The 72,089-nt window shown below is 37.0% G+C and overlaps 2 protein-coding genes and 1 pseudogene across 3 annotated transcripts; 1 reads left to right on the top strand and 2 right to left on the bottom strand.

The window, feature by feature from the left end:
- Positions 1–15,933: 15,933 nt before the first annotated feature.
- LOC142630266 (homeobox protein knotted-1-like 1) lies at positions 15,934–26,824 on the top strand. Its single transcript, XM_075804249.1, has 3 exons — positions 15,934–16,159; positions 16,864–16,971; positions 26,480–26,824. Exons 1-3 carry the CDS (start codon positions 15,944–15,946, stop codon positions 26,633–26,635), a joined length of 480 nt encoding a protein of 159 aa, XP_075660364.1. The 5' UTR covers positions 15,934–15,943; the 3' UTR covers positions 26,636–26,824.
- A 4,127-nt stretch (positions 26,825–30,951) lies between these two features.
- Positions 30,952–39,129, bottom strand: LOC142631824 (uncharacterized). Of its 2 annotated transcripts, none has more exons than XM_075806144.1 (4): positions 38,904–39,129; positions 36,105–37,227; positions 32,307–32,358; positions 30,952–31,253 (listed from the first exon to the last, which is right to left on the bottom strand). In XM_075806144.1, exons 2-3 carry the CDS (start codon positions 37,204–37,206, stop codon positions 32,348–32,350), a joined length of 1,113 nt encoding a protein of 370 aa, XP_075662259.1. In that variant the 5' UTR covers positions 37,207–37,227; positions 38,904–39,129; the 3' UTR covers positions 30,952–31,253; positions 32,307–32,347. The 2 variants fall into 2 exon arrangements, with proteins under 2 accessions (XP_075662259.1, XP_075662260.1); XM_075806145.1 differs by having other exon boundaries at positions 38,956–39,129.
- Positions 39,130–43,376: 4,247 nt separating this feature from the next.
- LOC142631599 (pre-mRNA-splicing factor ATP-dependent RNA helicase DEAH10-like) lies at positions 43,377–58,670 on the bottom strand (annotated as a pseudogene).
- Positions 58,671–72,089: the final 13,419 nt, after the last annotated feature.

The raw sequence follows: 72,089 nt of genomic DNA, 5'->3' as shown, positions 1-72,089 counted from the left end.
AATATCAAGCTTTAATCGGTTAAGTGATTCCTTTGTTCGTCATTTCATCGGGGCTCAAAGGCATAAAACGCCAACTTCCTATTTACTGATGGTGAAACAGCAAGAAGTAGAAACTTTAAGGGCCTATGTGAAACGTTTCAATTGAGCAATCCTAGAGGTGGATAAAGCAGACAACCAAGTCCAACTGACGGCCTTCCAAGCCAATTTAACGACTAAAGATTTTATATTTTCCTTGGCTAAAACTCCACCAACGACAATGACAAATCTTCTTTTCAACGCTCAAAAGTACATGAACGGAGAGGATGCATTGACAACAAAGGGGATGGATGGCAAGCAAAAGATAGACGACATTGACAAGCCTCGACACAAGAAAAAAGAAAAGAAGGATCGCTCCCCTAATTAGAAGAACCGAAAGGGAAGTTCGAGCCTCTTGAAGAAAATGGTAAATTTCACCCCTTTGAATATGCTTATGGAAAAAGTTTTGTTGCAAATCAAGTATGATCCAAGCTTGAAGTGGCCGAAGCCTTTGACTTCATTTCCACACAGACAATATTAGAAGAAGTATTGTTGGTTCCACAAAGATCACGGCCACACTACTGAAGAATGTAGAGACTTGAATGGGCAAATCAAAGAATTAATATAGAAGGGGAAATTACAGAAGTTTGTGAAAAAAGACTATCATTGCCAACAGACAGAAGAAAAGCCCAAGCAAACTATTGTTAGAGAAGATGACAAGAAAGATGCCAGGGCCACTATTGGTGAAATAAGAATGATCACTAGAGGGCCGGTCACTAGGGGGTCATTCAAATCTTTGTGAAGAACCTACCAAAGACAGGTTAAGAGTGTTCATGCAAGACACCCAATGATGAAGTGTAGAAGGACCAGAGCAAAGGACATTGTGTTTTCAAAACATCATCAATGGACTCCCAACATATACGAAGGAGTGCGGTTCGTTTGATAAATTCCACAATGCTAGAGGAGTGAAACAGCCTCATGACAATCCGTTGGCAATTATGCTTGCAATAGAAGGATGCAACACTCGTCGAGTATTGATCGACAGCAGAAGCTCGGCAAACATCATGCATATGAAGGCCTTCCAATAAATGAAGCTTGACCCAAAAAGACTTCGTCCTTTTGAGTCTCCCTTGGTTAGTTTTAGTGGAGACCGAGTTTATCCAAAGGGGATTATTTCCCTATCTATCACAACTGTAACCTATCCTACACAAATAACCAAAGATATCGACTTTCTCATAGTTGATTGCCCATCATCCTGTAATGTCATTTTAGGAAGACCAACTCTCAAGTCGCAGCAACTTTCTCATAGTTGCGTCAAAAACTTGCTGCAACTTAAATAATGCTCCCAAGTGCAGGATTGTCACGAAGTAATAACTCGGTAAGTCCGAAGTTGAATCCACAAGGAAAAATGAATTGATTAGCAAACCACAAGAGAATAGTACTAAAATAATAAAGTTTAATCGAAGAGATTTTTAATGGTTTACTAAAGTTAATTTAAATTGAGAGAAAATGACAATATATGAAAGTGCTAAGGTTTAGAAATCCACACACAACACATCTATTAGTAGTCTTAACAATATTTATTTTATAACTCAACTAAAATTCATGTGAAGGATGATCTTAGTCGGATGATTTAACAATAAAAACTCAAGAATCAATTGTCTAAGGTAGTTTCATGAAATTGATTGATATTAGGCAAAATAAAACTAGTGAATTAATTCGTAGGGAATACTAAGCATTTAACGTGCCTGGAGTCTACAATAAATCAAAGAATTTTACATAAATAAACACTTTTCTAGATGGGTAAATCAATCAAAAACATAATAACATAAGCATTAAAACCATAAAATAATTTTTAAGAACATACCAAAACAGTTGGGTTTCACCCCTTGCCTTAGCAAGGCTTCTAGCAAGCCATAACACAAAATAAAACTTTAAAAATAGTAAAGAAACTTTAAGAAAATTTAAATTACATTTTACAGTAGCTCCCTTTTGAATTTTTCCCTAAGGAGCTTTTAAATAGGTCAAGGAATCCTTTTAAAAGTTGAATTCTCGCTTAGAGAAAATCCCAGGTTTTTAGTCTTCACATAACCGACATTTTTGGCCCATTTAACTTCAAAATTCGAATTTTGGTAAACTACAAAGTTGTAGCCCTTTAAGTTAACTTTCCAGTCCAATTTGAATCATCTCGATTGGACATCTGAGCCGAATGTTATGCTCCAAGTACTAATTGGTGCGCAGACTGGAATCCTAATCCGAATTAGACTTGGATTTGATGCAAATTTCCTTTAATTCCTTACTCCAATTGAACTTGAATATAATTGAGTTGGCCTTCTTTGATTTCATCATGGCCCTTGTAAAAATAAAGTCCATTAGCTTTTTTCTTTTCACAAATCCACTTATTTAAATCCTACAAAAGACAAATTCATGCATTAAAATTCAACTAAGCACAAAATTGATTATTCAGCATTATTCCAAAACCAACTATAAAATGCATGAATTAACTCAAAATAAGTATGATAATATTTTCTAATAATGATATAAAATATACAAAATTAAGTTATTATCAACAGTCCACAGCCAAAGATAGTTGTGCACTGTAGCTCAAAGGTAAAAAATAAAAATAAAAATAAAATCTTTTTTATTCCTGCGTTCACACTACTTTAATTATTTTACTGATTTTTTTTCTTTTTATCTTTATTGTAGTAGATATATTATTTTATTGTGTTGTATATATAATTTTATAGTGTTGAAAGCTAAAATAAAACCATTGATATTGAATGTTTTGTAAAATGAAAAGGTAAAATAGATAAAATAGCTTTTTGTGGTGCCAAATAGCTAAAATTATAGCTCTACCAATATGGATAGCCTAATAGGAATTAATATTAGAAATAACTTCATCAATAGCTTTGACCAATCAATTCCAAAGAAAATAGTAGTCTATATATATATAATTAACCATTCTCATATAATGTCCTAAAAAAGTGGAATTATATTAATGGAAATATCATAACTTGCTTTTAGTGGTCAAATACGTTTTAAAGACAGTCAGGGCAAAACGTTTTCATTAGGAAATGACAATGTATTTGGTAAGGAAATATTGTCATATGAATTGAGTCACTAAATGTTCATTTATTTGAGAATATTTATAGCCATTCAAATACTAACATTATATCTATACAAAATGATAAAACGCGATTTCGCCTCATCCAAATGTTCCTCGTCAGTACGATGGACGATATGGATATCCTATTCACAAGAAACAAATATTATAGTGAAGACACCAATGTGGGGTCCACTGGGGAGCCTTTGATGCTTAAGATAGCTTGTTTCTTGTGGAACCAAAATAATCTGTATGTAATTGAGTTTATATTACTTACTTGTTGCTTCTAGCTTTATATAGCATCTCTGTGAGTAAATGCTCTGTGAGTAAATGCTCTGTGCATTTTTCTTCTCAGGCATTATGGTTGAGCTGGAGGGTTAAATGGCTCATTTAATAGCCATTTAACCTCCCCATTCAATGTCCTGTAATGGCTGTGTAATTGTCAGCTTGAGGTAGCTACAACAGCTGTGAGCTGGTGGCTGAAAAAGTTGTACATTCGTTACACTTGTGCCATTTAAGTGGGGAATATATATCTGGACATTAATGTGTGCTTACAATCATCCTTAGTAATGACAATCCTATACAGACAGTCACTTTATGGACGACCATTTTACACTACTCGTCAGTTGCCCCTTTATTCCTGCATCGACCTTTTGGATAGCTGTAGGAATATTGATAGCACACACCTGTTTTGACGAAGACTCCTATCTTTGGATGCCATTTATAGCACACGCTTCTTGGTAATCTTGATAAATAGGTAGAACTTTTGTTTTGTCAATCTTGCCTGCTTCTCTGAGAATTTCACCGAAGCAGTTATGCCCTTTAGTTTTTATAGTTGTGACTCTAATCATACGACTTTTTTATCGCTTTGAGAATTTGATCGTCATTATGATTGTGCTCGTCAGTTTTTAACCATGTGAATTTAATCATATGACTTACTCTCACTTTGAGAATTTGATCGTCATTATGATTGTGCTTGTTGGTTATTAACCATGCGAATTTAATCATATGACTTACTCTTGCTTTGAGAATTTGATCGTCATTATGACTGTGCTCATCGGTTTTTAACCATGTGAATTTAATCATATGACTTACTCTCACTTTGAGAATTTGATCGTCATCTTCGTCTACCTCCAGAATTGCTTGGTTGAAACGCTTCACATAAGCCCTCAAAGTTTCTTCTTCTTGCTGTTTTATCGTTAGGGCCACTGATAAAATGCCATACAAAGGAGTCACTTAATTATTCGAAATTTGCGATTGAAGATTATGCTAACTTACTGAACCAAACTCAAGCAGCTCATTGTCGGGAAGGATCTACACATCACTTCATCAGGTGTCTGCTGAAGGTTTGGCAATGTCTTGAAAGACTGTATGTGGTCTAACGGATCTGTATGCCCATCATAAGATTCCAATTGAAGGAGTTGAAACTTTGGTGGGAGTGGGCATTCTAGGACTTCACTGGTAAATGGTGGATCCGTTCTCTTGGCCATCCCATCTAAGTTTTTGGTCATCTTCCCTTTTAGAGCATTTTTAATCTTGTCCATTTCCTTCCTCATGTTTTTCAAGAGCTTGTTTGTAATAAATTGGGTTGTTTTGTTCGCCTTGAACTAGACTGCCCTGTTCGTCTGGATTTGGAACGCTCTGTTTGCCTAGAGCCTTCTTCTTTAGTACTGGTTGGGGGACTATGAACCTCCTCATCATCATCATTTCAATCACGCTGGCGAGGATGGGGCATGTTGCTATTCTCATGGGAGATGCACTACCTCAATTTCTTGTCCTGCTTGGTTAATTCTTCAACACTTGCTGCTAATGTTTGAATCTGCTGGGTCATCTGCATTGGATTAAGTGGGCTCGTTGAACTTGGATCCATTTCTTTGTTTGAATGGTAGAGCTACAAAAATCTATATGATTTAGATCTATGTTTCCCACAGACAACGCCAAACTGATAAAACGCGATTTCGCCTCGTTAGTACAATGGATGATGTGGATATCTTGTTCACAAGAAACAAACAATGTAGGGAAGACACCAGTGTGGGGTCCACCGGGAGCCTCCGATGCTTAAGTTAGCTTATTTCTTGTGGAACCAGAATAATCTGTATGTAATTGAGCTTATATCACTTACTTGTTGCTTCTGGCTTTATATAGCCTCTTTGTGAGTTAATGCTCTGTGCATTTTTCTTCTCAAGCGTTATGGTTGAGTTGGAGGGTTAAATGGCTCATTTAATAGCCATTTAACCTCCCCATTAAATGTCCTGTAACGGCTGTGTGTAATGGTCAGCTAGAGGTAACTATAACAGCTGTCAGCTAGTGGTTGGAAAGGTTGTACATCCGTTATACTTGTGCCATTTAAGTGGGGAATTTATATCTGGGCATTAATGTGTGCTTATGATCGTCCTTAGTAATGACAATCCTATACGGACGATCACCTTATGGACGACTATTTTACACTACTTGTCACAGAATAACTTACAAATTATTGCAAACATAAAAGCTTTGAAATTGGTAAAAAGAAAACTGATTTCATCAATTCACTTAAATAATAAATTTTAATAATTTATATAAAAATAGTCCAATTGGACCTCTAATCATCAACTAGTCCTTGGTCTTAAAGGTGCAATTTGGCTGTGTTCAAATTGAGTTTGTCTGAGAAGGCCAGCTGTTATGTGAGGTTGTGTTGGTGCCCTTGTAATTATTTAGGGACTTGAATTGAACTTTTTTCATTTTGACAATCTAAGTGTTATATTTCAAAAAATATTTTGAGCATTTTTGGTGGTTTGCACCTGTGGATGATTCATCATGTGTAATTATGTATGATATCCTCCCTATGGTCTTTGGACCACATTGCATCTCCTAGCCCAATTAAATTGGACTAGAGAACAAGGTAATAAGTTCAATCTGATACACGTGTTGTATCCACCTATACAAAAAATTTTGTCTGTTATGTCAGCTTGATCTATCTCTTAGGCATAGATTTCATGTTTGCTGGGTGCTTTACCTCCCTACTATCTTTAGAGAGCTTTTGGGTGCCATATATAATACACTTAGCCGGTGTGATACTCTTATTGCTATTGGCTTAAATTGTCTGTATTTCTAGACAAAAAAGACAGACAGATTTTAATTGGCATATATTAGATGATTGTAGTACATCTGGCCAGGGAAAAAAAAAACTATATCCGCATTTTTAGAATGTGGCTATAGCCAAATTAAAAAAAAAAAAAAGGTTTATGGCCTTGTTTTTAAAATGTGGCTATAGCTGTCTCCTATAGCTAAGGTTGTACACGGTGTGGTGCGGCCGGTTTTTGGGGGGTTTTTTGCACCGCGCCTATAAAGTACGGTTTCCCCTCAACCCTGTCCGCACCTCACTTGTGGGGAGGTGGAAACCAGTCTACACAAGGTGCGGTACACCATTCCGGTTCGGTGTGGTACACCATTCCGGTTCGGTGTGGTACACCATTCCGGTTCGGTGTGGTTAGTTCGGTTAAAAAACAACTCAAATATTAAAAAAAAAATTCTCAATCCACATCAAACAACCCATACAGAATTATCAAACAATCAAAATATTCATTAAAAAAAAAACAAACAAACAAACATATTCACAATATTTCTCAAATTCCCACACAAAATATCTCAAATAAATTCACAATCTTTCTAAAAACTAAAAAGCATAGTAAGGCAAAGCATAGTTAGTATCTTAGGTCTTGAGCATCAAATAAATTACATACCTAATAGCAAGGAGAAGCATAGTAGCCTAGGTATTGACCACCAAAACCTTATCTTAAAACCTCCAATGAATAGCTATGAGAAATAGGAGAGAGGAGAGGAAGATGCTTGGAGAGTGATCCGAATGGAGGCATCGAGCAGTAGAGGATGGTGGCTGGGAGTGGTGAAGGCTAAGGAGGGAGAGACAGTGAGCGAGCAAGAGGCTGTGAGCCTGTGAGTCTGTGACCTGTGAGGAGAGAGAGAACGAGAGGCTGTTTGATATAAATAGGGAAATAAGAAAATTTAACCTAACAAAAAACGACGTCGTTCCACAGTTTTTAATTTATTTTTTTTTAAGTCCAAAACAACGTCGTTTTAATATCAAAAATTTTAAAAAACAAACCCAAAACAACTTCGTTTTATTACGTGTAAAAAAACTTTAACCCTAACTCCAATTTATTTTTCTTCTTCCTTCAGATCAGTCGCCTCTCTCTCTCTCTCTCTCTCTCTCTCTCATCCTCTTCTTCTCAGACCTTTCTCTACGCTACTAACACACACACACACACACACACACACACACACACACATACATACATATATATATATATAGGCAATTCATCAACAACAAAAAAAAGGCGTTGTGGTGTGGTTTTCATTGGTAAGCAAAACCCACCAAAACTCGCCGCACCTGGTGGCTTCGATACTGGGAAAATGTTGTTGATCACTGCACCGGACACTTGCAGTGGAGCTTTGAGGTGGGTGGCTCGGTGCGGTGAGGGGCGATTCCATTGGTGGAATTATTTGATGAGTGAGTATATAATTTGTGCTAAAAATGGCTACCTAAGGTTTATTTATGGTGGAAAAATTAGGGATTTTGAGTTATAACATGTGATGGTTGGTAAATCTAATTTTTTCATTGCCATTGGATTTATTTGGAGTTAGTTGAAGTTCTAAATTTCTTGTCTTTGAGGATATTTTGATTTTGCTTTCATGGGTCTCTTAATGATGTAGTGTAAATTTTATGGAAGCTAGCTAGCCATGATGTTGGAAATGATATTAAATGAGTTAACTTTATGAATTGGAGTTTATGCCTCGTGAATCAATTTGTTGAGAAACTTTGGAAGTGGAATATATTATTATTGATGAGGTTAAATACTAGGCTTGCCTAATTAAGTGTTTATTTGGCAATTCCTAAATTGTGGCTAGATACAATTTTAAGCTTTATGCTTATTGTGTTAGGCTTGCTTGATATTATTGAGGTTCTAGCTAATCTCCTTTGGAACTTGGAGAATTAGGTTTTTGGCAGGTTGCAAAGTAAGTAGCATTCTAATGGGATTTTTGAAAAATAACCATGTTGCATAAATGTTGTTTTTGGGTTAGACACACTTTTGAAAACTACCCATGGAAATTATATTTTCCTAAAAACTATTGTGTTGTGTATATATATATATATATATATATATATATATATATATATGAAAATGCATCATATTTGGTATTGCATTTGGGGAAATGCATGAATTGTTGACATGGAAAATATGAGCATCTTTTATTTAATCTTTGATAAGGAAATTATGGATTTTATGGTTTATTAGAAAATCTAAAGGTGCTTATCTTGTCTTGTTATTGAGAAATTGATATAAAATCTTTTTGACAAGAATGAAGTTGAAAACCTTACAAACCTTGTGGAAGTTAGATTATTTAAGATTTTCCTGAAATTATCTAGATATAAACTATGTATTTGAAAGTAATGTAACCTGTGAGCTTTATGCGGTTTTAACACCATGCCATGTGTGATTTCCCGATGATCACCCGATTTGATTTCTATAGTCTTTGTGATAACAGAATCAAATCCAGGTCAGTGCCCTTTCACTTTAGATGACGCGTTCTTCCCTGCTGCCCATGGGGGAAGAGGTTCCTTGATTGTGTGTGGGTGAGGCTACTGCCCATGGGGCCAAAAGACCACATGCAAGAGGGGTCCTATTTGACGCGCTCTCTCTGCTACCCATGAGGAAAGAGAAAAACCTTGAGGGTATGGGTGAGGCTGCTGTCCATGGGGCCAAGAGTTTGCATACCAGAGAGGACAATATCATGACAGTTGTCAATGGGTGGATCCCCTGACCGGTCTATGTGGTAGTGTGGTATATTTGTGATAACTTACCATATGTTAGACTTTATGGCTTTGAAAATTATATTGTTAGTGCTCGCAGATTGTAGATTATGGTATATAGTTTCAAGGTATTTACTTTGAGAAACTATGTGTTTCATTACTTAATCATTCTTGTCATATTATTATTATTATTGAAGATGAAACTTGCATTTCCCCCACCCTCATTAATTATGTTACTTACTGGGCGTTAGCTCATCCCTCCTTTTAACAGTTTTTCAGATTTATTAGCTATACCTTGGGTATGGAGCTTACTTCTTTGGTGATGATTACAGTGCTATGTTAAATTTGGAGACTTTTGCTGTAAATGGTTGGACTCGATCTTGCTATGTTCAACGAGACCTTAATTAATTTCTATTGGAGGTGAGTCGCTTGAGGTTTGTTAGCCTGTGGCGTGGTAGGCCTAGACTCGATGTTAAGGTCCTTATTCTGGATAAGATTGTGACTTTGTGTAATTTAATTAGAGTTTTGTAATATATTCATGTATTATGTGGAGGCACATGATTTTTAGTTATTGTTCGTAAATGTGTTATAGAGCTCTGACTTGTAATGTGGAGATTTTAGTATGTTATATATTCTTATCCTGAGGAAAAGAAAGGAAAATAAAGATCTCCTATAGTTTGATTTGCCAAAAAGGAAAAATCTACAGGTACTCTTGCGATGTATTCCTCATGCTTTAGACCCTTTTGGGTTTGGGGCGTGACATATAGTTACGGTTATAGGCCACGGCTGAAAACATGGCTATAGGCCGAATTGACCTATACCGCGTTTTAAAAATGATGCTATTGGACCTTTTTTTTGTTGTAGTGCAACAATCACCTACTTATTTTTATAAAAATATAGATATATAATTAATTTCTAGGTTAAGATAGAATCACCTTCTTCTTTTTTTTCATATATTCTATGTTTTGACCGTAGATATAGGCCATTTATATATATATATATATATATATATATATATATACACACAAAATAACTTACGAATTATTATAATCATAAAAGCTTTGAAATTGGTAAAAAGAAAACTGATTTCATCAATTCACTTAAGTAATAAATTTTAATAACTCATATAAAAATATTCCAATAAATTGTATTATAGAAAATTAACAAATAAGTTCCACAAGTCGGTCAAGAAACCAAAAGTAATCCCTGAATATCAACATGCTTTTGTACTCAAGCAACATGGCATTAAAACCTATTAACCAAGTGAATCAAATATTTCCAAACATCCTTAGCCTAAAATCTAAAAACACAAGGACAAAACTTAGGTACAATACCTTACATGCTGTTCCTTAAGTTTCTCACTTAAGATTGAGTCATGTGACTACTTAACTAAAAAATATACTTCAATCCCATGAAGAAGAGTCCACATGGCAGAATCTTAAGAGAAAAACCTAAGGAACAGCAAGCACCTAAGTACTATACCTAAGTCTTACCCAAAATACAAACATCAAAACATAAAACATGAAGTTGAGAAATAAGGAAAGCATTCAAATATTCAGATTTTGTGCCTTACCTCTTCAAATCTATAGCTTTTGTTCTTTGTTCTTGAAAAAGAGTGAAAGAGTAAGAGAAAAAGTGTAGATTACAGAAAAGTGGTGTGGGAGTGGCTGGCCATGAGGGTGAGGTGTCAAACAAAAAGCAAATAAATGGTGACTCATGCTTGAAGTAGGTGAGTCATACTTCATGCTTAGTAAGTGAGGTATGCTTCATGCCTTGAAGGCAAGTGATTTTTTGTTTAAGTATTTAACATATGTGCATGTGCGTTAGTAAAGGAAGGTAAATTGGCTTAAGGATCTTTCCATATGGGAAGATAAAAATGTATGAGTCATCGCCGATCGACTTTCATAGGCCAGTGATTGTTTTTTTTTTTTTTTTTTTGAAAGGGGCCAGTGATTGTTTGTTCAAGTATTTTACATGTGTGCATGTACGTGTTAGTATGATACATCTTTTCATGTCCTTAGGTTGGCTAGAAAGTAACAGAGACAAAATGATACTTTAGTTAGAGAATTTTTTGTGTGAGAAAAACAAGATATGAAGAAAGCAGGGAAGGCATGTGCAACGTCAAGATGAAGAGAAGTTGCTATTCTTGACTTTTCTTTATCATTCATTCAGGCTTTTCAGCTTTGATAGGTTTTTAATGCTTTGTCTCTTTAGTATATAGTATAGCATAGGTTGTTCTTCCAGACCAACAAGTGAGATAGCAAATAAGTGCAAGGAAAAAGAAAAGAAAAAGAAAAGAGTGAAATAGTGAAGAGTAGTGTGTGTAATGTTATTAGTATTAATAAAACTTATTAATATTAATAAAATTTATTAATATTAGGTGTGTGTAATGTTATTAGTATTAATAAAACTGTTTTTGTTTTATTTCATTGATAATTCCTTTGTGTATTCAATTTAGGGTGGCTCAACTCAAACTTTTTAATGATTTCACCATTTATAAAAAGGTTTAGGAGTACCAGCCTATCAGCCTATTTAATGTGGCATACAAGCTCGCCTAAAAAACAGTGGCAAACAGGCTGAAGGCAGTGTTACTAGACCTAGTATGTGAGAACCCGAGTGCATTTGTAGCAAAAAGACTGATCACAGATAATGTCTTGGTCGCCTCGGAAACAATGTACCATGTCAGTCAAAGGAGGAAGGGGAAGGTAGGGGAGATGGCGCTAAAACTCGACATGAGTAAGGCGTATGACAAGGTAGAATGGAAATACTTGGAATAGACTATGCTTAGAATGGGTTTCAGTGAAAGATGGGTAAGTTTGGTAATGCAGTGTATCACAACAGTCTCTTACGCCATTCGCATCAATGCACAGCCACAAGGAAACATAATACTCTCACATGATCTACGCCAAGGAGACCCCCTATCACCCTACCTTTTCTTGTTATGTGCAGAAGGCCTTTTTTCCCGCATTCATCAAGCAGTCCAAAATCGAAAATTGAAGGGCATATCAGCTTGTAGGAATGGCCCAAAAATCTCTCACATTTTCTTTGCGGATGATAGCCTAATTTTTGGAAGAGCAATGGTAGAGGAAAGCTTGGAAATCCTTCAACTTCTAAAGGTGTATGAGGAGTCCTCAAGTCAACAACTAAACAAGCAAAAGACATCACTGTTTTTCAGTCGGAATTCTAATGTGGGGACTCAGTAGAGGATCAAAACCATGGTTAGAGCCCAAGTCATCAAACAACATGAGACCTACCTCAGCCTACCCTCCCTAATTGGTAGATCCAAAACCAACCAACACCTTCGTTCAGTTGAAGGGGATAGTAGCCAAGAAGCTGTTAGTGTGGAAGGAGAAGTTATTATCTGCTTCAGGTAAGGAAGTGCTCATTAAAGCGATTGCCCAAGCAATCCGCGTATACACAATGAGCTGTTTCAAGTCCCAAACTCTATCTGTGACGACCTTACTCGCATGGTAGGCCAATTCTGGTGGGGTCAAAAGGAGGAGGAAAAGAAACCGGTATGGATGAGCCGGGAGAAACTGTGCAAACCAAAGAACAAAGGTGCCTTGAGCTTCAAAGACCTGAGGAGTTTTAACTTGGCACTTTTGGCTAAGCAGGACTGGTGGCTTCAAAGACAAACAGGATCCCTTTTATCGAGAGTGTTTAAAGCCAAATATTTCCCTAATAGCGATTTTGTGCATGCCTCTCTAGGCAAACACCCCTCCTATGCCTGGCGTAGCATCATGGTTGGTCAAAGGATCGTAGAAAAAGGCATGGTATGGTGAGTAAGTAATGGAGATGGTATACAAATATGGAAGGATCGGTGGCTCCCAAAACCATCCACATATAAGATCTCCTCCCCAACTCACCTACTGCACGGTGATGCAAGGGTGAATGAGTTGATCAAAGGAGAAGCAAGGGAATGGAACTCGACTCTAGTCAAGCAGGTTTTTCTAAGTCATGAAGCTAATGCGATTCTTAGCATCCCTTTGAGTATTAGTATGCCACCAAACAGGAGAATTTGGGCTGCTACAAAAAATGGTAAATTTACTGTCAATAGTGCTTACAAAGCATTATGGAGGGCAATGGGAGCTGTGTATCTGGTGAAAACTCTGATCAAACGGTAATAAAACACCCGTGGAAGAGGATTTGGGGAATGAAGACCCCAAATAAGATCTGAAACTTCACCTGGAGAGCTTGCAAGAACATCCTGGCCACCAAGACAAACCTGAAAAGGCTTAACATCACCAGTGACGATTTGTGTATTAGCTGCGGAATGGAACCTGAAACTAGTGGGCATATGTTCTAGTTCTGCAATAAGGCCAAGAAGGTGTGGAGTAGTAGCAAGCTGGTGTTTCCTTTCTCAGTGGATCATTATTGGGATTTTTCGGATTTGATCTAACTCAGTCCATAAGAATCGGGGACACTGGAGAAGACTGTAACTATATGCTGGGAAATCTGGAAAAACAGAAACATGGTGCACCATGGAGGGGTAAGCAAAACGGGAAGCCAGATTTTAAGAAAGGTTTTAGCAATGGTAGACGAGTACAGAGCAGCTCATGAAGAGGTCATCACCCACAGAGTTAAGGAAGCAATAGGCTGGATTCCACCGAGTACAAGGAGGTGTAAAGCAAAGGTAGATGGGGCAACCTTCACCGACTCCAAAACATCAGGCATGAGCCTGGTAATTCGAAATGAATGGGGGCAGGTGATGGCTGCCATGAGTAGAAGAATCCCAGCCCCATTACCAACTCTTGGTGTAGAAGCAAAAGCCATGGAAATAGCAGTTGCATGGACGATAGAAATGGGATTCAAAGAAGCCACGTTTGAAATAGATTCCCTCATCTTAGCCAAAGCTCTTAAAGAAGTATCAGTTGTAGTTTCATCGGCGGAGATAATTATAGACAACATCCTCGTTCAAGCTCAGAATTACAGGTTCTTTGATATTTCTCATGTAAAAAGGCATGAGTACAAACCCGCCCATATTTTAGCCCAATTTGCAAAACAGATTGAGGACTCAGTAGTTTGGTTGGAGGAAACTCCAAGCCTTATTGAGCACGCGTGTGCTTAAGATGTAGTTGCTATTTTCCAAGATTGAATAAAACCTCAAAGTATTCCAATCAAAATAAAAAAAAAAAGGTCTCATCTCATTATAAAAATGCCCAAAATTGTAAAGTGGTGTTGGGGAGATTACAATTTGAACATTCATTTATTAGGTAGTTGAAAATCACAAATTATATTCATTCTCACGTCAATTTGTGTGCTTTAAGTAGTAAAATTTATAGTATCTATATTGTTTCAAGATTGTATGATAATTAATAAGAGGTTTAAAAATCAAAAATAAAAATAAAAATAGTTGTGTACTATTTTTCTCACCTCCAAAATTAAAATTTATTACAATATATCGTCTTATCTAAAAATAGAACAAACCTCCTTTCTAAAAGAATAATAAAAATTTTTTTGTTAAATTTTTTTCTTGAACCATGATATTTTTTAAACTCATCAAAATAATCATGGTTTAGTTAATATTAAATAAAATTTATTTTTATCGATATTTAAATATAAAGGTCCCACTTAAAATTATTTCATTAAAGTTCCAATTATATTAAGCTGACTGTGATTCAACTTGAGTGTGGTGAGATTCAATGGGAATATAAATTCTTTGTACCATTTTTTGTCTACCACTTTATGTTTCACCAATAACAACTTTCTATATATTGATTTTACTTTCCTTATAAAATACTTGGAGTCGAAAATAGAAAAAAAAAATTAATATAACAAGTGATTTGTGGAACATAAAGCGGTAAAAAAAATTGTATTCATTCAATGAAGGATATTTGATACTAAATCTTAAATTTATTATTTTGACAATTTTTTTAAGAAGCAAACCTCAATAAAAAATAAAAAAAATACCCTCAAGAAAAAGAGTCATTTGATTTTGTTAGTGAGGTTGAGTTATAATAATCATATTCATCTATATGGATTTGACCTCTCTTTTGGAGGCATTCCGTTTTTCAAACAATATAGGGTCCATTTGGTACGTGTGTTTAAACAACAGTTTTCAAATTTTTCGAAAATACGTGTGGATGAAAAAGTGTGTAAAAATACTTATAATGTTGTTTAAAAACTAAAAATATATGTTTAAACACATGTATCAAACATGCTCATAAAGTGTCATATTCTATACGTTTGTCTTTTGATTCATTTGTTTTTACTACCATTGGTTCAAATCTAAGGTTATTAGGCAACAAACCAGTCCAATAGTAACATAGATCTATCAAGCACAAACTCTTATGTAAACATGTTTGTATAATTAAAATCACTGTACTACTCAGTTCGCTAAGTTCCAATGCTTTGCCACTCATCCAGCATTGGATGGAGGACCACGTACACATAATCCCAAATTTCGCGTTGAAGAGTCATTTTTGTATGAGAATGAACAGTAGTATAAACATTCTCTACTTTAACGTGAGTTTTATTAACGTGTGTTGCATATATTACCAAATTATTTTAGAAAATTTTTTATAAAAAAATAAAAATATTATCAAATTTTTTTTATAACTTTTTGGATTCACTATAAAAAATATCAAAAATAAATTATTAATATGTGTTTTAAGAATATACATTAGCATTAACAGGAGTCATGTGAAAAAAGTTAAAATAAAATTAAAGGATAAAAAGTATCCAGTATGAACAGTAACGGATTTGGATCTTTTGCCTGAAAAGAAAGTGAGAGATCAGAGAATGACTAGTAAAATGGGAAAGATAAAGACAAGAAGGGACTGAATAAATAGAGGGTGTTGTACTAACAAAGCTCCCCATTGATCGAGAAACCCCTTGAAGTGTTGCTTTCGGGTATGTAAAAAGACAGAAAAGAGTGGAAGCAAAAAAGGCCATGCCAACCTCCATTTAGTGTTTTGACTGATACAATTTGCATGCATGGGTCAATCCGTTGGTCACTTCCAAAAATGGGAGCGTCTGTCTTACCTAATCGCTCGTACATTTGTTCTCTTTTATATATGAGCACATATGGTAAGGTTAACATACAACAATACAAGTTAATTTGGTCTGTCGGAAAAATGGAGGCTAAGAGTATATGCTGGGAGAAAGTAGAGAAAGTAGAAGAAGAAGAAGATGATGAAGTAATGGTAGGAGACCATGAGATCCTCAAGAGAAGAATCTCTAGCCATCCTTTGTATGGCCTCTTGATTGAGGCTCACTTGGGCTGTTTGAAGGTCCTCTCTCTCCCCCTCTCTCTGCATATCAAAAAACTGCCTTCATGTTTATTACAAATTTGATTTCTGCTTTTTCTATGAGAAAATGGCACTGGAGGATCCTACTAACAATTTCTATTGAAATAAACCTGTCTATAAGTTTGAAATTTTGAAGTAGCGGGTCAGCCAGAAACTTCATGATCTTTCTTTGCTACCTTAAAAAAAATTTAATTGCTTTATTTAATTTTTTTTTTTTTTTTAATTGAGAAGAGAGGGAGGGAGTGATTTGGGGACACATGACTATTTTTTGCCATAATTTATATTTTATTCAGGGGTACCGAACTTTGGATACTCTACAATCTACATTTCCATCAAAATATGTTCTTTGTTTTCCTTGACAAGCCGACTTCTCTTTTTACGTTTTAAGGGAATAAATTGTGCATGAATTCCTTGGTTCATGTTGCCAAGAACCAATTTGTGGCTGACCTTGCTATCTTTGAACCGATCCATAATAATATAGATGTCAAATTAGGTTTTCTACTTTATCTGAATACCCAAAAATAAGCATTGTCAGATTGCCTTGGTTTACTGTAGGTTTTTTTTTTTTTTTTTTTGGGGGGGGGGGGGTAACTTTTGATACAGGATTTGAGTATTCACTATTCACGAATCATGATGATGTATAATTCACTATTTTTCAGTCAATATTTACGTCCTTTTCACTTCAGGTTGGTGACATAGGGGAATTGTACATAAATCATAGCAGAGAACAGAAGCAACCAGAAAACAATGCCAGCTTTGGCATGGCTAATCGATCTGAGCTAGATCAATTCATGGTAAAATCCCAGTTACTCATAATTATTAACCAAAACCTCTCTCTCTCTCTCTCTCTCTCTCTCTCTCTCGTACACAGTTACACTACGACATACACACAGGCATTATAAAGTAATTCGTTGAGCTGAGTCTTTAATTTATAAGGTATGGACCTAGATGCCTTGACGCAGATTGGAGTAAAGTTCTCATATGGTCTAATACATGTTTGTGTCAAACCTAACATGATAGCTTTCACCATTTGCTTTTTCCATTCTCATTTTGATGAAATTAAAGCAATATTTCTTCGGAAATGACACAAGACCTGGGAATAAATGCATTGTCGTCAGTTCTTAGTAGACTACAAGTTCAAAATATGCAGTTTCACATGCCTATCCTTCATTAGTCCCGTACACATTGAATACATATATGTGACTATCAAAATATATTTACTTAATTTACTTAAAAAGACTTTAGAATGCATGAGCTGAAAGGAAAATATGAGAAGCAATTTGCTGCACGAAATATTTTTGTTTTCTGGACTTCTTGTAATGGTGTGTGTGTGTGTGTGTATATATATATATATAAACAAATTTCAACCATTAAATTTGAAGTGCTTTTCTTTCAAAAAAAATTTTGAATTACTTTTTATTCATTATTTTGATATACAAGAAACCTTTATGAACGTAAATCTATTGTCTCTCCCCACCATACACAGCTGTTCCTGAGGAGTTAAAGCTATGGTCTTTTAATTTCTTTGAACTGCCTAATCTAGTTCTTTAATTACCAGATCAACACTATAGACACGTACACAAGTATATTGTATTGGATTAATTAATTTCATCACAAATTATAAGGTTATGTTTGGTTACAATTTTTATTTTCCATTTTCAAAAACTTGTTTTTGGGAATATAAAAAAAAAATTTCTTGTATTTTTTAAATCAAGAACATGTTTGGTGGGTTGAAATTAAAAAAAAAAGTATTTAAAGAAAAAAATAGAAAATATTAAAATATGTTATTGCTATGATTTAAAATCTAATGCTAACTTATTAAATGTGACAAATTCATTAAATTAAATGCGTTTTATTGACTTTGCATGTTTTTAATTTCTTTCACAAATTGAGTTTTGAAAACAGTTTTTGTTTTCTATTTATTTTGAATTACCAAACAAGTTTTTTAGTCTCAAAAATAAAAAATTGTTTTTGAAAACAAATAATAAGAAGAAAATATAGTTACCAAACATTTATGTATTTCTGCTTATACACAATTTAAAAAAGATTTTTTTTAACACAAAGCCAGTGGCAAAGCCAAAAAGAACACGGCATTCATGTGAATGCTAAGAAATTTTCTAATGCAAAAAATATTCACAATAAATAATGTATTAATCATATTATATTTATTTATTAGAGTTTTTTTCACAAAAATAATTCATTTTTTAATTTTTTAGTGGTTAGATAGACATAAAGTACAACCTACATCAAGTTCAATTATTTTGGTAAAAGTATAACAGGTGTATTTATTTAATAAAGAAAAATTGGGGGGGGGGGGGGGTTATTTTATCTCTAACTAATATACAGTTTTTTAAAAGCATCACTTTTTTCTATATACATTTGTACTTTTAAACAATTATTCTTTAAAAAATTTGGTCAATGAAAAAAACTTGTCCAAATACACTCATCAAACATTTATGCACTTGAATCTTAATATATAGTTAATTTAACCTTTTTTTTTAGAAGGATAGTTAATTAAACTTGAAAAATTATATTTTGGGCTTATTATGCAATTATCCTTATATTTATTGCCAATTTTTTCTAAATATATTTGAACTTTTACACAATTATTATTTAAACAAATTAGGTCATACACTCATCAAACATTTAAGTACTTGAATCTTCGTAGTTTAACTTGAAAAATAATATTTTGAGCATATTAGGTAATTATCCTTATATTGATTGCTTATACACAAAAGTCTATATCATATCTAAATAAGAATACCTTCTCAAAAAAAAAAATATCTAAATGAGAATAAATTATTACTTAAAGAATTTGAGATGTGATTTTCATTATTTTATATTACTTTTAAAATTTAAAACTTATGTTCTTTTATTTTCTCATCTCTTTGATTAAAACTTTTGCTTTTTTTATATCATTGTTTTCTTTTTTTCTTTCTTGGTTCTTTTTGTTTTGGCTGAATGAATAATTTATTAGCGATATCAACATGAAATGCATGAAAATATTCACTAAAGAAAAAAAATCAAATAATATTATATTTTGAGGAAGGAATGAATCAATTGAATGTATTAGTATTTAGTGTTTTTTTTTTTTTTTTGGGTGGGGCAAGGGGCGTAATTGCCCTCCCGGCCCCCCTCAATCCCCTTGACTCCGGCCTCATACATGACCTTACATTAGCTTTTTTACACGCACTTTGTGTGCGTTCATAGGGTTAGGAATTGATTTCTCACCTAAAAAAGAAAAGGAATGATAAAAATAAATAAATAAATAAGTAGAAAAATACTTCTTGAAACTATTTGTAACCGCAAGTAGTTATATAAGCGGGTAGAAATGTTAGTAGAGGTAGAACGTGATGGATAGTTTTAAAATTTTCAATTTACTTGTCCTTAATTAATTTGTCTTATTGTTAGATAACTTTTAATTAGCTAATAGGGTTTTTTGAAAGCACAAAAAATGGACAACAAATTAAGATTTTTATTCCCTTAATAATAGTATAGATTGCCGTAGAGAATTACCCAAAAACCTACTATTTTACTGGTGTTGATCTGCATTAGGCTTTCACGAGGCAGCCAGTTAACACCTTTTTTTTATATTATAGAAACCTTATATAAATAAACTATTAGTTGTAAAATAACGCTATATATTCACGTTATATAAACTACTAATTGGAAAATAATACTATAGATTAGGAAATCTGGCTTGAAAATTTGAATATTCGTGGGTGGATCAGGATGGGCCTATTTCCTTACAAAGGGGCTAGGACAGACAAGCCCATGGGCCCTTGGCTTAAGATAGCCACTAATTTGTAGAATAAGTTGGCTATAGATGGATCATCCCTAGGAAGTAGGAACCCTGTGCAAGGTGGGCTCAATCTCCCCATCCGAATTCGGATGATGATCGAGCTGAAATGCCCCACGGATCTCCTTAGTTCAGGAGAAGCAAACTATCGCCTCTACATTGTCACCTACTCACGGCCACCCAACATTAAATTGAATAATTCCTATGAAGAGATAAGATCAAGTCTAAAACCGCCCCTTTTCAATGAGAACAAGGGATATGCAACAATTAAATACCACCACCACCGCCTTTTGCTTGGGATAAAGGGCCGAATATCTCACTTTTCAACTAAAATATTCTTTCCCGTGGGAGAGGTTGCGTGTGTGGTTGTGTTGTTTAAATAACATTTTTCGTTGTTTAAACAACACAACACGTATTTTTACAATACTTTTTCATCTACATGTATTTCCATAACACTTAAACAACGTAGAACAACATTACCAAACAGACCTTAATAAAATGGTGTGGATAGTAGATAACTTTCAGCTACAATAGGCTACTAGCAATGAGTTATAACAAGAGGTCAAAATAACAATTTTGTTGTAAGTGTGTTTTTAGTATTTGGGTTGCTAAAATGACTATTTAATCATTTTAGCAATCTCATTGTGAATGCTTTAAGATGGTAACTTTAAATGACCATTTTCAACCAATGACTTTATAGTTGAATTGACACCTCTCTATGAATAAAGTGTTTAAGGAGTCTAGGCATAAAAAGTTCAAGTTGCAGGATTATCAATATATTATAATTATTTCTTTAAAAAAATGGCATTTTCGTATTTAAATATCACATGAATAATATATAGTTCATTAGCCATTAATTTAGTTAATGTGTTCTATATTATAATTTTTAAAATTTAAAACCCATGATTCTTACTTTTTAATATGACTAATTCACATGAGTAATATTAGGAATATTAAATATTTTACTATTTAGGCCTTACAAACTGTCATATCACTAATTAGAAAACAAGCAAGTGATTCAAACATTTATTTATTATATTGTTTAAATTCTTATCACATCAATTTGTAAGTTTTGATGATAAAATTTGTAACGGTTTTAGTATTTTCCAATTACGTAATGGTAATTTGGTTGGATATCCATTAGTCCATAATTTTGGGGGAGGGGAAGGGGTGGGGAGGGTGGGGGGGAGAGGGGAATGTGAAAGTTATTACTACAAAATGCTTATAAACTAATGTAGCAATTGACAGTGGAATGCCCATTAATATGATAAAAGGGCGCAACAGAGGCGTTCATTCTTTGAGTAAGATCATCTAGGTCGAAAACTGGATGAGTGACCAGGTAGAATGGTAGTAATTGGAGATGTTGTGGCATGGAAAATGTGGATTTTTTTTGTGAACAATGAGGTTTTAAGAAATTTTTTCCCAAACAAGTTCATCGATATCTTGATCAACTTTAGACAAGTGAGAACAGTAAAGCAACTGGCTGCAAATAGGCTCAAAATCATCAAGGAAACCCATTAGAGATTGATGAAGTCATTGTTGCTATCGATACTGTTGAAATTGTTTGGTCTCAAAAAGTTATGTGAGTGATGACTTAGATAGGGCAGGTTGATTGCAAAGAAAGCACATACGGGAATGAAATTCAGTGATAAGCTCCCTTGACATGTGTTCGGGTCTATAGAAAGTGACCTTGAGCTGATATAGCTTGGCACCATTAGAGCTGGCATAATGAGAGGTAAACATTTTCCACACTTTCTTAATTGTTTCATAAATGACAAACTTCATGTTGATTGAGGGACTGGAAGCGCAGTGAAGCCAGGAAGTGATTGGGTTATTGGTGATATCCCAATCTTCAAGACATGATACGAAATCATTATCGATCATACATTCATACCAGCTTTCTTCATGGGAGCGTTACAATTCTTTATAATAAAGAGCTAGAGCTAGCGAACTCAAAAAAGTTATGCATAGGCTCAAAAAGTTAAATTATCCCCTATCATAAACTACGTAGATAAGGAGAGACTTGCAAGACACCATATGTGCCTTTTCTTTTTCTTTTTCTTTTTCTTTTTCTTTTCTTACTCTCTATTTTTTATGTTATAGGAATTTTATTGAGTGGTATGAATGAATTATATTTGAGTCCATATATGTTTAATACAAAGGATAAAGATGCCATTCAGTTCAACGTTAAATCATAAAGCTAAAGATAGTTGTGGAGATATATAATATTTATTTGTTAGTACATGTGATAGTTATCCTACTGGCTTAAGCTTACTATATTTTGTATTTTCATTATACTTATACTGTTTGTACTACACACATTGTATGCCTATATAAGACTTTCACTAGAACATTATTATACACACTTAATGTACATCAAATATACAAACCATTCTCCCTCTCTCTCTCTCTCTCTCTCTCTCTCTCTCTCTCTTAACATGGTATCAGAGTCACATTCTTGTAGCCCTCCATAGTTAGATCCACAACCACATGCTTCTGTAAACCACCAATGACGACAAAGAACCACTAGTGATAGCCAAGGAGTTCTCTTTCATGCCTTCCATCACCAAGCCTAAGTTATCGAAACTGGCCCCACATATTAGTTCCTTACACTCAGATCGATCGACATGCTTAAGAACAAAGGAATTTCAAGCCCTCGCTTGCCACATGCACCACCAGCAGATCCCATGCACCAGCCAGCTGCCGCCACATACCACACATGCAGTTCACTTCATAACCTACCATGTTAACCCTAGGCCACTCCATGCACACATCAGTGCCACAGGGTTGACCATTTACCCGTTGGCTTTGACCATTAACCATACATTGTTGACTTTGACAGTTAACTCGTCACTTTGACTTTGATCTACGTCACTATTGACTTTTTTGCCAGAGTTGATTTTTTCTCGTCATGTATTTCCTAGCTAATTTTCACATTCTGATTTCATTTTTGCATTCCATTTTTTCATTTGAGCTTCATTTTTCGTTATTAGAAAAACAACAACAACAATAACAACAAACAAACAAAAGACACCTACAAGTTCCTAGCTTCCATGGCTTAGCACCACAAAGTATCTCACCCCATCACTCTTGTGTTGGACGGTCTCACTACTTATCATGCTTGGTCCCAAAACATGTCAGTCTACCTCAAAGGGAGAAAAATGTGGAAATATGTTACCAGCAAGCTTCTCAAGCCTAAACCACTTATGGGTTATGATTCTGAAACTGAGGATGGTTATGATGCCCAACTTGAAGAATGAGAGAGTGCTCAAAAGAAGATATTATCATGGTTTATCAACAGTTTTATTCCTTTCATCAACATTGTTCTCCCTAGTATTGACACAACTAAAGCTGCTTGGGATTTCTTAGCCAATCAATACAAATACATTAATGACTTTGCTCTAGAGTTCCAACTTGAGTTCAAAATTTATCATATGCTTAAAGAATTAGGTTAGCCAATTTCTAATTATCACTCTCAAACTTCTGTTATGTGGGAACAATGTTCGTTGTAGCTCCACCTCTCAAGTGTGCTAAGGACATTGACTTGTTTGCCAAGTACCATGATCGACTCTGGTTTATGCATTTTATGATGAGTCTTCAAGATAACTTTGAGCCCACCAGGGCAGCTTGCTTAGTTACTCTCCAACTCCTTCACTTGACACTGAAGTTAAAGATCTCATATCTGAGGAGAACCGTCGGCCTACTCATTACATGTCATTCTCTAACCATGTATTAGCCATGCCTCCTACTCCTCCACAAACTACTACTACTTTTAGCTCTGTTCTTCCATAGAATAAGTCATGAAGCTCTACCCTCTCAGTCATCAAAGGGCTCTCACTACGAGTTTTCTTGCACCAAGGGACATGATATCTCTATCTACCATAAACTTCAGAAATTCCTGCAAAAGAAGAACAAAGGTCACCTTCCTCAGGCAACTGCTATCCTTCATATCCATCTTTGACCTTCTCACTCACTACAGCTGACATTGAGGCAGTAGTTCAACATGTTTTATCTCGTACCTTCATTGCCCTTTTTGTCACCTTAGGTATTCATTCTTGGTTTTTTGATGATGTACGTTGTAACCACGTGACTTATGATGCATATCAATTCTTAAAAAAAAACACCTTTAGCATGCCCCACTTCCATTTATACAGTTGATGGTACGTTTATGCTTATTAGTCATAAAGGAACAATTTTTTCATCTATTTTATCCCTTAGTGACAACTATCTCATTTAAAACTTGTTCATCAACTTGCTTTATGTTGACCGAATTTGTGAGCTATGAGTAGATCTTCTATTTACTAATCATGGTGTGGATGTGCAAGATCCTCGGATAGGCTGTAAGATTAGGCGTATGTTTCAGGTCCAAAACAAGTTTGACACCTCTGTCATGCACTTTATGGCCTTAAGCAAGCTTCTTGAGCTTGGGTTGAAATGTTTAGCTTAATGGTTTCTCATCAAGGTTTCATTTCGAGTCCATATGACACAAATGTCTTTGTAAATCCTCTATTGGTATCACTCTTATCCTCCTTTATGTTAATAACATGATTATTACTAGAAATGACCTTGCAAGTATTTCTGCTCAGAAATTCCTTACTCATCATTTTGGGATGAGGGATCTAGGCACTCTTAGCTATTTCCTTGGGCTTGAGATTACTTCCTTCTCTGATGGATACTATCTTTCCAATGTCAAATATTCTTCAAATCTTCTATCCAAGGCCAATCTCACAAATAACAAGAGTGTTTCCACTCCCTTAGAAAACAATGCCAAACTCACTCTCTTGGATGGTGAACCTCTATCGGATGTCACTCGCTATCGTTAACTGGTTGGTAGTTTGATTTACCTCACGATCACTTGCCCTGATATTGCCCATGACATGAGCCTTGTTAGTAAGTTTATGGATGCCCCTCACTTTGTTCACTATGCTGTCATTCTTCGGATTCTCTAATACGTCAAGGGTACACTCTTTCATAGTCTTCACTTTTACTCTCGATCTTCTCTTGAGCTTTGTGCCTATTCAAATGCCGATTGGGTTGGTATCCCATAGACCATTGCTACATATAGGTTTTTGCCTCTTGTTGGCTACTTCTCTTGTCTCCTAGCGTTAGCAAGAAACAAGATGTTGTTTCTCACTCTAGCATAGAGGTGAGTCTTGTACCATTTCTAACACCATTGCTATGATCATATGGCTTCAATAGCTCTTGGCTGACTTGGATGCTCCATAGACTACTAAAACTCCTTTTTATTGTGACAACCATAGTGCTATTCACATTGCTCACAATGATATCTTTCATGAAAACACCAAACACATTAAAACGACTACCACATCACTCGTCATCATCCCAAGAATGGAAATCTCCGATTGTACACCATCTTCTCGGTTGATCAACTTGCTGATATTTTCTCCAAGCCGCACCAACCCAATCGTCTTCAAAATTTTATATTCAAACTCTAGTTGGCATCTTCCATGCCACCTTGAGTTTGAGGGGGCATTTAAATAAATAAACAAATATATATATATATATATATATATATATTTATATCTGTGTGTGTGTGTGTGTGGGGGTGTGTGTGTGTGTGTGTGTGTGTGGGGGGGGGGGGGGGGGGGGGGGGGGTTAGCTTAGTGGGCTTAAGCCCATTATATTGTGTACTTGCCCTATACTCAAATTGCTTATACTACACATAGTATGCCTATATAAGGCTTTCGTTTATACAGTGTTATACATACAATATATATATATATATATATCTCAATATACAAACTATTCTCTGCCTCACTCTGTCTTTATATTCTGAACATCATAAACCCTAATAAAGTATAAAAAATTAATTACATCAACCTAATTTTCACTACAGTGACTTGAAACTATCAGATCGTCTAAATATTTCATTTGAATGTTCTTAGGAGCAGGTTTGTATGTGTACAATCGTACTATTGTCTGTGTAAGGTAGTGGTAGCTAACCAACTGATAAAAAAATAATTAGATGAGGACTTATATGAACTGGAACAAGCACACGATTCTACTGTAGTTCTTTTCATTTTCTTTGTTTAATATACGTGGTTTTGTTATTATCATAAAGCTAAAGATAATTGTGGAGACACATAATATTTCATTAACCCTAATAAAATCTAAAAAAAATCAATCACATCAACCAAATTTTCAACAATTTAGATGAACCAGTGCATCTCACCTTATAATACAAACTATCAATTATAAAATTTCAATTGAAATTTTTTCTCTACACTAACATGAAACTATCAGATCATCTGAATATTTCATTTGAATGTTTTTAGGATCAGTTTTGTATGTGTACAATCATTCTATCTTCTGTGTAAGGTAGTTGTAACTAACCAACTGATAAAATAGTTTTTAGATGAGGACTCATACCAATTGGAACAAGCAATAGAAGAGACGATTCTACTCTAGTTCTTTTGATTTTCTTTGTTTTATATACGTGGTTTACTGATTAATATACTTTTAATTTTGGTTGAAATGGACAGGAAGCATATTGCATGGCATTAGCAAAGCTGAAAGAAGCAATGGAGGAACCTCAACAAAAATCAATGGCTTTCATAAAAAACATGCATTCACAACTTGAGGAGCTCACAAGCATGCATCCGGTACCTGCTGAACATGACACCACTTCTGGTGAATGAACTTAGAGAGTGTGCAATGCTACTTTCTTTGGTTACTTTAGATGCTTAACTAATTAACTTGTATCTGAGACAAGAATTAGCATCAATATGACAGTGTGGCAATTTTATTTCAATTATTACTGCTGAGACGTTCACATTAGAGCAGAAGATTATGCAATATCACTACCTAGAGCAATACATTTTCCTTGAGATGTCTTTGTTTTCATGACTACTTGCTGCTATATGGGATTGCATATATATATTTCAGCATCTCATTGGCCTTATCACTTTTGGTTTCAAAAACAGCTATTTCTTTTTCATTTTTTTTAAGCCCAAATGGAATGATGATTTGTAGGTACAAAATTTTGAATCATTTTCTAATTCCTTCCAATTTTTTTGTCAGGTGTGAAACACTTCTCTGATTTATTGTGGGGTACATGAATTTTTTAAGTTTTACGTGTCTTACACCTAGATGCAAATGGAATGAACTTGGAGTATTTTTTAAAAATTTACCGGTTTGTTATAGTTAGTTTGTAGCTAGATTGATTGTTACTTTTTTTTTTTTTAAAGTGAAGAGTGATTGTTACTCTCTTTCTTATAGTTATAGGCTGCGTAGTGCGTAGAGCCTGTAAGTTATAACTATAATAAGAAAGAGAGCAACAATAAATCTTACTCTTTTGTTAACTATATGGATTATGGATGCTCTAGTTATAAAAAATAAAAACTAACAAGAAAACAAGACACGAGCCTTACCTAAAATTCACAAGGCGAGGTCCGTGTCAAAAGTATGGACCATCTAGACCTAGCTAGATGGCATCCTTTCTGCACTGAAAATACGCGCTATATTCTCAACATCAAGGTTTCAAATAACCTAGCTAAAAAAAGTGTTGGAAATAAAGGAGAGATAATACCTGAATTTTCCTTGAAAATTACACAATTTGATTTTACCAAAAAAAAAAGGTGGCAGAGATGAGGCGTGGACCAAGTCACTGTCTTGAGACAAATCGTGCCGTCTACGGTATATCCGATGTAGTTAGACAAATAGTTTCTGCACGTTGTCCCCAGGATACAACAGCCCAGCCAACTTTGTTGATTATCCTTGCGAGCCAACATTGCTCGTAGGATATAAGCTCTCTATAGTATTTTCTTTTCCCAGAAAAATTTTGTAAAAGATAAAATGTTTTTTGTGAGTAGTAAGAAGCAAAAGATAGTAAGTGTTTAAGAAAAAAATTGTTTCTAAAAAGTTTGCAGCTTTGCAATTCAAAATAAAAGTGTGTATATAACTTTTATTTCCTTCCATGTATATATATAACGAGATATGTTGCTTGTCATTAGCCAAAAAAGTAAAACGTCTTCTATATTTAAAACTTTAAACGATCATAAATAAATAAATATATATATATATATATATATATATACACACATATATATTATATAAACCGGTCAAACTTTTGTACGTTGAGAACAAGAAGGAAAGGATCATAATCCCAAGCATTTAATGGCCCATTATTACAATAGCTTTTCAAAAGTCTTTTCGCTGAATTTATATTACAAAAATTGCTAGCTCTAATTCTGCCGTTTACTCTCAAAAAGATTGCTAGTTGTTTGACCGCTTTCCATTAAACCAAATAGTAAACATTTTTGTATATATGGTAACTTATTATAACATAAAATAATTTAGCAATAGCTGTACAATTAAGTGCTGAAGATTCTTGCATATATAACGTTATTATGCCATATTTAAATAAGAACGTTTGAATGCAAAACGTTTAGAATGGAAAGTACACTAAAAGCTGACAATATATGGTAATAAAATTCACATTAATTTTCAGAGATTTCCTAATTAAAACGATTGATATAATTATTCAAATTTTGAATTATATTTGAATTTTCAAAATTTAGCAATTAATGTATCTGACATTAAGGGATAATTGATTTCCTCAATTCACATAAATGAGTATTAAAATAAATATGATATTTTTTATAAGAATATCCAACAAAAAGTTATTATCAAATGAATCATACGCACATATGCCGTCAAAATAATGAGAAAGAACTTTTGTTTATCACATTCCATTCGGTCACAAAGGCAGAAAATTTTTCAGGCCAAGATTATATAATGATATGAAAAATTTTAGAATTAGGAACTTATCTAAATAATAATATTTAATTTAGAATTTTCCGTTATATTTATAATTCAATAAAAATCATAGATTGGCCAATAAGCTTAACTAAGTTGTTTGCAAGTGCTAAGTAGAGAGTGTGATCATGGAGTTTTAGCAGTAATATAATATATTCTATAAAACTGTCAAGAAGAAAACATTTTTTTTTTATATACAAGATAGAATTCTACTCTAACCTAATCTAAGTGTATATGTGTGTGAAGCTCCTTCATGGAGACTTGAACCATGACCTTTGCTCCCCACACCCCACAAGTACTTATACTTGTGGAGTGACCATCGCACCAAAGGTGTGCGGTGGTAAGAAGAAAATATTTAACTATAACACTATAGTCATGGACAATAAAAATAAAAATAAAAATAGTGAGGCACAAGTTCATAAAATCTAGGGTAAACTACGTATTTGGTTTTTATCATTTACAACATATTTCAATTTGGTCCCTAACCTTTTCGTACTGTGTCAATTTAGTCACTACCGCTATCTCTTGGTTGGAAATTGCTAACGTAGCAAACGGTCAAAATAAAAACTTAGTTTATTTTCATATCAACGGAAAGTAATTTTTATTTTAGCCGTTAGTCACATCAGCAATTTTCATTGAAGAGATAACGACAGAGACTAAATTAACACGACATTGAAATGTTAGGGACCAAATTAACATAATTAAAAGGTTAGGAACCAAATTAAAATATAATGTAAAAAATAGGGATCAAGTATGTAATTTACCGTTTTATATATATATATATATATATATATATATATATATATATATATATATATATATATATATATATATATATATATATATATAAAACATTGCTATAATTTTTTTTTAAGACTCCACTATTATGATATTTTATACACAAGATCATAGGAAACCCCAATCTCTCATTTATTGATATCTGTAGTTTCTTTTAAATTAAATAATAATGGTAGAGGTAAAAAAAGGAGTTGCAAAAGGTATGCATATACAATGTAAAAGATCTATAGTTCAATCCCTGCTTACACAAAAAAATAAAATAAAATAAAATTAGTGTCTTAATCTGATGATAAAGACTAAATAACATTCATCAGAAGTGAACGCTATATGTTAAAACTATTACTCAAAAAAAAATCATACAATGTTTCTACACCTATAAATTTTTTTCGAGGATATTCTACCGCTATAGATTGAGAAGTTTCATGAGACATATAATAATATAAGAGATGGGTTTAAGTTACACATGGTGTAACTTTACAAAATTTAGAGTTACACATTTTTTTAAATCATAGATTTTTAATAGATCTAATGGTCAAAATAACACTACTAACTTTGTCAGCATTAAATATTTAATGCTTGCTAAATCATTTAATCCATTTAATACTATAACACTATTGGCCATGTCAGCATTGAATATTTGGACCTGTAGAGCAACAGATGCAGTAGCAGGTGCAGCACGATGATGCAACTGCCACTAATGAAGGAAGATGGTGCAATGGTGTCGTTTTGAGTTCATTCCTCAGAGTTAAGAGATCAGCCACAAAATGTACTGTATCACTTAAAGAAAATGTGAAACGCAGGGTTTGGAGTATCAGGCAATCAGTTAGCCTTTAATTTACAATTAGGCACGTGTGATTAGCTGTTAAATCAGTTATAACTGATTCTGTTGTGTTAAGCCACTCTCTCTCTTTCATCTATGCGTATATAATCATAAATAGACTCTTATTATGTAATTCATCCAGCCATTTTATGCAATATATTGAAGTATTCTGTAGAATATTCTCTCAATTTCTTCATGGTATCAAATTCTTGCTTCCATGGCTTCTGCGAATCCAAATTCTTCCTCAACCTCAACTACCGTGCCTACAATGGCTAATTCCATTGCACACATCAATCCCTCACTATTGCTACTCTCGAATATGTCTCTATGATGACTGTGAAGCTTGATTACTCCTATTACATCATTCGGAAGCACCAAATTGAGGTAATTTTGGAAACCTATTCTATGATCGATGCCATTGATGAATCTGCTATGGCACCAGATCAATTCTTGAAGGATTCCTGTCACGCCCCAAATCCCAAAGGGTTCAAAGCGTGAGAAAGACATCTCAAGTACCTGTAAATTTTTTTTTTTTTTTTCTTTTCGACAATTCAATCCACATAAATCCTATCAAGTATCAACATCAAAAATTATCTTAATAATTTCATTGAATATACTCTCAAGGTAAGTCAGAGCTCTAAGCATTAATTACAAAGACCATTGGCCACAAAAGAATAGGAGGTCGAATAATTACATTTCAACAGCTTGTCCCATCAGTGGGAAACATAGTCACAACCACTATAATATACAAAAGAATGAGTCAAGCCTATTCTAAAATGTACATCATCAAATAAACTCCATTACAAAAGTTCAGCCTCCATCAGTAGTTAGTCTAACTACTATTAGCCACCAAAAGCTGTCTCAAAATATTGTTGCCTACTCTGAAAAGTTTATAAAAATAATGGGATGAGACTAGGCCCAGTAAGTAGCATAATTAATGGGGGTAGGGGAAATGCAAGTTCCAACTTCAATAATAATAATATGACAAGAATGGTTAAATAATGAAATACCAAATTTCTCTAAGTAACTACCTTGAAACAATATACTATAATCTGTGAGCACTAACAATATAAATTCCAAAGCCATAATATCTAATATAAGACAAATTATCACAATAATATACCACACTACCACATATACCGATCAAGGGATCCACCCATTCACAATTGGCATGATATTGTCCTCTCTGGTATGTAGACTCTTGGCCCCATGGACAGCGGCCTCACCCATACCCTCAAGTTTTTCTCTCCCCCCATGGGCAGCAGAGAGAGCGCGTCAAATAGGCCCTCTCTTGCATGTGGTCTCTTGGCCCCATGGACAGCAGCCTCACCCACACACAATTAAGGAACCTCTTCCCCCCATGGACAGCAGGGAAGAACGCGTCATCCAAAGTGAAAGAGCACTGACCTAGATTTGATTCCGTTGTCACAAAGACTACGAAAACCAAATCGGGTGATCACCGGGAAATCACACATGGCATGGTGTTAAAACTATATAATGCTCACAAGTTACGTTACTTTGAAACATATAGTTTATATTCAAGTAGTTTCAGAAAAACCTTAAATAATCTACTTCCACAAAGTTTGTAAGGTTTTCAATTTCATTCTTGCCACAAAGATTTTCTATCAATTTCTCAAATACTAAGACAAGATAAGCATCTTTAAATTTTCTATTATACCATAGAATCCATAATTTCCTTATCAAAGATTAAATAAAAGATGCTCATTTTTCTATATCAACAATTCATGCATTTCCCCAAATGTAATACCAAATATGATGCATTTTTATATATGATAATATGTAATAGGGTCACAACGCGACAATTTTAAGAAAGCATATATCCATATATAATTTTCCAAAATGTGTTTGACCCAAAAACATCGTTTGTGAAATATGGAAATTTTCTAAAAGTATCCCATTAAGAAGCTACTTACCTCGCAACCACAAAATCCTAACTCTCCAAACTCCAAGGAGATTAGCTAGAACCTCAAAAAAAATGATGAAGATGCTTATGGGTTCCTAAGAATTTTTCCGGTGATCTTGCCGGAAAAATGATGGTGAAATGGTGTGTTTTGGAGAGGAGGCCGGCGGGTGAGGTGAGGAATGAGTGTGTTTAGGTGAAGAGAAAAGAAAGAAAAATGAAAGAGAGAAAGAAAGATGAGAGCCGGCCAAAAAAGGGAGAAGAAATAAGAGAAAATGAGTGGTGGAGAGTGATGGGTAGTGGGGTTAGGTGGGGGGCACGTGGGAGGGCTTAAAACTTGACCTTTCCCTTTTTTTTTTTTTTTTTTCTGACAGGGACGTGACATTCTTCCCCTCTTATAAAAATTTCGTCCCCGAAATTCTACATACCTTAATTTTGAAAAAGGCTTGGGTATCTTGACAACATATCATCTTCACGCTCCCAAGATGCCTCTTTCTCTGAGTGATTCTTCCAAAACACCTTTACCCAAGCTATTGTCCTTTTGCGTAGCACTTGCTCTTTAGGGTCCAAAATCTCTATCGGAACTTCTTCATATGATAAATCATCTCTAATCTGAAGAGGCTCATAACTCAAAACATGATAAGAGTCAGGAATGTATTTCCTCAACATAGACTCATGGAAAACATTATGAATTCCTGACAAGGCCGGTGGTAGGGCAATTTTATATGCAACTTCGCCCACTCACTCCAAGACCTCAAAAGGCCCTACATACCTAGGGCTTAACTTACCTTTTTTACCAAATCTCATTACTCCTTTCATAGGTGCAACCCGTAGGAAAACTTTATCTCCAATTTCAAGTTCCAAAGCCTTCCTTTTAATATCATAAAAGCTCTTTTGTCTACTTTGGGCTGCTCGTAGTCGATCACGAATCATATTTACCTTTTCACAAGTCCTCTGAATAATCTCTGGCCCCAATATTTTTCGTTCTCCCACCTCATCCCAACAAATCGGGGATCCACACTTTTTCCCATACAAAGCCTCATAAGATGCTGCTTTAATACTTGAATGATAACTATTATTGTAAGCAAACTCCACCAAAGATAAGTGACTAGCCCAATTCCCCTTAAAATCCAAAACACATGCTCTCAACATATCTTCTAGAGTTTGAATAGTCCTTTCAGATTGTCCATCTGTCTGAGGGTGGAAAGCTGTGCTAAAATCCAATCTAGTACCCAAGGCCTTTTGCACACCACCCCAAAAACGAGAAGTAAACCTTGGGTCCCTATCTGAAACAATAGAAGTAGGTACTCCGTGAAGTCTCACAATCTCATCAACATAGAGCTGAGCTAACTAATCAAGAGAGTAGTTCATCCGAATAGGGAGAAAATGAGCCGATTTTGTCATTCTATCAACAATCACCCAAATAGCATCATGCCCCTTAGGAGATCTTGGCAATCCAGAAACAAAATCCATAGTAATTTTCTCCCACTTCCATTGGGGAATAGGAAGTGGTTGCAACAAACCCGAGAGTCGTTGATGCAATACCTTAACCTGCTGACAAGTCAAACATTGCTCTACGAAGTGAGCAATCTCCCTTTTCATATTATTCCACCAAAAGTTTTCATGAAGATCATGGTACATCTTTGTACTACCCGGATGTATTATATATGGGGAATAGTGAGCCTCCTCTAGAATCTCCTTTTTAATCAATGGATCATTTGGCACACAAAGTCTACTCCCAAATCTCAAAACACCACCCTCAGAGATAGAAAATTCAGATTTCTTTCCACTACGCACCTCATCCATAATTTTCTTTAGATGTGGGTCATCGGCCTGTGACAATTTAATTCTTTCCACCAAAGTTGGTTGAACACACAAACTAGCCAAGTAGGCCTCAGAATGGCCCATAACAACCTCAATCTCCATCCCTTCAAGATCCCGAATAATTTCCTTTCGAGAGGTTACTAAAGCAGCTGAAAAACTTGAAGGCTTTCTACTAAGAGCATCAGCTACAACATTAGCCTTACCAGGATGATAGTTAATAGAACAATCATAATCCTTAACCAATTCCAACCATCTTCGTTGCCTCATATTTAACTACTTTTGGGTAAAGAAATACTTCAAACTTTTATGATCAGTGAAAATCTCGCATCTTTCCCCATTCAAATAATGTCTCCAAATTTTCAAAGCAAAAACAACTGCAGCCAACTCCAAGTCATGAGTGGGGTAATTTTTCTCATAATTTTTCAACTGACGGGAGGCATAAGCCACAACCTTCCCATTTTGCATCAACACACAACCAAGTCCCTTATGAGAAGCATCACTATAAATGACAAAACCCCCTGTACCTGAAGGGATAGTTAACACTGGAGCTGTGACCAACCTCTGCTTTAGCTCTTGGAAGCTTTTCTCACAATCTTCCTTCCACTCGAATTTAACATTCTTCCGAGTTAGTTGTGTCAAAGGAGCTGCAATGCGGGAAAACCCCTCTACAAATCTTCTATAGTAACCGGCCAAGGCCCCGAAACTTCTAACCTCACTCACATTTGTAGGCCTATCCCAATTAATCACAGCTTCTATCTTATTAGGATCCACTGTAATTCCATCCTTAGATATCACATGACCCAAGAACACCACTTGATTCAACCAAAATTCACACTTCTTTAGCTTAGCATACAACTTCCTTTCTCTTAGAATCTGTAAAAAAATCCTCAAGTGTTCTTCATGCTCTTTTTGACTCTTAGAATAAATCAAAATATCATCAATGAACACAATGACAAATCGATCCAAGTACTCATGAAATACCCTATTCATCAAATCCATAAAAGCAGCAGGGGCATTAGTTAATCCAAACGGCATCACCAAAAACTCATAATGACCATATCTAGTCCGAAAGGCCGTCTTTGGTATATCCTCACCCTTAATCTTCAAGGCGGTGGTAACCGAACGAAGATCAATCTTAGAAAAGACTTGTGCTCCTTGCAACTGATCAAATAAGTCATCAATACGAGGCAAAGGATATTTATTCTTAATGGTGACTCTATTAAGCTCACGATAATCAATACATAACCTCATAGACCCATCCTTTTTCTTGACAAATAAAACTGGAGCTCCCTAAGGCGAGGCACTAGGGCGAATAAACCCCTTGTCCAACAATTCTACCACTTGCTCCTTAAGCTCTTTCAACTCACAATGCCATTCTATAAGGTGCCTTAGAAATAGGTGCGGTCACAAGGAAGGAGATCAATAGAGAACTCAATCTCACGATCCGGGGGCAACCCAGGTAAATCATCAGGAAAAACATCCGAAAATTCCCTCACAGTGGGAATGTCTCCTATCTCCAATTCCCTACTTTGTAAATCCACTACACTAGCAAGGAATCCTTGGCATCCCTTTCTAAGCAAGCGGTTTGCTTGTATGCATGATATCACACAAGGCATTAAAGGCAAACATGAAGCCTTAAATAAAAATTCTGATTCACCTGAAGGCCTAAACACCACTTCTTTCTCAAAACAATGCACACTAGCATGGTAAGAAGCCAACCAATCCATACCCAAAATAACATCAAAATCATGCATATCCAACAACACCAAATCAGCCAATAACTCTCTACCCTCAATACAAATAATACAAGACTTAAGCACAAGATTAGTCATTAAAGTATCACCAACAGGGGTAGAAACCGATAACTCAAAGTCAAGTAGTTCGAGGCTTTTATCATGATTCTTAGCAAATGCACAAGAAACAAAAGAATGCGTAGAACCAGGATCAAAAAGAACTTTAGCATGTGCAGAGAACAAGGGAAGTATACCTGCCACCACTGTATCCATGGCCTGAGCATCCTGAGTAGTCAAGGCATACACTCTACCTTGCACCTTCTTCCCATTGTCATTACCCTTTGTAACTTGAGATGAGGAAGAGGAGCCCGAGCCCTTAGAACTTGGGCAATCTCTAGCAAAGTGTCCGGGTTGCTTACAAACAAAACAAATCTTGACCCCATCACAATTTTGTCCATCATGAAGTTTACCACAACGAGAGCAAGACTTCTTATCACCAGACTGAGGATAGGCACTCTTGCTATGCCTAGAAGATTGTCCTCTATTACTCGAGTTTTTAAAGAATCCTTTCTTATGCCCTTGACTCTTACCATGTTGAGAAGGAAAGGGCCCTTGTTTCTTTTCACTCTCCTTGGCATTGAAGTTGTGCTTATAATCTTCTTCAAGACTCATTGCCCGCTTCACAGCCTCAATATAAGTATCCACTCCAAAGGCTATAATGAGAGGGCGAATCCTACCATCAAGGCATTCCCGAAACTTTTTCACTTTCTTAGACTCATCTGGAATTAAGTAAGGAGCAAAGCGAGAGAGCTCAACAAACTTAGCGGCATACTCCTCCACTGTCATAGCCCCCTGAACCAAATCAGAAAATTCTCTTGCCTTACGATCCCTCACTACATCTGGGAAGTAAGTCCCATTAAAAGCTTCCTTAAACTTCTCCCAAGTAATGGGAGTGCTCAACAAACCCTCAGCACCTTTCCACCATCTCTCAGCAGGACCCTGAAGAGTATAGGTGGCATACTCCACCTTTTCAGCATCAGTGCATCTAAGAGCTCTCAGTAATTTTTCCATCTTTAGCAGCCAGTTCTCTGCTGCTATAGGATCAGGTCCCCCATCAAAAGTTGGAGGGTTTTGCTTATTGAACTCCAAAAAAAGGCAACCATCCCTCCTCCGTTCACCACCCTGGACTGCTCTAGCAATCCTAGCATAAATCCTGTCTGCCACTGTCTCCTCATCAATCTCACCACCATCAGGAGTGACAGGTCTCTCACGCTCTTGGCGTTGCCTATGGCCATGCTCAGGAGCTGTAACCTCATCCACATGCCTTACTTTACGTGCTTTCTTTTTAGGAGGCATAGTGTACCAAAGTACTTATACCTATACCCAAGAAACAAGCAAGTAAATCACAAGGCAACATAGAAGGTTAACACAGAAAAGATAAAGAAGAAAAGGAATAGCAGGTGGAAGCTGAAACAAAGGTATAAAATAAGGAATTCATCAACCCCTAATGCTCTGACTTAGATCAAAATCAATTCCTATTTTCAAAAGTCTACAGAATCATAACCTATGCTCTGATACCATAACTGTCACACCCCAAATCCCAAAGGGTTCAAAGCGTGAGAAAGACATCTCAAGTACCTGTAAATTTTTTTTTTTTTTTTTCTTTTCGACAATTCAATCCACATAAATCCTATCAAGTATCAACATCAAAAATTATCTTAATAATTTCATTGAATATACTCTCAAGGTAAGTCAGAGCTCTAAGCATTAATTACAAAGACCATTGGCCACAAAAGAATAGAGGTCTGAATAATTACATTTCAACAGCTTGTCCCATCAGTGGGAACCATAGTCACAACCACTATCATATACAAAAGAATGAGTCAAGCCTATTCTAAAATGTACATCATCAAATAAAATCCATTACAAAAGTTCAGCCTCCATCAGTAGTTAGTCTAACTACTATTAGCCACCAAAAGCTGTCTCAAAATATTGTTGCCTACTGCGAAAAGTTTATAAAAATAATGGGATGAGACTAGGCCCCGGTAAGTAGCATAATTAATGGGGGTAGGGGAAATGCAAGTTCCAACTTCAATAATAATAATATGACAAGAATGGTTAACTAATGAAATACCAAATTTCTCTAAGTAACTACCTTGAAACAATATACTATAATATGTGAGCACTAACAATATAAATTTCAAAGCCATAATATCTAATATAAGACAAATTATCACAATAATATACCACACTACCATATATACCGGTCGGGGGATCCACTCCTTCACAACCGGCATGATATTGTCCTCTGCAGTATGCGGACTCTTGGCCCCGTGGACGGCGGCCTCACCCATACCCTCAAGGTTTTTCTCTCTCCCCATGGGCAGCGAGAGCGCGTCAAATAGGCCCTCTCTTGCATGTGGTCTCTTGGCCCCATGGACGGCAGCCTCACCCACACACAATTAAGGAACCTCTTCCCCATGGACAGCAGGGAAGAACGCGTCATCCAAAGTGAAAGAGCACTGACCTAGATTTGATTCCGTTGTCACAAAGACTACGAAAACCAAATCGGGTGATCACCGGGAAATCACACATGGCATGGTGTTAAAACTATATAATGCTCACAAGTTACGTTACTTTGAAACATATAGTTTATATCCAAGTAGTTTCAGAAAAACCTTAAATAATCTACTTCCACAAAGTTTGTAAGGTTTTCAACTTCATTCTTGCCACAAAGATTTTCTATCAATTTCTCAAATACTAAGACAAGATAAGCATCTTTAAATTTTCTATTATACCATAGAATCCATAATTTCCTTATCAAAGATTATATAAAAGATGCTCATTTTTCTATATCAACAATTCATGCATTTCCCCAAATGCAATACCAAATATGATGCATTTTTATATATAATAATATGCAATAGGGTCACAACACGACAATTTTAAGTAAGCATATACCCATATATAATTTTCCAAAATGTGTTTGACCCAAAACATCGTTTGTGAAATATGGAAATTTTCTAAAAGTATCCCATTAAGAAGCTACTTACCTCGCAACCACAAAAGCCTAACTCTCCAAGCTCCAAGGAGATTGGCTAGAACCTCAAATAAAATGATGAAGATGCTTATGGGTTCCTAAGAATTTTTCCGGTGATCTTGCCGGAAAAATGATGGTGAGATGGTGTGTTTTGGAGAGGAGGCCGGCGGGTGAGGTGAGGAATGAGTGTGTTTAGGTGAAGAGAAAAGAAAGAAAAATGAAAGAGAGAAAGAAAGATGAGAGCCGGCCAAAAAAGGGAGAAGAAATAAGAGCAAATGAGTGGTGGAGAGTGATGGGTAGTGGGGTTAGGTGGGGGGCACGTGGGAGGGCTTAAAACTTGACCTTTCCCATTTTTTTTTTTTTTTTTTCTGACAGGGACGTGACAATTCCTCTGGTAATTTTACCATTGAGGTTAATCCTGCTTTTCTCAATTAGGAGAATCGTGAACAAGCGCTTTTCACCTTCCTCAATTCTACGCTTTCTCCATCTGTTCTTGCTCTTACTTTAGGACAGAAATCTATTAGAGGTGTATGGAAGGTCTTAGAAAAGCGTTTTGCTTCAGTTTATAGATCTAATATTAAGAGTCTCAAAATTGAGTTGAATGCTATGAAGAAAGTTACAGATTCTATTGATGTGTACTTTCAGAAGATCATGCAAATTAGGGATAAGTTGGCTTTTGTTTCAGTGTTTCTTGACGATTAAGAATTGCTTCATGTTGCTCTTGATGTTTTGCCTTCAGAGTATGATTCTTTCAGTTCTGCTATAAGGACTTGTAGTGATGTTCTTTCTGTTGAAGAACTTAATACTCTTCTCAATGCTAAAGAAAGAGTAATTAAGAAAAGATCCAATGTAGTTGAAGGTACATCTATGGCAATGGCTGCTAATTACCAATCTCTAGGTTTTGGTAAAGGAAGAGGGAGAAATAACAATCAGAGAGGTCATGGAGGATATGGAGGTAGAGGAAATTTCACTGCTGGTACTGGTTGTTACAATTCTAATCTAAATGGAGGTTTCAACAGCAATCTGTCTCAACCTAATCAGAGTGGGTCAGTCCAGATCTTCAAGGCTTCAAGGTCAGAGCTAGTCAACAACCACAATGTCAGATTTGTGAAAAGAATGGACATATGGCTTTATGCAATATATTGAAGTATTCTCCAGAATATTCTCTCAATTTCTTCTAAAAGTGAACTTTTTGTAACTGAATTTTTTGCAATATATTGAAGTATTCGCTAGAATATTCTAGGGAATATTCAATATTCCCTCAACAATATGCTAAACAGTAAGAGAGAGAAAGTGAGTTGAGCGAGAGAGAGAGTAAGTAAGAGAGAGAGAGAGAGAGAAAGCATTGTGTGAGTGAGTTTAGTATTTATTGTAGAGCTAGAGAGAGAGAGATTGATTCATTCAACTTTTACCTATAGTTTTAAATTTTTAATGCTTTTTTTTAATAATTTAATTTTTGTACTTTATAATTCAGTTATATATATATATATATATATATATATATATATATATATTGAAATAGTTAGAGCTTAGAAATTTAATTACTTGTATGTCGGGTCGTGTCACATGTTGCTCAAATTAGGATCCTTCCAATCCTCTATACACAGGAGGCACTATTTAAATTAGTAAGTCTATCAGTTGGGGAGGAGAGTTTTGAATCTTGAATATTTTGGTTTAAAGCATTTTAAAATGTCAATTGAATTACAATTCTAACTATAATTAATGGTTATAATAAATAGGAATGAGAGATTTGAATTGTGATTCTCTTTATAAAAGAGATTGTAATAATATTAATGAGTTATAAGAATTTTGAATGATTAATATGCTAAAATTGAAAAGCAATTCTTTTTGGTTTTTAAAAGATGGTCATTTCATAGATTTTTATTGTTATAATTTTGTTTGCCATGACTTAATTTGATATAATCATGTTATAATAATATTTTTTTATATTTTAAAATGCCTTAAAATATTGTTCATTTTGAAAACTTAATTCAGAAAATTTTAGATGTCTTTCTTTTTTCTCAAGAGAAATTTGTAATGGAATTAAATTAAGGCAAATGTTAACGAGTATCGTGCGGTGTTTGTTAAGGTTGGGCTAACATGGGTTCTATTTAATAAAAAAATTTAGATAAATAGAAGAAAAAAAACATAAAACTGATCTCACAATTTATTTTAATATTTTTTTTCTCTCAATAAAGATGATCTAACAACTTATAATGCTGGAAAAAAAAAATGACATAGAACTACAAAAAAAGACCCAAAAAAAGTATTTTTTTAAAAAAACTACTATTAACAGACACCTTATGGTGCCTGTTAACACAACTCTTAAATTAAAATGGATGATAGTGGAGGATAAACATTTTATTTATAAAAATAAAAATAAATAATGAAGGATGTTATTAAGAATCAAGATCAACAAATAAAAAAGGTGAGACAAAAAGTCTTTTAGATGTATGGGAAGAGGAAAAAAGTGGGTGCATATAGTAAATAATTGTACTTAGCTGCTAATAAACTGTGGATCATGTGGCGGAAGATGACCTGGCTGGCATGTCACATCACATGTGATTGAACATAAAAACGCTCCTTTTGTTTATCACACTTTTTCACTTTTTACTGTTTCTTTCTTTTTTACTTTTTCACACTAAAGGACTTTTAAGAGTCATTTGTCACAACTTATTTTAAATTTAGGGTAGACTATTAACAAATGTTTATTTTAAATTGGGTCCGATTATATGCTCTTAAAATATACATTAATAATCCATTTTAGAAAAAATTTTATCAAAATTGAAAAAGCTATTAAAAAGTTTGACAGTTTTTTCAATTCTCAATAAAAATTTTCCTAAAATGGTTTACCCCCTTTTAAATTTAGGGTAGCTCATGATTAAGGTTGAGTTTTTTTTGTTTTTGGGTAGCTCAATAGTATATTAGTATCCAATAACCATTAACAAAAGACATTATATTATGTTATGTATAAGAAGGTGTCATCTAAGACATCTCTCACAATATGTGTGAGTCTCACATATTGTAAGAGAGATGTCTCATAAGATAATTTTTAATTACGTATAGTTTTTGAAGTTTTATTTTAGTTTCGTATTTTTTATCCACTTATTTCTTAGAGTAATGTTACACATCTAAGTTTGCAGTTTTTAATAATTCTTATTTGGACCCACTATTGACATTATTTTATCATCTACCATTAACAACTTGCAACCTCAATAAATGGATATAAAATTGTAAAATTAAATCGATTTCAAAATACTTCTTTTGAATATATGTACCATATATGCTTTTGTATTTAAATTTAACTAAAAAAGAGGATACATATTTATTCACACACAATTTCATAACTTTCTAATCTAACATCACTTTAATATGAGCACCAATGCTAAGAGCAACCACATCAGCTCGTTTATAATTTTTATCTATTTTACACGAAAAAACCTACTTTTTCTATTTTACACCTCTACTTTTACAAAACACCCACATCAGTTTATCTATTTTACACATTTATTTAATAAAATATTCCTTCTTTTACATTTTTTATTATTTATTCTTCTCCGGCGAGCATCTTCTCCGGCGAGCGTCTTCTCCGTCGAGCGTTGCTGCGTCTTCTCCGGCGAGCGTTTTCTCCGTCAGCTTGCGTCTTCTCCGTCGAGCGTCGCTGCGTCTTCTCCGGCGAGCGTCTTCTCCGTCGAGCCTCACCCACACCCAAACCCATTCTTCTCCGGCGGCTAGAGGAAGAAAAAAGGATGAGATGAGAGAGAGAGAGCTGTGCTGTGTCTAAGAGAGAGAGAGAGAGAGAGAGGGAGGTGAGAGTCAGTAGAGGAGAGATAAAAAATAATTAAAAAATCAAATACACATGCTACAGTACCCGTGTAAATTTACACGGTACTGTAGCAATTTGAAGGAGAATGTAAAATATAAACAGTTATACACGAGCTGATGTGGGCTGTTTTTTATAATAAAAAAAAAATGTGTAAATTTGATCATTTCTTTTATTATACACACTTATATACCAACTGATGCAATTGCTCTAACACAAATTCTACATACAATTTCACAACTTACTATGTGAAAATTTTGTGTTAATAGTGAGCTCGTATTAAAATAATGTTAAACCTATCATAACTTACCACCTCAAGAGGATATGAATAAGGGCATATACGAGTGGCATAGTTCAATCCAAATAGGATTAGAAAACTCTAAAAATGACCAATGAATGCCTATTCCATAATGAGTTCAGTACAAGCCCACAAAAGATTTATTTTGTCCTCTCAATTTATATGTAACATTTCTTGTTCCATTTATTGGGTAGGCCATTGATCAAGATTAACCAAATGGAGTGTAGTCTCACTTTAATTAAAGCCAGTTGCTAAATGTCCCATATCATGGTACAGAGTGAGTACTGCTGCAATGTTCATCTTTATTCAAAATTTTAAATTTATCTATTTCATGAGTAGAACCTTATTTAATATTTGGCATGAACATTAAAAAATAAATATTGTCACTGAATTTTCTTCATTTTCCTTCTTTAATACTTCATATTTCCTTCATTTACAAACCTGAAAAGCTAAAATTCATACATGCACATTGGTACTAACATGCTTACAAAATACACGTACTATGAAGGCTGGAAGATGCCAAAGGTATCACCATCCATGTTACAGCTTCATATGGGGAACAATAGCATTTGCATGCACATGATCATGCTAATTGTACTTGATTAACTTTGACCAGATATGCATCATGCTGTTTGCCATATGCCAGCCAAAAAATGCCAAATATTTACAATGCTAGGCCTTGGTGCACTAGTATTCAGATTGACTTTGGTGGAATTTGTGATAACCTCTACTACTATTTTGTGTAAGGATTGAGGCCTTGAGAGGAGAGGTGCATGACCAGAACCTTTTAGCCAAAAATCCCATTATGGGGGATTTGCGTTTATCATGTTCTCTTGTAGAGACTGGTATGGACAATCATCTTGAGTTACAATATAAAATCTTTGGACACAGCCTTAGTTTACATCAGAAAGTAGGAGTGTCTCCATCACCGGTGCGAAAGGGACTGGCCTCCTTGGATTCTTCAAAGGTGATCCTCTATAATTTGATTAGAGTTGAGGTTCTACAAAGATAAGGAGGCCAATAAGTTTATAAAATTGCTATAAATTTACATACAGCATCATTGACATTCAAGAGCAATGTCTGTATTCCTAAAACAAAATTAAATAATACAAGGGCAAACTGAGCTTCATTCCAGCTATCTTTCGAACCATTCTGGCTGGATGACTCAGTTACTCACACAATGCTCAAGGCTGCCACAACCCCATCAGGATCAACTGTAGTCGTGTTCTAAACTGAAACATGTACGTATGTCAAATCAAGTAAAAGGAACTCAAAAAGCTGCAACTTATTCAGTCTGCTTAGATGCCTATAGGCTAAAAGTAAAAGCATTCTTGCTTTTACATATTATGATACAAAAGCAACAATAAAACCCCTTCCGTCACATTGGTCACAATGTCCATAGATGAATGAGAACCAAGGGTAAAGAAAACTCCTCATTGTAAATAGCATGAAAAAGCAGCCAGAAACTAGTGGCTGGACAAGATTGAAAAGTCATTGTCAAGCAAATGATCCTGGAACCATTGAAGTCAACCTTCTAGGGAGATTCATCAAAATACAGCCACTTCTCTGAACAATGAATAATATCCGCTACAGAATGCCAATTCTCTAACCTCTTTTGCCATGTTTCAGTAGAAAAATTTTAAAAATTAAACTGCAGCATTTGGCATTCTTTAAAATTTTTGGCATAGATTTATTTTTTAAGGAGCATTTTTTAACCAAGGTGACTCAGAGTAACTCCAAAATTTTAAAATTTCCCCATCTACAATATAAATCCTACTGGATTTTAGAAAAGGGTGATATTTTGATTAGTACAGTACAGCTATCCAACCAAGTTTATCTTCTGACATTGAAGAGCCAATATGGGAAGCAACCTTCCATGCCTACTCGTGTTAGTAAAAGTGGCTTAACAGTTTGCTTTTATCTAATTGATTTAGGCCTGGACCCATACAGATAGAACATGGTTGGATTTTCTGATTATATTCATGATAAATTAAGCATTCCAAGGGTGATAGACATAACCATCTAAATAATGCACCCATAAAGATCATCCACAGAATGATCAAATAAATTGAGACAATTCGTGGCCTAACCTGTTAGTATTTACGCCACGATTTAATTCTGCATGCAATAATACTGAGGAGCCAGCTCAGATAACCACAAGTAATCGATTCTAGTTATGTTGCGGACGTATTTATGATTAGTTTGGACTAGTTCATTGAAAATAATACACTCTGGTTTAGCCTGGAATAACACAGAAGAAGGGTGGATCTGCACCACCTGACCGCTTGCCAAAGCCCTGTCAATCAATCAGGTAGATATGAGAAGTCTAATTAAGAACAGACCATTTTATATTAACCAAATAAATGAACATATGACAAGTGAAGGTCAAATATAGTGACTATCCATAAAAAAATAATAATAATAATAAATCCCAAAGGAACCCCCTCAAATAGTGAAGGTTGACCTCATTAAAGGGTTATAAACAGAAATGAAACCTTGAAGATTTGCCAAATGAATTTAAACTATCATTAGTGTCAAGGTGACATCCAATACCTGTATGTTCCCTCAGGCTGCTTCAAAGCTGCATTGATGAAAAAGGAAGCAGCAAGGCATCTGCAGAACTGAAGCATGTCATCTCCACAAGAAGCCACACAAAGACCCATTTGTTCAACATGCCCTTGAATTTGACTACAACAAAGCACCTAACAAACTTAAGAATGCAGATTCGATGCGATGGAAACTATAACAGATCAGTAGTAAGTTCTGAAGGTTTGAGACCATTTGACAGAATATCATTTTGAAAACAAGACATGAGAAATTAGATATAAACCTGACAAGGATAATAGAAAACTGACCCGTGAATATCACGAGCATGCCTCAGAGAACGACTGTTGATAAAATTATCCTTACACCACTTCCTCAGAATTTTTTCACTCTTCTCCTTGCCAAGCCCTACCGTTTTCTTCTCTAAGAACTCATTTGATGCACGATATACATTAATCATAGTAAGGTGGTCTCCATCTGGACTTGAAAAGCATTTCGTTGCAGTTCTTGCCTGACCAACATAAAGATAACATGGAACTTTCAGCTGAAAGAAACATTGAGAAAAAGGGGATTCGGGGGAGAGGGTGGGGTTCAATCACATCAAAGCAACAAGGAGCTGCAATAATCTCTCTAATATACACACAAAATAGCTGATAATAAATCCATATCAAAGAGTTCCATAAATGATTTAATCTGCAACTACGTTCCACACTTTTTGCCAAGAATAGTGTTCCAACTGCTCATTGAAGTATTGAACTCCTACTCAACAAATCCACATAATATTACTGGACCCTTTGGCTATATCTAATAGCTTTACCAAACTGAACCATCAGAACTATAGATTGAAAATCTTGATAATTACCACTTGCTTATATTACTTAACATCTGGCTAATGCAAATAATATCAAGGCATTCATTCAGTCATTAAAGTATTATCGCCCAACTATAATACCAATGAGGAGATAATAAGGAATACTGTGAAAGATATTGAATTTAAGCCATCAGGCCGAACCACGTAAACCCTCGTGTGTTCTTGTTCTCTCTCTTTCTCGCTTGCTTCCACATATTCTTCTATTTCATCTTTAATTTTAACATGGTATCAGAACCACTTTTCTGTGGCCTTCAACTGCTTCCACGCTTTCACAATCTTTGTCCTTTGTTTCTCAAAAACCACAAATCTGAAAATCCTTCACAACTTCTCACAGCCACCATCTCCATCCTATTTCTTGCAGGCCACAACTGCTTAATGAAGTCATGATTCAAGATCTACAGGTCCATCTCATGCATCTGCATCGATTGCAATAGGTAAACATCACGTTGCTTTACAAGCAGTAGAGTGAATGAAGTTTTGGGCGTTTTATTACTCAACCTGTGGCTCTTTTATGGAATTTTACATTATGTGAATTCTCATAAGTCAATAATATCCTTGGGAAAGTTGAAAGAGAGAACACAAGAGTTATGTGGTTTGGTCAACGGCCTACATCCACGAGATAAAGCCCTAGCAGCTACATCTATACTATATTCTCAATTATTTATTACAATGAACCCTAGTAGGTTATATATACGAGCTAGGGTTACCCTATATGGGCTTACAATATGTTGGGCCTCTTGGGCCATTACATTAACATAAACCCAATATCTTTAATATGCACACATACCTCTTCTAGCTTCTCACGAGGAGTGTAAAAAATAGATTCCACAGAAAGCATGGCAACGGTTATCAACATTTCTTCCAAGCAGTTGAACTGACTAGCCAGGATAACAGCTTTGGCATAAATAGGGTCTAATGGGAGCCGAGCCATTTGATGGCCAACTGGATTTGACAGCTTACACTCATCTGTTAAAGCACCTAGCAAGTACAACTGCTCCAGTGATTTGACAATAGATGCTCTGCTCAAAAATGCAAAAGAATCATGTACCAATGGACATCGTTGAAAGATAATAAAGCAAAAAGAAAAAGAAGGGGGCAGGGGGGACAGGGGGATGGGTGGGGTGGGGAAGGAACAACATAACAGATTAGAAAATGAAGATCATAAGAATAGCTACACGCCTTCTAGAAAACAATACAGATTCCAAGAGGTTGCATTGTGAAACAGAGACTACCAAGCTAATGAGGTCTCTAGCTCAAATGGCACCTCATCCCCTAAGAATGGGATGGAGGACAAAGTCATGGGTTCAAGACCCACTTGGTGCATTATAACTTACCAATTAAAGAAAACGGAAAAAGAATCAAAAGACTGCCAAAGCATCTCACTGAAACCTCAAGCCAGTTTTAAATACAAATATGAAGCTATTAATTACAGATGTGCACTTAAGTAATAATGATTCTCATAATGGTCAGCTACAACAAATCTGCAACTGCTGGAGTCAACCCAAGTACATTTTCACTCTATTTTACTTCCTGACATTTTACATATTTTTTTCTTCTTTTATTTTTTGATAGGTAAACAGAGAACTATTATTAATGAAAAAAAATAAGAGTAAAAATTGTTCATAATGATGAACAACAAGAAATGGAAAATAATATAACATATAGAAACACACTTAAACCAAAAGGCCTACGCCCACATTTTACATATTTTTCCAAATGAATTAATAGGTTGGCTTGGGGTTTTTCTCAGATGGAGCTAACTAAGAAGATGCACATAGCCAAAAATAATCCAAGTCAAGTCTTAAATTTTAGGGGTTCAAGTCATCATAATACATAAACATGGACACACCCAAAATGCTGAAACGTCTACAAATGTTTACCTTGATGGTTTCTCCATGAAGTCAAACCCAAGAATATCATCAACACCCAGAGCCTTGAGCTGCAAAATGACATTAGAGAGGTTGCACCGCTTGATCTCAGGCTTTGTTGAATCCTCAAGTTTCTCAAATTCACCCTCCGGGTAGAGACGAAAGCACTTTCCAGGTCCTTCACGCCCTGCACGTCCACTGCAGTAGGATATCAGTAGTCATCCTGGATTAACGTGCATAAACGTCCTTCCAAGTTTCCATGGGAATACCAATCTAACTGTGGGATCAGAACACCAAAAAAAAAAAAAAGAAACGAGGAACAAAGAGAGATAACCATATGCATGCATGAAGACAAAGATAATAAAAACAAGGTATACATGGCTGATGTCCAAATTCAAATTAATGGTACAACTACAAGTAATAAACTATGTCACAAATTTTTTGGCAAACAAAACCTTGTATTGAAAGGAATTTCAATCAGTGACTACAGAGTACAGGTGTTGTTAAGATATAAGCAAGACCCTATTAAGTCAAACACTCAATTCAAAGAGGCAACTGTTGTTATAACAAGCACGGACCCATGATTAAGTGAAAAGAGAAGCAGAAGCTCAAATGGTGACAAAGATGGTTGTAAAGTTAGTAAATAAGCATGCAAGATAAAATTAATCTCCAAGTAATTAAAAATCAGTTAAACCTTCTTCATGATCATCATACAAACTCAACTGCTCCACTAAGCTTACCTCCTTTGAAGAGCTTGAGATTTAGATGTTGGAACAATGATCAAAGATTCCATCCCTTTGAGTGGATCATAAGTGCGTGCTTTTACAAATCCAGGATCTACAACATACTTGATTCCAGGTATTGTAACTGATGTCTCAGCAATGTTTGTTGCTAATATTACCTAAAAAACCAATGCATTGACAAGATTAAAAAATTGTTAGTCAAAATGAAAAAAAAAAAAAAGAGAGAGAGACTAATTATTACGAACAGAATGACAATTTTGAAATAAAATAAAAATAAAAAATAAAAAATAAATAAAAACAAAGCTAGATTACCAATTGCAAGATTATCTAAAGACATTTCAAGTATAGTTGTGTCATTTATGCTTGGAACTATAACAGAGGGCTAAAATAATTTTGAAATATATCATATTTTCATGGAGGGAGGAGGCATGCTGTCTAACCAATCAGTCTGTAGGTTTCACTACCACTTAAAAAAGAACATATAGTCTTGATCAGATATCATAACTCATTCGGTGATGGCTTTAGTATTGTTATATATTATATTTCAATAACACAAAAACATTACACAACAGAAGTGGCTCTCACATTTAACAATGTAAAATTCAGTTGGCTAGCTAATTGACAAAGTTCAATTTATTTCTTCGGTCATAAGAATAAAACGTAGATAAGTTGTTGTAGGGATGAAAGGCCCAAAAATGTATACTGGGCTATGGGCCTTGTCCGAGGATGTTTAGTAGTCCGAGGACAAGTAAATGTTAGGGAAGAAGTATGAGTCAGAGTGCCACAGACAAATTATGTCCATGAAGGTTTGGGAAGGTAGTCCGAGGAGGAATGTCTCCTTGGCTAAGCAAAGCAGAGGTCAGAAGGTTTGATCTGCCGTCAAGAGCAACACTCCAAAGGTAGTCACAGTTGTGTTAAAATGGATGGTTGAGGTAGTCACAGTTGTGTTAAAATGGATGGTAACAGCAATGATTTTTAGTAAAATCTATACAAAATTAGAAATTATAGAAGTTGTCAGTGGTGTCAGGGATGCTGACAGTTTTGTTATCTGAGAATTCAAAAAAAAATGAAAAACACCCCAAGGGCAGACCGGCTGCTCTGCTTACTAAAGGAGTTCACAATGCTGTCTTGATGCGTAAACATTCTGGATGTCAAATGGCATTAGGCACAACAGCTATGGCTTACATTGAAATAGGATCAATGTTCACTGTCTAAAAAAAATTATCACATTTCCCAGATTCAGATAATTTAAAAGTATCATAGATATTTAAAATCAACGAGCATCAAATTAAATCTTTGCACAAGACACTAAATAAAAGCTGACATGCAACAGTAAATGACCTTACGAAAACCAGTTGGAGCAGGGGCAAAAACTCGCATCTGCTTTTCTGATGGAAGTGCCGAAAATATGGGAGCAGTTAACAACTTTTGTCTACCTTCAGGTAATTGTTGAAGTCGTTCCTTGATAAGTCTTTCAACAGATTCAATCTCTTCTTGCCCAGTCAAAAATATCAGTATGTCACCAGGGCCCTCCTCTAGATGAATCTACAAGATGAAAACACATGGGCATAATTTTAAAAGTCAAAATTTTAGAAAGCACAAACTAAAAATCGTTGTTGATTGGTGCTGCATGTGAAAAGCAAACAGGAAGACAGTTTTATTTTTTTGATAAGTAAAGAAAAAACTGTTATTGGGTTATTGCTAAGGAGCTTTGGTTGCTACTTTTCAAAATCTTCTGGATCTCTTGGGTCAGAGAGCTTTTGGGCTGCAGGGGACACAGCTCCAAATGATACCAAAGTCTTTTTTTTTAATAGGTAATAAGACTTTTATTGAGAAAAAATTGAACATCATGTTCACGATAGTGAACACTTTGAACAAGAAAACAAATACAAAAAGATCAAGAGAAGGACATAGAAGCTAAAAAATCAAATACAGCAGTACAGTTCATACACACCCAAACACGAGCCCAAAGAAACAGAGTACGAAAATGGAGACATTTTAGATGTTCTAATGTTCTCGCCTTGTCTTCAAAAATGTAGGCATTACGTTCCTGCCAAACTAACCACATCAAACATGCCGGGACCATACTCCAAATGGTTCAAAGATGCTTTCCAAACCAGTTTCTCCAAATAAAGAAAAAAGAGCTGACTGACCTTGGCATTACCCACTCGATCCCAAACACTTCAAAACCTTCACACCATAAGGCGTGAGAGAATTTACAATGAAAAAGAAAGTAGTCCACTAATTCCCCATCGCAACAACATAAGCAACACCTATTAGCCAGAGACTGATCTTTCTTAATAAGATTATCAATGGTGAGTATCCCATCATTAGTTGTTGTCCATAAGAAGAAAGACACCCATTTAGGCACCTTAATACGCCAAATACACTCTCAAGGAAAGGCATCAGTGTTAGGACTAGATAATAGCTTATAAAAAGAGCACACATCAAAAACACCAAACTTAGTCAATCTCCAGACCAGCTGATCATCCCCCTCACTCATTGGCATAAAGAAATAAATAAACTCAAAAAAGGAATAGACAATGGTTGCCTGCCAATCCTGAGGACCATGACAGAACAGCAAATTCCAACTCCTACCTCCTTCTGAAGTAGATACAACCAAGTCAGAGACCCATGCTTCTTTAGACAAAGAGCAAGCATGCATAGTAGGAAAGAGTTCCTTCAAAGGAGTAGGCCCACACCATGGGTCACGCCAAAAACTAACACGGTTACCCACCCCCCACAATATAAAGAATCTGGCTAAGGAACTTCTCTGTTCCTTCTTTAATACTCCTCCACATCCCACACCCGTGGGAACCTCTTACCCCTCTAGTGCACCAGCCTCCTCTAACCTCCCCATATTTGGCTACTACAATCTGACGCCATGATCTATTATTTTCTTTCCCAAAATGCCACAACCACTTCCCAAGCAAAAAGCCTTGTTAAACAACCCAACCCTCTGGATCCCCAAACCACCACATTCAACTGTCAAGCATACCTTATCCCAAGCAACTAAAGGATACTTAAAAACATCCTCTGAGGGATTGTAAACAATGATAGAAAGTAGGTAGGAAGACTTGATAGAGTACGTTTTAACAAAGTAAACCTACCACCTTCCGACAAATAAAGTCATTTCCATCTAGACAGCCGTTTCTCCATCTTTTCTATAATAGGATTCCAAATTGACAAATCCTTATAATGTGCCCCGAGAGGCATGCCCAGATATCTCATAGGCAGAGTGCCCACCTTGCAGCAAAGGGTACGCGCTAAAGCATTCAAATTCCCAACATCACCCACAGGAACAATCTCACTCTTGCCTACATTAACTTTCAGGCCCGTAATAGATTTAAAGAAGATCCACACCATCCGCACGTATAATAATTGTTCCCTAGAAGCATCACAAATCTTGATATGTGGAATGCTATACCTTTATGCTTGATGTGGTGCATTTGGAGGAGAAAAATGCTAGGGAAAAGATTGGTTTCTGTTAAATTGTTCTTAATAACAATCTTCGGGATAGAACTTAAGTCGTTTAAGTGATAGAATCACATCAAAGAACATGGAAAGAATTCAAAAACATAAAAGTTAACAACTTAGGTAAATTATAAACAGCTGTAGTACAAAATACAAACGCTTGATTTGTCAAGATCAAATAAAACTCAAATGACCAAAGAAACTTAGTGACAAAATTTGAATAACTTTCATGCAGAAGTTGGGCTAATCGAGTCACAAAAAGAAAAGCTAAATAAGAACCTGGAATATGGTGATTAAGGCTGCATCTAAATAATCTGGCTCAGCATAATGAGTGTAAAGAATATCCACAGGAAATTGTCGACCCTGGATATGAACAGCTTTTGCACCACCAAAGTACTCAGAGAAACCCTGTGCATCCAAGCTAGCAGACATGATGACTAACTTTAATGGAGGGAATTTGCTGCCTTGGCACTGCTTGAGAAAACTAATGGCCTGATCTTCATTATCTTTATCCAGCAAAGTGCGATCATTTGTCCTCTTGTTTTCAATATTCAGGCGGTCATTGGAAGTTTTTGACCTTGCTTTCTGAACATTTTTAAGCAAGCCCAGCAAAACATCAGTATGGACAGTCCTCTCATGGGCTTCATCAACAATAATCACTGAATACTTAGAGAGATATGGATCCAATAATGCTTCCCTGTGAATGCATCAAAACTCATATCAGTTCAAACATGAGAAAATCTCCGGGATAGAAAGTCATATTGACAAACCCCTTCACAAACTAAGCAAAAAATATGATATTTTGAACTTCCAGGCCAACTTCACACCACAATCCCTTTTTTTACCAAAAACATTTCACATACTTAGTTAGCTCTATTTTCCTTCTCATATTCCACAGCTTCATTTTTACCAATCCTTGGTTGATCTATTCTCCCAATGAACCCACAAACTTTAATATATTGTTTATGCTAGTGATAAATTAGTGTAACGATAATTTTTTGAAACCTGTGCTAGTTTATATTATGATCCACTATCACCTTCATCAAATGATATAATATTTTCACATCTCTAGTAGCATCCAGGTCCTAAAAACAGTACTACAAAACCAATATCCACACCAGCTTTCCAAATTGAGACACCAGCCAACAAGCAACACATTAATCAAAATACAATTTTAACTTTTACTGTAACGACCTAAGGAAAAGTGCTAGCCACATCTGTGCTAGTCCTTTTGAGGTATAGCGCAAATGTGTCTAGCACTTTTCCCTAAGTCATTACAATTACCACCATGAATCATAAAAAATTTCTGAATGCAGCTTCTAGGTGAAAATGTGACACAATGACAAACAGGAAACCAAGTGGTGACACGTTTTTACCTCAATAGCAACCCATCTGTCATGTATTTGATCCTAGTCGAGCCAGAAGTCGTATCATCAAATCTAATGGAGTAGCCAACTCTTTGCCCCAACTGCACATCACATTCCTCTGCAACCCGTTTGGCAACAGTCACAGCCGCAACACGTCTAGGTTGAGTAATCCCAATAGTCCTCCCATCCCGACAAAATCCCGCATTAAATAGAAACTGTGGCAACTCTACAAAATAAAAACCACTGTATCATTTTTTTTTATATAAAAAAAAAAAGGCTTAAATATATAGTTGGTAACCCACGAGCAATTTTGTCCATATAAGTTTTAAGTGATCGCTTTTAGTCCTTTAGATTACGTGGCCAAACCAAAAACTGACACGCTATCATTCCATTAGAAACATTATAGACTAAAAAGCAATCACTTTAAGCTGTGTCCGGGGAATAAAATCAATTACTTTGAAGTTTTTTCGCAGATAAAAGTGATCATTTTAAGTTTGTTGACTAAAGGCGATTACGTTAAACTTTAGGAACCAAAATCGCTCTGTGAACTTTTGGGGAAAAAAGACACTACTAGCAACATGTCTTTTTTCACAAATTGTTAACGTGGCAAGTTGTGAGTGGAGCAACATTACTTTCACATGGATCCACTGCTAACACCACTTTTATCATGCACCAATCACACAATACACCGTTTATTGATAATAATAATAATAATAATAATAATCACCATAACATGCTTTCTAGACAAGTAAACTTACGGGTAGTTTTTCCACTTCCAGTTTCACCAACAATATCAAAGTATCATTCTTTCTCACCTCATCAACTAGCCTTTTCTCAACTAAGAAAACAAAAAACAACAACCCTATTAATAAGCAAAACCCAAAAACAAATATTGAAACTTTAAACTAAAAAACAGCCAAAAAAAAAACCAAAAAGCAACAGTGTAATAAGCCAAATACCCGAAGCAATTGGAAGAGACTTTCTATGTTGTGCAAACTTTTGCTTCCTGTATTATAATTTTTATAAAACTTAAACAAAAAAAGGGGTCAAATTTTATTCATTTATCTACAAAACATAATTGAAAAGTCTTAAACTTTATATATCCTTTTTTCTTTCTTGAAAATTTGAAGGAAAAATGCTAATTTTTGTAGTAACTAAACAGAAACTAAGCATTAAAAAATAAAAATAAAAATAAAAAACCTGGAAAAGTGGTCAACTTTAGCTTCGTGGTTGGGAAACTTGCAGTTGCGTTGGTTAGGGTTTTCCGTAAAGTTTCTGAGACCTCCTTGTGCCATTGAAGGCATTGCAATGAAGCTCAGAGAAACAGAGATTTTGCCTATATAAGAGCATTCACAACAAAGCATGTAAAAAATATACCTTTTAACAACTCATAATGTCACTTTATTTATTTATTTATTTTAAAAACTCAGTTTACAATACACCAAACATTAAAACTTTTATTTTAGCATTCAACACATTAAAATAATATAAACACCACAATAAACTAATATATTCAATACAGTAAACTTCCAGCACAATCCACCCAAAACCACCATCACCGGTACTACAACCTCTACAAATCAGAACGCCCACCACCGCTCCACCGGCTACAACCACTACAATTACAATGACAACCACAACCCACCACAGGAAAAAAAAAAAAAAAAAAAAAAAAAAAAAAACAAACCACGGACTCAGCCATCACCTTTGGCCTTCCTCTTCCAAATCACAAAACCCATCCACCTTCCTCTTCCACCACCATCACAAAATCTCAGCCGCCACCAAATCTCCTGAAATCCGACCCAAAAGCCGACAACCCCAAAACCCAAATCTGACCCCTGAAATCCAGTAACACACAACCACGAAAACCACCAAAAATCTTCAATCTCAATAGCCGAAACCCACCAAACGCCAATCTCAACAGCCATCAATCTCAAACACCGAAACCCAAACACCAATGCACACCAAGAGGCTAAGCATGAGAGAGTGGTTGAGCGTGAGGCTGTGTTTCTGTGAGATGAAGACTGAAGAGAATGAGAAGAGAGATAGGGTTAAATGCGAGCCACGTGGGGGAGAGGTTGAGCGTGTGATTAAAAAATTAAGGCCCCGTTTGGTACACCCACTCAAACGCATATTTTCAGTTTTTAAACAACATTGCATGTATTTTTACACACTTTTTCACCCACACGTATTTCCACACATGTTTTCAAACACATGTTTTCAGTTTTTATTTTTTAAGTGCATGTACCAAACACCCCCTAAGAGCATCCACATCAGTGGATGCAAATTTTCCTTCTATTTTGCACAAAAAATCCTACTTTTTCTACTTTACACACTCATTTTTACAAAACACCCGCATCAATTTGTCTATTCTACACCTTCTATTATTTAAATAATATTTTTCTCACAATTTTTTATTATTCACAACTATCCATGGCCCACCAACTTTAACACACACGCCAGAGTATATATGATCTCTATCTCTTTCTCTTTTTTTTCCTTTTCCTTCTCCTTCTTTCTTCTTCTTCTCCATTTTTTCTTCTTCAGCGTCTTCATCTTTCTTCTTCTTTTGCTAATGCTGAAAAACAAGAAACTAAAGAGAGAAAACTCTTGGTGGGTAAGCTTTTTTTTTTTAATGAGAAGATGGTGGGTAAGCTTTTAGACCCACGAGCATTAGGTAAGCTGAAAATTCTTGGTGGGTAAGCTTTCCAAACTCGGTCAAGCACCGATCAAGCAAGACCCACAAGCACCGATCAAACAAGACCCACAAGCACCGATCGTTCCAGTTAAGCACCGATCTGTCTCTTTGTTGGTTTGTCCGTGTGGGTTTGTTTGTGTGTGGGTGTGTGTGTTTGTGTATCTCTGTGTTGATTTGTCTGTGTGGATTTGTCTATGTGTGGGTGTGTTTGTGTGCATCTGAGAAAAAAGAAGATGAAGAGAGGAGAAGTTACTGAGTTCGTTGTGCACGGAGAAGAGAGAGAAAAAGGTGCGAACGTGAAATTAATAAAATAATAAATAGATGAGCTATATACACGGTTACTGTAGCTAGTGTATAAATATACAAGATTTTGGAAGCACTGATGTGGAGCAATTTTGAGACAAAATGTGTAAAAATGGTGTCTTTTTCTATTATACAAGATTTTGCATCCACTGATGTGGATGCTCTAACTATTGCAAATACCTCTCAGCTACCGTGGGCTGTTATCTCTCTCTACCCCAACCCACTTTTCCCTCTCATCCTCTCTCTGCCTCAACCCACGTCACACCGTGCTCCATGGCTGACCACCAAGCTCTCCTTCTAAGCCTCCACGGCCAGAGCTTTTCAAGCTCATTACCTACAACCACGCACCACTGCCGAAACCCAGCCAAAATCAAATCGCAACAAAGACCCAGAAGTAGGGACAGACCCAGGATTTCAAGTTGGGGGGGGAGGGCCGGAGATAAATGAAAAAAAAAATTTCAAATACACATCCATATAGTATTAATAAACTATCAACCAAGTATCTTTGAAATTGTGTTTGAGAGATTGGAACATCGACATTTTCCGGAATTGGAGAATGCATATTTTCTAAAATTGGAACATCCACATTTTCTAAAATTGGAATAGCAACATTAGTTGTTGGCCATTCCACGTTGACTTCGGAAGAATTTGAATCTTTTCTTTTGAAAAAGTCATGCATTATAGTTGATTTTTTCCTCATCTACAAATAAAATTAGAATCATATATATTAAATTTGTGTGACAATTTTTTTAAATTTGTGTGACAATTTTCTATATTATATGATTTAATTTTTTCTTTTTGTCTTTGTCTTTGTTCTGCATTTATTTATCTTTGTCTTTGTGTTGTCCTTATCTTTCTGACATTGACCCACTAACCCAATCCCACTACAGCACTACCGACACTACAAATTTATTCTGCACTAGCAGACAGCAGCACTGCTAACAAAAACTTTTCTTAACTCAACTTTTTTTTTTTTTTCTGTCAGTGTCACTTATCCCTATTATGCCCAATCACCAGTCAACAAAGATGAAAGAACAAACAAACAGTCAAAGTAATCTCTACAAACTCTACTGTCTCTCTATCTCTCTTCTCTATATAATACAAGAGAGAGAGTCACAAAACAGAGTCACAAAGCCAAAAAGCCCAAAAAAAAACACCACAGGCCGCAGCACAGATTCGATTCGCAGAATTACAATCACCAACATGGCAACATCAGTAATCAGTTCATCACTTCGTCACTCATCATCAGTCATCAATAAAAACACAAACACTCCACAAGCAAGCACAAACATTTTTTTTTTTATGTTTTGAAGGAAACTAGGAAAGGATCATAGATTAAATACCTGTGAAGGCTGGCGTGGGCGGCGGCGACAGCTGAGATTCTCGCCGTCTCGCGTGAGCGTGATGATGGTTGGCGGCGTCGGCGTGGGACTGCCGTACTGGGTCTGGGTAGACTCTCGCCGTCTCGCGTCGGCGTCGTCGTGGCGTGGGTACTGCTGTAGCGGCGCCGGCGTCGCGTGGGTAGGATACAGATCGCTCTACCCTCTGTCTCGCCTCACTCTCTGTTTCCTTTCTTTTTATTTTTCCAATTTTCCTTCGCCCCTCACTTGCAATTTTTATATCTTGTACCCGGCATATATGCCGGGTGTGAGACACAGGGGCGGGCCCCCCGGGGTGGGGGGCCCGCCCCTGTGTGAGACACCCGGCATATATGCCGGGTGCAGGATATACCATCTCACTCACTTGCTCCGTTAGGTAATTGGGTTTACTGATGAGTTTTTTTTTTTTATTTTAACGTATTTAGTCCAACCTGTATACTATATTTCAATTTAATCCTTAACCTTTTAATTGTGTCAATTTTTTGGTCCTTAACTTTTTAATATCATGTCAATTTAGTATTTACCATTATATATTAGATGAAAATTGTTTACATAGCAAACAGTCAAAATAAAATTTTAGTTTATTGTCACATCAATAGAAGCTAATTTTTATTTTGATCATTAAACACGTCATTAATTTTCATCCAAAAGATAACTGTAGGGATTAAATTGACACGGTACTAAAAGGTTATGGACCAAATTGATATAATTAAAAGGTTAGGGATCAAATTGAAATATGATATATAAAATAGGGGCCAAATACGTGGTTTATCTTTTTCTTCTTCTTCTTTTTTTACATGGGTCATGGGCTCTTGCCTCTTGGGCTGGCCGGCTGGGCTTGGAATTCAGAATTTTTTTGGAGGGAGCCTGATCTAAAAACTCAGGGGCCCAAGTCTATATTTTTTTTTTTTCAACAATTTAACTTGCTAATTTTTTTTGGCCCACAGGCCTGGGCCTCCTTAGCCCCCACCTGGGTCCGTTCCTGCCCAGAAGGCCACCAAATCACAAATCAAATAACACCCACTGAAATCAAAGCACAAAACCCACAAAACAACCAAAATCACAAAATGAAAACACTGAAAGTAAACCCACTGTTAAAAAAACATATATTGGTTTTGTTACTATATTTTAGAAAAAGAATCATCTTGTTGAACTAATTTTAGATCCAAATTAATCAAACACACACCACAAGCAAGAATGTTAGACTGAAAGCAAAGCTAAAAAAATGGTATTTCCCAGAAAAGTGTTTTCAGAAAATAGAAAAGGTAAGCAAAATATAAAAAACTATTTGCTTCATAATCTCAAATAAAAAAACCAAAAATCACACACTATAATCCGGTGAAGCCTCGTGAGCCACAATTTCACCTAAGAGGATCGTCTGAGTTGAGAGGAAGAAATTTTCATAGTCTTTGGCTTGGCAGCACAATCTTCGATTTCTTTCTTGACTTGGCTTTCGCTCGCTCCTCTCCTATCACAGCCTAAGCGACGTATAAAGAGAAATGAAAGGAAGAAGAACAAAGTACCGTGTAAAAAAGAAAAAAAAATGGTGAGAGAGGCATAGGGAGAAAAAGACGGACTGAGATCAAGAGCAATCATTTAGGTATTGCTTTACATTTTTTACTTTTAACTTTTTAACTCTTCTTTAATATATTTTATTTAACTGATGAGATTGAAAGTTATTTTTTTAACTTTCAGTCTCAGCCAATAATTACAATTACATCAAGATATTGCACTTGATTCGAAAAAGACAAAGAAATCTAGTGAGAGAGAGTGCAAGAAAGAGAAAATAATAGTAAAAAAATGTAGCAACCTGCTGCAGTAAGGTGTTAGTTGTAGCACCTTACTGTAGCAAGTTGCTAAAACTTTTAAGATTTGGCACTTTTAATGTAGAGCATGTTTTTGTGTGTTGAGCTATAAAATTGCATTTTAGCACTTTTCACATCTTTGATGTGAATGCTCTAATGAAGCAAAAAGTTATACCAGACAAATTAGCTTCCTTGCTGTATGGTGTGTTTTCATTGTTTGGCTTGCTAAAATGACTATTTGTCATTTTAACAACCTCACTGTGAGAGCTCTAACGGTTTAAACTTAAAACTTAAAACCCTCGTGGACTAAAATAGTCCAATGCTCACCGTTTCAATAAAAATAAAATAAAAAATTTCAAACTTTTTATAGTATAATTTTACTTTCTATTATTATATCATAATTCAAAGTTAATTGAAAATTTGATAAAGAGTTTTATAATAAAGGGGTCAACTTTAGCTTTGTGGATAGGGAACTTGCGGTTGAGTTGGTTAGGGTCTTCCGTAAATTTTTTTAGACCTCCTTGCGCCATTGAAGGCATAGCAATGAAGTTCAAAGAAACAGAAATTTTGCTTGTATAACGGTTTAAAGTTAAAACTTAAAACCCTCATGGATTGAAATAGTCCAATGCGCACCGTCTCAATAAAAATAAAATAAAAAATTTTGAACTTTTTATAATATAATTTTACTTTTTATTATTGTATCATAATTTTAAGTTAATTGAAAATTTGATAAAGAGTAATAATTTAAACCCTTCTTAAAATATTTTATAACAAATTATAGTTGATACAATATATTAGATTTTCTATATTAAGCCATCTATATTTGTTATTTGAAGGAATTTTAGATTTAGTAATTTTTTAAAGGAAACATAATGCATTTTTTATTCAATTAGTATTATATAAGGCAAGATATTTTGTAAATAATATAATTTGTGGTTGGAATTTGTTTCCAGTACCTCACAAACAATTTACCCTTTATACATCTTGAAAGACCTAAAGAGGAAGTATAGTTAAGTACATATATTATTTTCTTCTATAAAAAAAGTAAATATATTGTTTATGTTAGAAAAAAGAAATACAAGACTTTAATAACACTCAAAGGCTCTTCTATTTTGTTAGATAAAGATTAATAATTTGCATCCATTATATTTGCGATTATTACTTTTTCCAATCACAAAAAAAAAAAAAAAAAAAAAAAAAAAAACTAAGGGTGTGATGAGTATTAAATGTTTGCAGGTGAAATAAATTTTTATCACACCTCTATGTTTTTTGTAAGTGCACAATTGCACCTGGACCCAAGAACAGTTATGGGCTCAGGCCCAATGAGCCTTAAACAATATGAATTTGTAGAGTGTGGGCTGGAAACCCAGGTTAGAGGTGTATGAGGATGAAATGACAAACTAAAGATCGCAAGTACTTGGAAACAAAAAGGAGTAATGTAAATAGGCCTCCTCGGACGTAAGCCGAGAGCTGTTCTTATCTTATATATCTCTCTCTTTTTCTTTTTCTTTTTAGGTTACAAAAAGTTCCGTCCCGTTTCTGTCCTAGGTCCCTCCTTAAATACTCATCTTTTTAATACTTTATCCACGTGTTGCCCCCAATTCCTCCCTTAGCCTAGATATTTCTTTTCTTAGTGCCTTTGAACAGTAACTAGAAGTTTCCCTTCCACTGTTTAAGTGTCACTTCCTCATTAATGCGGCCAGGGTGGTAGGTGCAGGGTCTTTAATGTGGAGGTAGCAGCCTTTACCTCTGATATTCTTCCAACATCGGCGCTTCTAGGACATTCAAGGGTTCTCTCCCTTTAACCATTGGTCTTGACCGTGTCATTCCCTAACCTTTACCATGAAGTCTCAGGCTTTTTGATGTCAGTCCGAGGGGAAAACCATCCTCGGCTGGATCCTCGGATCCTCGGCGTATAGGCCGACCCATAGCACCAACAATCTCTAACCCCAGGGTCAGGTCGGCCTCCCTTAACAAGGCCCAAAAGGCCCACGTTCCCACCAGGATCCTTTTGCCCCACACAATAGCCCCTCAAAACTCTAATTTTCGACATCCGAGGAGAAAAATAGGGTTTTGATCTGACGAGGATCCCCTCTACACACTTTATAAGTGATAGCACGTGTGGAAATCGTTTCGCGTCCCAGAAAATGACACTTGGCGGTTTTATTTTCAAAAACGCGCGCATTTATTACTGTAAGTTACTCTTTCTCTGCCACGTTCAACTGTGAGATGGGCATCCAACGGTTCTCATTACTCCACGAAATTCTAGGCGGGACAGACATAATTTCGAGGCCGCCTTTTCGCACGTCGTGACGCTTCGGGAACCCGCGCCTTCATTTAATTCCTCAGGGGGTAATCCCATCAAGACATCAGCCATCATACCTTACTTTGCAGAAAACCGTGGAGATTTGCACACCCTCAACCTTGTAAGTTCTTGCTCCTATTCTTAACCTTTTTTTTCCCGATATTTGTCCTCGGCTATCACTACAAACACTCTCTCTTCTAAAGTCTAGTCCATCGTCCTTCTGTAATGGGAAAATTCAAGTGTCTAGTTGATACCGCCGCTGGGATGGAAGGCTTTAGAGCCAAATACCGTATTCCCAGCGACGTAGGGTTAAAAATGCCGGCAACAGCCGTGGCCGGTTCTAGGACAGAGGGAGAGGTTATCATTCCTATGATAGCCTTTATAGAGGGTGGGATGACCATACCAATGAAACCTGTAACTAGGGAGTACCTCCGCAACCATCGGTTGTGTCCCGATCAATGCCTCCCAAACGTTTTTAGAGTCCTAGGTAGTGTAGATGCTCTAAACGAGCAGATGGGTTTAAATCTCACATGGCACGATGTCGTGTTCCTATATGAGTCCCATAAACTTTCTAAGGTAGGTTATTACATTAAATCTCGGTCTAGCACCGTTAGACTAATCTCCTGTCTGCCCAAATCAAACAAAGGCATGAAGGACGACTACTTGATCGTGTCCGGGAACTGGCACGACGGCTTCCACGCCCCGGTTGAGTGGGGATCCAGGTGCGACGCCGTAGGATTAATCTCCCCACAACTCAACTTCTCTTAACACATACACACAGAAATGCGTATTCACACTTGCTTAAATTTGTTAAACTTCTATTTAAATCTGACCAAGTTTGTTTGTTTGATGTCTTTTTTGCAGATAAGCAACACGTGCGTCCTCGTCTAAGTCACTGTAACGTCGCAGATCTAAACCGAGTACTTCGCTCCGAGGTGTTCGTTAGTGAAGATCTGCAACTCCGAGCTGCTCATCTTATTCTAGGGTACACCCCCCTTTCCAAAGACTTCCAGGAGATAGAGGACGCCATTATTGCAGGCGACCGAAGACGAAAGAGGATAAACGTAGCTCGGCCCCATTTTTTGGACGACCGTGACCTCCCAGACGCTCCTAACACCATTCTATACAACCGGGCGATAGCAGCAGTTCCCCTTGCCGTGCACTCACAAACAACTGTCATTCCAGAAGAGCAGGTGTCTTCTTCACACACACTCGACGACGAGATAGATCAATTCCATCTCGAAGACACCGAGAGACCTCGCGGGAACCAGTTTGTGGTACTTTCCGACGAGGAAGAAGAAACCACCGAGGCTTCTGGAATTGCAGGGCTTGTAGTTGCCCTTCCCGATGACGAATTTAAAGAAGACATGGGACGAATGGAGGGTCTTCTCACTAGTAGGGCTGCTAAGGTTGCAGAGAAGAAGAAAGCGGGAACGTCCCAAGTTCCCCCAGCTTTACCTCCTCCTCCTCCTCTAGCTGAGCCAAAATTGCCAGCCGAGGACCCCAAGAAGAAGAGAAAGGGGGATAATGAGGGGACGATTACTAAAGACCCCAAGAAACCACACCAACAACTCCCACCGGCCCAAGCGGCGAAGCTGACAAGGGCAAGGGTAGAGCCCGTTCGTTGAACTCGGGAAATCGGGAATGAGGCCGTAGTGCGCCGAGCACCGACCACATGGTCCCCCGATCTAAGGCCGGACGACGCTCCCATCTCCTGCCCAAGATCCGGTGAGGGCGGTTCAACAAGGCCATGCCCACCACCTGGCCGAGGTCTTGGAACGTCCCCTTCTGCTGCCCAAGGACATGGAGACCTTGGAGAAAATGGGCCAGCCACAACTATTCCTCTCCCTAAAAAGAGACTTAGCGCTGGTAAGTGTTTCTCCTTTTAACAATGTTCGTAAGTAAGTTTGTTTTTAGTACTCCTAACTCCATCATACTTTGTTACAGGCTATTCAGGAGGTCTTTGTAGCTGAAAAGTTTATTGAAGACACTCGGAAAATAGCCAGAACTGAGCTCGAAATTAGGATGGAGACTGAGAAGTCTTTGGGCACAGCCCTTGCCGAGAACGAGAAGCTGACCTCGGAGGTAGCAGAGCTGAGGAGAGAGAAGAATGGGGTCGAGTCAAACTTGAAGACCATGAAGACCCAGATAGAAGGACATCGCAAGCTCCTTCATGCAAGAGATGAAGAGCTCTCCCAAGCTCAAAAGGAGTGCTCGGATCTGAAGGCGCTGGCGCCGATGAAGGAAGAAGCCGGTTCCTTCCAACTCTCTTCAAGCCGCCAAACGGGCAAGTTTTGATGAAGGGGCAGCCACTACCGAGGAGCACTGACAAGAGGAGTTCGCGGCTTTATGCCGCGAATCGGTCAAAAGTATAGGGGGAAGCTTTAAACGTAGCAAGGAGTTCCTCAATCTTCGGATTTGAGGAAGTCCGAGAACGTTTGGCTTCCCCTAGAAATACAGGAGATTGAAGAGGCTCCCCGCCGCTACTCCTACCCCGAAACAACTCTTCCCGCCCTACCTCCGATGGTCCCACGGCCAAATTCCTCGATCCTACGGGGCAACCTTCTGGTTCCAATAAAGAGAAGGAAGGAGGAGTGGATGCAGAGAAGGACTTGAGCCAAACAGTGGAACCCATCGTCCTTTCAACAACGACAGTGGATAAAGGAAAGCAGATTATGACTCCTTTTGAGCTGGAGTTGAGAAAGACCGAGGGCACTAGTACCTCTCAGCAAGATCCTCCTCCAACAGCTTAGGACTTAGCTTAGGGCTTCTCTTTTTCCTTTCTTTTTTTTTTTTGAATTATATGTAATGCATACTCAATTGATTAATGAAGAACGATCTCGTTTACTTTTCACTTGGATTGTCTCTGTTTCTACTTTACTCTTTTTTGTACTTATTACAAAAGTTTCCCATTAAGTCATATCCAAAGTTTCTCAGAATATAAAAATCTAACTCCAAGGATTGCACAATCATAACTTCCACATTATCATGCGTATATTACTAAAGATTTAATATAAGGTGACATAGTTAATACGTTTGAACAATGCCTTGATTAAAAAAGGAAAGAGGACTTCATATAACGGTTAAGCCCTTATAGTGCACAACACTGTTTCTAGTAGGATGTAAGATCCGAGGACCATTCCTTACACAAATTTACTCAATACTTAAAGATATAAAACTTAAGATCCAAGTTAATAAACAGTAAGGTATTACATCCAAACACAATCAGAAGTTAAGTTTAATCAAAGTCATAGTCCGAAGATAAATCTTAAACAATCTTTCGTTTAATTCTTCAAAATTGTAACTGTAAATGATAAGACATCAATTTCCACAAGGTTTGTGGTCCGAGGACTACACTTAACCAAATTTCTGTTTGATTCTTAATAATTGTAACTCCAAATGTTAATTTTCCCAAAGTAGGAGGTCAGAAGACCCGGCATAACTAAGGTTCTGTTTAACAAATGAAAAGACATCAATTTCCACAAGGTTTATGGTCCGAGGACTGCACTTAACCAAGTTTCTGTTTGATTCTTAATAATTGTAATTCCAAATGTTAATTTTCCCAAAGTAGGAGGTCCGAAGACCCGGCATAACTAAGGTTCTGTTTAACAAATGAAAAGACATCAATTTCCACAAGGTTTATGGTCCGAGGACTACACTTAACCAAGTTTCTGTTTGATTCTTAATAATTGTAACTCCAAATGTTAATTTTCCCAAAGTAGGAGGTCCGAAGACCCGGCATAACTAAGGTTCTGTTTAACAAATGAAAAGACATCAATTTCCACAAGGTTTATGGTCCGAGGACTGCACTTAACCAAGTTTCTGTTTGATTCTTAACAATTGTAACTCCAAATGTTAATTTTCCCAAAGTAGGAGGTCCGAAGACCCGGCATAACTAAGGTTCTGTTTAACAAATGAAAAGACATCAATTTCCACAAGGTTTATGGTCCGAGGACTACACTTAACCAAGTTTCTGTTTGATTCTTAATAATTGTAACTCCAAATGTTAATTTTCCCAAAGTAGGAGGTCCGAAGACCCGGCATAACTAAGGTTCTGTTTAACAAATGAAAAGACATCAATTTCCACAAGGTTTATGGTCCGAGGACTGCACTTAACCAAGTTTCTGTTTGATTCTTAACAATTGTAACTCCAAATATGAGAGCTAGCCATAACTTTGAAATATTAATTGACAAAAGCTTATTTGATTAATAATAATACCTTCTAAGATTATTTACATTCCATGGACGTGGTACAACTCGTTCATCTAGGTCAGCTAGCCTATACGACCCTATGCCTGCTATTGAAACAATGCGATAGGGGCCTTCCCAGTTAGGTCCTAGTTTACCCCATGCTGGGTTCTTAGAAGTGCCTACAACTTTCCTTAATACAAGATCACCAGGTGCAAGTGGCCTTAGCTTCACGTGGGCATCATATCCTCGTTTTAGCTTCTGGCGATAATAAGCCAATTGGACCATAGCCGCCTCACGCCGTTCCTCAAGTAAATCAAGATCTTTCTCCGAAGTCCCCGGTTGTTCTCGGGGCTAAAAGAACTTGTCTTTAGAGTAGGAAAACCGATTCTAGTGGTATCACCGCCTCGGCTCCATAAGTCATGGAAAATGGTGTTTCTCCGGTGGACTGCGCGGTGTGGTCCGATATGTCCACGTAACATGAGGGAGCTCTTCTACCCATCTGCCTTTCGCATCATCCAACCTCTTCTTGAGCCCATTGACTATGACCTTGTTAACGGCCTCGGCCTGCCCATTCCCTCGAGGATAAGCTGGGGTAGAATATCTATTTGTGATACCCATGTCACCACAATATTGCCTAAAGGCGTTGCTGTCAAATTGAACGCCGTTGTCTGAAACAAGTGTGTGCGGTATACCAAATCTAGTAACAATATTTTTCCATATAAATTTCTTGGAATCAACATCTCGGATATTGGCTAACGGCTCAGCTTCAACCCATTTAGTGAAATAGTCTGTTCCCACGAGCAACCATCTTTTGTTGCCAGCAGCTCTCGGAAATGGCCCGACAATGTCCAGGCCCCATTGTGCGAAAGGCCAAGGACTAGACAGAGGGTTAAGAACCCCTCCAGGTTGGTGGATATTAGGGGCGAACCTCTGACATTGATCACACTTTCTCGGCATAGTCCCGAGCCTCCCTCTGCATATTGGGCCACCAATAACCCTGAGTAAGGGCTCTATGAGCTAAAGACCTTCCCCCAGTGTGACTCCCACAAATTCCTTCATGCAATTCCTCCAGTAATGATTCTGTTGATTCAGGGTGTACACACAACAAATACGGTCCTGAAAAGGATCGTTTGTATAGCTTCTGGTCCTCGGACAACCAGAAACGCGGCGCCTTTCGACGTACCTTTTCTGCTTCAACTTTGTCTTCGGGAAGGATGTCATTTTTGAGAAAAGATATGATCGAATCCATCCAACTAGGACCAGGCCTTATTAGATGGACGCGAGGTGCGTTAGCAGCTACAAGAGAAGGTTCTACCAAATCCTCAACGAGAATAACCCTTGGTAGACCTTGAGCCGAGGATGTTGCCAACGTAGCCAAAGAATCTGCATGAGTATTTCCACTCCTAGAGACATGAGCTAAGGCAAAGGAGTCGAATTCAGCTTGCTGACGCTTGACATTGGACAAATATTCCTGCATTCTGGAATCTCTAGCTTCCATGGTACCCATGACTTGGCCGACTACTAACTGAGAGTCCGAGAACAAATGGATTTCCTTGCCACCCATCTTACGTACCATTTGCATGCCTACCAAGACCGCTTCATACTCGGCCTCATTATTAGTAGCCGAGAAGGCCAATCTCAAAGATTTTTCAAAGACAATTCCTTCAGGGGACATTAGAACAAGTCCAACGCCAGACCCTTTATGATTAGCAGCCCCATCCACATAGACTTTCCAAGTCGAGGGCGATACGGCGGTGATCACACCAACTGATTTTTCACCCATGTGTGCTTCCTTTGAAGTTTCTTCTAACAATGGTTCAGCAAACTCTGCCACCAAATCAGCGAGGACCTGACCTTTCACCGAGGTGCGAGGCTTATATTTAACATCAAAGGCTCCCAAAATAGTTCCCCACTTTGCCACTCTGCCAGAATAATCAGCACTGCGCAACACAGCCTTGAGAGGCAACTGGGTCAAAACAACCACAGTATGAGACTGGAAATAGTGAGGGAGTTTACGTGTGGCGTGGACTACTGCCAGAAGCGCTTTTTCCAAGGGCAGATAGCGCACCTCGGCCTCATTCAAGGACTTACTAACGTAGTAGATCGACCTCTGCACTCCATTCTCATTCCTTATAAGAACTAGACTCACCGCATGAATAGCCACGACCAGATAAGCGAATAAAACCTCGTCCACCTCAGGGCGAGATAAAATGGGTGGCCGAGAAAGATATTGCTTAAGCTGTTGGAAAGCTGACTCACAATCCTCAGTCCATTGAAATCCTTTCCACTTGTTCAACAACTGAAAGAAAGGACGGCACCGGTCAGCTGACCGAGAAATAAATCTATTCAACGCAGCAATCATTCCGGTCAATTTCTGTATCTCCTTTGGGTTCCGAGGCGGCTGCAAATTCTGAACAGCCTTAACCTGCACTGGGTTCACCTCTATGCCCCTATGAGTGATCATATATCCTAGGAACTTTCCAGATCCCACGCCAAAAGAACACTTGGCGGCGTTAAGGCGCAACTTATACTTCCTCAGCATCTGGAAGGTGTCGGCCAAATCTGTCATGTGCGAAGGTACCGTCTTACTCTTCACCACCATATCATCCACGTATACTTCTATGTTTTTCCCCAGTTGCTGCTCAAACATTCGAGTCATCATTCTTTGGTAAGTAGCCCCCGCATTTTTTAACCCGAATGGCATAACCTTATAATGATAGTTCCCGGTTGGTGTAATGAAAGCAGTCTTCTCCTGATCTTCTAACGCCAAGGGAATTTGGTGGTAACCCTGGAAGGCATCCAAAAAACTCATCCGAGGATGTCCGACAGTAGCATCTACCAATTGATCAATCCGTGGCATTGGGAATGAATCCTTAGGACAGGCTTTGTTCAGATCAGTAAAGTCTACACACACTCTCCACTTGCCGTTCTTCTTCTTAACGACAACAGTATGAGCCAACCATTCAGGGTAGAAAACTTCTTTGATAGCCCCCGCCCTTTTGAGTTTAAGAACCTCTTCCTTCACAGCCTCAGAATGTTCTCGGGAAGATCGCCGAGGTGGCTGCCTCCTCGGAACAATGGCCGGATTGACGTTTAAATGATGACAAATAAAGTTCGGATCTACCCCTGGAGCCTCATAGGGGTCCCATGTAAAGACATCTAGATTATCTTTCAGAAATTTCAACAACTCCATCTTCTCTTGGTGTGGTAATCGTACGCCAACTTGGAAGAACCTCTCTGGATCATCGGTTATTACAAACTTCTCTAACTCCTCACAAACAGCCTCATCCTCTATCATCGCTCCAGGTGCCTCCGGAGCTGTTAATTGCTATGACTCCTGGATGGGCAAGGTTGATGACTCGATTCGTGACTGACGAAGCACCGCAGCCGATATGCATTGCCTAGCAACTACCTGGCTGCCGAGGATTTCCTCAACATGCTCCCCCGAGGGGAATTTTACTTTAACATGTAAGGTAGAAGAGACAGCTCCCAAAGCGTGCGGCCATGGCCTGGCGAGGATGGCTGTATATGGAGAGTACGCATCAACCACAATGAAATCTACCTCAACCGTTTCTGAGCCGGATTGAACGGGTAAACGGATCTGCCCCTTTGGCACAACGGCCCTTCCCTCAAAGCTTATAAGTGGGGAGTCATAAGGAGTTAAATCTTCCAACTCCAACCTCAGCCCTTTAAATAGATCAGGGTACATAATATCTGCGCCGCTGCCTTGATCTATCATCACCCTTCTCACATCATAATTCCCTATCCTGAGGGTAACCACAAGAGCATCGTCATGGGGCTGGATAGTCCCTACTTTATCCTCCTCGGTGAAACCCAAGACAGGTAAAGTGCTCTTTAATCTCTTCGGCCTGCTACCCACATCCTCGGCCTGCGAATGGGAAACCGCCATAACCCTAGTGGGACCTGAGCCGGTCCTACCAGGTGCAGCGAAGATAACATTAATCGTCCCCAATGCTGGCCGAGATGAACTATTCCTCTGGTTGTTTGAACCAACTTGACCGACCTGCCCGGTGGGGCCGACACAAGTGCCGCTTTAACTTTCCCTCACCGACGAGCCGTTCTAAATGGTTCCACAGGGTCCGACATTTCTCGGTAGTGTGGCCCACATCCTGATGGTACTGACAGAAAAGGTTTTGATTTCTTCTCGCAGGGTCACCTGCCATTTTGCCAGGCCATCTGAAGAAGGGCTCTTTACGAATTTTTTCTAATAACTGATGCACTGGTTCTCGGAATACAGTATTTACAGCCTGGGGTACTGCCGAGCCGGATTGTCCGAAGTAATCCCTCCTTGGCTTGTTGTTGTGGTATCTGTCCGACCTGAAATCCCTTCTCTCCTGCGGGATAACCTTCTCCTTTCCTTTTCCCTACTGCTGATCTTCCTCTACCCTTTTATATTCATCAATACGATCCATAAGACGGCGTACGCTGCGGACGGGCTTTTTCGTCAAAGACTTTCGTAGGTCGTGATCAGTAGGGAGGCCCACCTTGAAGGTATTAAGCGCCACCTCATCAAAGTCGCCGTCTATTTCATTAAACATCTCCCAGTATCTGTCGGAGTATGCTTTTAGTGTCTCCCCTTCCTTCATGACCATGGATAGCAACGAGTCCAATGGCCGAGGGACTCTGCTACAAGTAATGAACCGCGAAGCAAATGCCCTAGTTAGTTCCCCGAACGAGCCTACAGACCCCGATTTGAGACCGTTAAACCATCTCATAGCCACAGGTCCCAAGCTGGAGGGGAAGACTTTACACATCAAAGTCTCGTTATGAGAGTGCACTGCCATCCTTTGGTTGAAGTGACTCACGTGTTCCACCGGATCAGTCCGACCATTATAGATGGTAAAGGTGGGGCGGGTGAACCTCTGGGAAGCCTCCCCTCTCAATCCTCCGTGAAAACGGAGACTTAGAGAGTCGGTGCAACGCCCTCCTCATGGTATCGTGGCCTAAGCCCCTAGAACGAAGCTTCTTACGTCCGCGGGTTGGTGGTCGTTCTCCTCACCAGAGGATGTTGCACCGTGGGGGAATATGACCTCGAACTCGTAGCCAACTCTCCTATCCTTCTCGAGGAAGAACTAGACGAGGACGGGGAAACCTTACGTTTAGCACGGCGTAACTTCTTCTTTAAACGATTGATTTCTTTCTGCAAGGATTTAGAACCCTCATGGTGGGTAGTGCTACCCCCTCCACGAGTATGGCTAGCCCCTGGATATTCTGTATGGACGCTTCCCTCACGATCCCTACGTTGTTCAAGACGTTCGAAATGATCTTCCGGTTGTGATCCTTGTGACTCTGCATGATGAGAGCCTAAGCCTGCCATAATATCCCTACTACTTCTAGACTAGGTCCCCACAGACGGCGCCAATTGTAAGTGCACAATTGCACCTAGACCCAAGAACAGTTATGGGCTCAGGCCCAATGAGCCTTAAACAATATGAATTTGTAGAGTGTGGGCTGGAAACCCAGGTTAGAGGTGTATGAGGATGAAATGACAAACTAAAGATCGCAAGTA

Source organism: Castanea sativa, chromosome 4 (assembly GCF_040712315.1).
Source record: "Castanea sativa cultivar Marrone di Chiusa Pesio chromosome 4, ASM4071231v1".
Taxonomy (NCBI): Eukaryota; Viridiplantae; Streptophyta; class Magnoliopsida; order Fagales; family Fagaceae; genus Castanea; species Castanea sativa.
Note: the sequence above shows the minus strand (reverse complement) of the source record. Positions and strands in the feature narration are given on the sequence as shown.

What these genes read in the sequence shown, in the direction of transcription:
- LOC142630266 (XM_075804249.1), top strand. Translation starts at nt 15,944, where the DNA reads ATGAGCACATATGGTAAGGTTAACATACAACAATACAAGTTAATTTGG. An exon ending in CTCACTTGGGCTGTTTGAAG is followed by an intron (nt 16,160 to 16,863) that starts GTCCTCTCTCTC and finishes TTTTCACTTCAG; the next exon opens with GTTGGTGACATAGGGGAATT. An exon ending in CTGAGCTAGATCAATTCATG is followed by an intron (nt 16,972 to 26,479) that starts GTAAAATCCCAG and finishes TGAAATGGACAG; the next exon opens with GAAGCATATTGCATGGCATT.
- LOC142631824 (XM_075806144.1), bottom strand. Translation starts at nt 37,206, where the DNA reads ATGCCTCCTAAAAAGAAAGCACGTAAAGTAAGGCATGTGGATGAGGTT.